The sequence below is a fragment of the Rhipicephalus microplus genome, chromosome 6, assembly GCF_043290135.1.
Source record: "Rhipicephalus microplus isolate Deutch F79 chromosome 6, USDA_Rmic, whole genome shotgun sequence".
Classification (NCBI taxonomy): Eukaryota; Metazoa; Arthropoda; class Arachnida; order Ixodida; family Ixodidae; genus Rhipicephalus; species Rhipicephalus microplus.
The window spans coordinates 131,172,815-131,244,903 of NC_134705.1; the positions used below are offsets into that span (position 1 = coordinate 131,172,815).

The following is a 72,089-nucleotide window of genomic DNA, read 5'->3' on the forward strand; positions in this document are numbered from 1 at the left end:
CTTACATTTGGTGATGTTTAAAAGAGCACCAGATAGATAGGAATACTCAGCAAAATTGTCAAGAAATGTACTGTAGCTAGACAAGTTACGGAAAAATACGGAAACATCATCGGCGTATGCGACAATTTTGAAAGTTTTCTTGCCTGGCATAGGGAAACCCGCTATGCACTCGCAGATTGCAACCTTTCTAATCAAAGACTTTAGAGACAAAATGAATAATACTGAAGGCAATGGACAGCCTTGCCTCACCCCTTTTTTTGAATTTCAAAGCATAAGGTCACTTCGTTGTTGAAATAAAGACAGCTTTATAGAGCCTGATAAAGTATTTCTACCAGTCGCACATAATGCTCTGGGAGGCCAAAGATGCGCAAAATAGCGAAAAGATACTTGTGTTCAACTCTATCAAACGCTTTGGCCTGATCAAGAGAAATATATACTCCTGAATCTGTTTTTCTTTGGCATGCGAAGAGGTCTCTGATAATTGTAATAGGCACGAAGACGTCCTGGTACTGCACATGACGGCAAGGGGGACACAATCTCTTCAAAGAAAGGCTGCAGACGCCATAATAGTGGCGTGGCTACTAACTTTTAGTCTGTGTTTAGAAGGGTAATGGACCTCGAAGACTTAGGATCTGATGGCTCGATACCCTTTCCCAGCAATAGAATCACCCTACCTTCGCAGAAGGACTGCGGTTTTCGGCCATCACGCAACAAAACATTCACAAGATCGGTGCTTGCATTTCCCAAGATATCAAAGAAACGCAAATAAAATCCCTTGACTATTCCGTCGGGGCCTGGTGACGTGGGAGTATTCATTGATTTTAGGACGTAACATAATTTTCCTTTATCAGTTTCTGCATGTAATACTAAACCGTCTTCTAAGCCTAGCGATGGTAAACCTTCTCAAAAGGCTGAGAGTTTTGCACTAAACTTGTCGTCCTGTGCGTCATGGTCTACAGTAAAAGTTTTTGCAAAGTAGTCTCGGAAAACTTCTTGAACTTCGTCAGGGTCATTAACAATGGTACAATTCTCTTTCAGCGCCTCATCGGTGTAGCAGGGCTGGCATCGACGATCGCAGTTTCTTTGCGCACATGTCAAGTTTCCAATTTCATCTGTCGATAAATGCATTTCTCTTGCGAGCCTTGTAGTCTGAGACCTCTGGTTTAAAAGATTATGATATATAAACTTTTGTGCTTCAAGGTGCTTGAGCATAGCAAATGTAGTTGACCCACCTATTTCTATAATTTAAATTCGTCGGAAAATCTCATTCATCTTGGCCGTGAGGCGAGTGTGGCGCGCTTTTCCTGCCTGTTGAGGAATGAGGCGCCAGCGAGATTTTGATTGATTGATATGTGGGTTTAACGTCCCAAAACCACTATATGATTATGAGAGACGCCGTAGTGGAGGGCTCCGGAAATTTAGACCACCTGGGGTTCTTTAACGTGCACCCAAATCTGAGCACACGGGCCTACAACATTTCCGCCTCCATCGAAAATGCAGCCGCCGCAGCCGGGATACGAACCCGCGCCCTGCGGGTCAGCAGCCGAGTACCTTAGCCACTAGACCACCGCGGCGGGGTGCCAGCGAGATTTTAAGTGGTCCTTTGTAGTCGGAGTTATGTAACCCACTTCTGCCACTGAGCCTGCCAGCTCAGTTTGAAGTACGGAAATGCTTTCGTCATCATGAAAAATAGTTGGGTCCATCCTCCATGGTTTGTGGATACTCGTTGTTGCGCTCACGTTAAAAGTGCAGAGTAACGGAGCGTGATCGCCGAGTGTCCGCTGGCTTGGCGCAAGCTGGACCACCTCACATGCTTGTAGGTTCGCTAAATGTCGTCGGGCACATAAACTATCAATTCGACTTTGGTGAATACCACAAGCGCGGCTTGTGACGAAACTGACTCCATGTAACGTTAACCAGCCATCTGTCAGCTTGAGATCTTCAACTAATTGCTGTAGTTCTCTGGCGCAAAAATTGTAGGCGCCTTGGCCGGGACCCCTGACGTCCCATGTAGTATCGGGCACACAGTTGAAATCTCCGACAAGCACATGTAATATCGGCTCGATCAAAAAATTTCTGACACCTTTATAGAGCCCGTTCATTTCCGACATCGTTTCGGGCGCATATACTTTGACAAATCTGACTCGTTTGCAGTTAAGTACCACATCTACTGTTATGATGCGGCTTTCAGTGTCAACAAGACAGTGAGCAGCACCCCTCCTCAGCGTTGCGTTCATGAAAACAACTCCTGTGCCACCTGCACGCGCATCTGTGAGTGAGAAAAAGACCTCTACATGAAACCTTTCCTGAAACTCTGCAACGTCAAGCTTAGTGCGAAAGTCTGTCTCCTGCGAAAAGAGCATATCTATGTGGTGCACCCGCACGAGGTAAAGTACTGCCTGCTGCTTCACCGGATTTCGGAAACCGCGAACATTGAACGACATAAAAGAAAGTGATGGCGAGGAAGTTGCTCAAAAAAGAAAGGTAATAGTGAGGAGGCCCAATGCTAAAAGTACATATGGTCGTCGCTCACAGTTGGTGACGTTTGCCGTGGTGGTGATCCCATGCGGGGTTTCTTAAATGTTCCCTGTTTAGCGGAGTCGCTGTCGCTGCTCCCACTGCCTGGCTTGGAACGGCGTTGTGGACTCGAAGGACTCGACGCGTCTGCAGATCATGCGGGTTTGGTAGAAACCTCGATGTCCACCGGTTTTCTCCGCGTTGGTGGTCGGCTTCTTAGCTGCTTCATCGATGTCGAAGGTGTAGCGTTCATATTCTTCAAGGTCGTCGACATTCCAAGGTTAGCGTTTGGTGTGCTGCCACTGGTGTCTGTCATTGTCGTGGCTTAGGAAATCATAGCAGTGCTTTCTGCGATGCCTCTTGTGATGGGTACCTGGTCGTCCGGTGTTTGGCGCTCCTCAGATGCAATTGATGCGCTGCACTTATGTCAAGTTTTGACGCTGCCAACTAGTGAGGAAAAATCACTGGACGTTTCCATGGAACTCCCATTTGAGTGTTCATGTTGCGTCTGAGTGGGCTGTTCATCTGTAGTTGCCCCGTCTGGCACACTAGCCGGCTTGACGCGATAGCGTCTTCCAACGGTGCGCCTACGAATCGGTCAGGCTCTCTTCATCCCAGTGGTCCGGTGTATTGACTCGTGTTGTTTTCTTTTGACGACGCAGTAGTTGATAGGTTCTAGATTGCTTGGCCACACTTGAGGAGCTTGAAGTGGATTCTTCAATTGTTGGGAAATGTTGGACGCTTGGTGACGGCGTCTTCTGAGCTTCGTCTGCGTATGATCTGCGCTTGAAACACTCTTTGGTCGGGTGATCACCTCCTCACCTTCTGCAGGCTTCAATGCACTCTTCCACAGCAGATTCGTACGCGCTGCAGTTATGACAAAATGTGTTGTACAGGCCACGGCCATATGGTCTTAATTGTGGCAATGCGCAAAGCCGCAACGCATGCCACGGTACTCTAGCATAACGCGGTGTCCATAGATTGATATAAAGTTCAGTGCAGGCTTTGCCATTTCCATCTTCACCTCTCGTGTTTCGGTAAATGTAGACTGATGTCGTTGCAGAGTAACATATGTTATACTACGTACATTGCCGAAAGGCTGCAAAGCAAAGACAAATGCGTCATCGGGTAGTACGGCGGAAACCTGTACACACTCACAAACACACTTGGTGGGCCGACGACTTCCACTTGAACTTTTTTTCTTTTGAAGGACAAAACCTTCATTCACCATGAGCTTGCTGGCTTCTTCCGCGGTCCTTGTTGCAACCAAGAACTTCAAAGCACCGAGGTGTTGCAGGAACAACACCCCTTCGCTACCAGTCGTCTCTTCGAGACACTCGATGATCTCATCGACGGAGATCGTGCCTTCAGGTACAGTAAACGTGAAACAATGTTCTTTTGGCGGGGTGCATACTGGCCTCAACGCCATCCTCCCAGGGGCCCCAGTGGTCGGCGGCTTATCAGCCGAGGCCCCGGGGATCTTGACTGTAGGTGAGACGCCGAAGGGAGGCCACCAAAACGCTGGATGCACGTGTCGGCGAGAGCCGCACTCACACAATTAAACACGAACACTGACGGGGAAAGAGCGCTTCCCTTTTCCTTAAAGAGCCTCTAATTACAGACAAAGTTCTTTAGAGATTCAGTCATCCATACTCGTTGCTGTGAGTTGTTTAGTCGGGAACAACTATGCTTTAATAATACTATTGTATCATCTACAAAACATATCAAAGGCACTTGATCTTCATGTGGGCACTATCAGAAAAGAGCATGTTTCCGTCATCTTTGCATTGGCAAAAGGTGGCTTCACTTCTGCTGGCAAGGCGTTGCGGGAGCTTCAACTCCAGCAATTTTTCTTTAATCCGCCTTGGGTAGCATTGACCACCAACTGCGGCGAGGGAAACGCTACGCAATCCGTTCACCACAACGCGTTCCCTTCGCGAGGGGAGCAAGACGCCGCATCTGCGCGATGACGTCACGCTCCCCTCGTAGTCTGCGCTGATATCACACTCTCCCCCGCCGGCTGCTTGCACTCGGCAGCGCCCAAAGCGGCCCCCTCGTCCGTTCGCCAGCAACACTTGCCGCTACCACTGCTCGCTCCGCTACGGCGACCATCACGCGCTACACCGCAAACTGATTGGTTCACGCGCAATAAACCTGACGCGCACCTAACGTACGCGTTGAAACATGTCTGCACGTGTCGCAAGACCTAAACCAGCCCTCGCTTCAAACGATTCTTCGAGTGCTCACCGCAGCACTCGTGTTAGCACTGTTCAACTCGTGACGCCACCTGCGCGCTACGCTGCTGCTTCGTATCCCATCCGAATTCCCTTTGGAAAGATGATGTGAATTTTTTCCTAAGCCTGCCTGATATGACAATATTGCTTTTGCTGCAGCTTCATAGTAAGTTTTACACATTGTTGCATTGTTTCAAAATTTTGGTTATGGGAGCTTGTGTGCGCAATTATTCTTCTACTCACACTAATGGTGAACAAACTTTTCAAGCTGAAATGAAATCTTCAATATATTTAAGTTCCATTACCTTCTTTGGAACACACATTAGCATCGGCGTGCTTATAGGCGAACTCCACCAAGATGTGCTAAAGCACACAAGACACAAAGTTTGAAACCTAAGGAGAAAGTTTTGTGACAAAAAGTTCTGGCCCTATTTAGCACCGATACTTTTCGCCAGGGTAGCAATATAGTTTCCATCAATCACCATGAAATTCCAAGATAACAATGGTACAGAAGTCGCTAATTAGTCATTGGTCCCTACTACTAAAACCATCGGTGAGCACACGCACACGGAGTCACTCACGTTGGAACATGTGAGGGGGTATGACAAAGTGCCTAGAAAAAAAGACAGTCATCTTTCGGCGGATTATGTCTGCAGCTGTTATAAGTGAGTATCGTGGACGTATAGTACACCAGACGCGCTTCATTCGATGCATAACGTCTTTCATTGAAGGATAAATGCCAGTAGTACCTTCAGCTGATACAGTACTGATCATGCTGATGCTCACTACTTTGCTCTCTCTACACGGTGCTCTTGCAACCGGAGATGTGGAAGAAAGGAGGGACGAGCTGGGTGAGTAGAGTAAATAGGTGAACGCGTGAGTGACTGAGTGAGTGAGTGAAAAAACTCCATTCCTTCCACAATAAAAGTGAGTAAACTCAACGTCACCTGCAGACTAGCTCCACTCGGGGACGGTCCAGTAAAATCCAACTGTCCTCGCATGGGCCCTCTGGGTGGCCCGGATGTGAGAAATGATGTCTTGGGCTTTAAGGAGCTTCTTTTTCTCTTTGGAGAATGGGGGGCCTGTAGATGCACTGCCCCAGAGGACATGTTCGAAGTCCGCATATCCACCACCCAGGAGGCAGTCGGAGCCTGTAACAGTTCGTAGTATATTGCGCGTAGTGTCGCAGAGTTCTATTTGTAGCTGTGCGAGAGGGACACCTTGGGTCCTGAGCAGTGAGAAATGTGGCAAAGACAGTACTATTCTTAAGAGATAATTATCCTTGCATTGCTCGTTGTACGTGCAGGAATGCTGGACTAAGTTATTTTAACCTTCTTTTTGAGCATGAATGCACGGCATGAACTAAACGTATCAATAAATAAGCTTGGTGCCAACCAAACTTCTTTCGAACAACGCTTGCGCGATACCCGTTAAAAGACGTACACTGCAGCGCGTAAGAATAAAAAATATTTGTATTTACCTAAATTGTGAAGCTTTCGGTCATCTGTTTAGGTCGTTGTCTCACGTCTCACGTTGTACGCGCACAGTTTTATGTTCCGTTCGGTACGTACAGGGTCTATGTTTTAGGCACATTAGGTCAGCTGGCTGTGGCTGTGAAACATTAGCGCTTGCTTTCGCGTGAACGCTATCATCGCCGCAAGGCTAAGTCGTCTGTTCGAGCCAGCGAAACACGGTACAATGATTGTTCTTTCGAATAGACAACCACCATACCACGGAGAGGCGTCTGTAAAAGACATACCAAAGGGAACCCACTCTCGCTGCACTCTTGCAGACCACCGTAAGAAGCACGACCATATGATCAACACTGATGGCGCTCCTGCACGAGAAACAGAAAGGAATTTGAGAAAACGGGCCATGCCCGAATCTTGGCCTATTAACGCGATAGCCTTAGAAAGCTCATGTCGCCGAAATTCCACCGTTGACGTCAGCCTCGCGAATTCTGAGCGAAAAATCGTCAGTGTGTGAGAAATCGAGAAAGAATTAAGCAAATAAAATAAATTATCAAATTTTGGGTCCCATTGAGGATAGAACCCAGGCCGTTCACGTGGAAAGAAGGTGTTACACCTTAAAGCTACGATATACTTTGCAGCTGATTCGGGACAAAATACTACAAAAATGCCATGAAGTGGAAGGAGTCTACTTAACACATTTTGTTCGGAGGTATCACGACGAAAACGAGCCCATTCGGTTATTTGCAGGCGTGCTTGGGAGGCCATCCAACTACGTCAAAAAAGGCCGGGATAATGCAGCCATCGCCCATAAAAACACACAGGAACTTTCAAACAGCTATAAAAATGGACAACTATGTCCATCTATCTAGTGGAAACCATACCATGCCTTTCCAGAGAGGTTGATCAAGCAAACAGCAAACGCTGGATAATGTGCTGCCATCTGTGAGACATTGTGAGGCTCTTTATGGCCTTCAATACGGCGAGCGCACGGCGTATATCTTGGAGACCATGCAACACTTGCCTCAAATAAGAAAAATTGTGTGTACGTGCACGCGCGCCCACGTGCGCGCGTGTGTGTGTCGGCGAGCCATGTGCGAGGCATTGTGAAAAATATGTCTTGGTTGCAGCAGAGCGCTGTTCCAGCAGTCACTGCAATACTATATATACGTCACGATTGCGCGTGCGGGCGTTTGTGTGCGTGTGTGCGTGCGTGCGCGCGCGCGTGAGTGAGTGAGTGTGAGTGTGTGTGTGTGTGACAAAACATAATTATAAGTATGCACTTTGCGGTTGAAGGGTGCACTAGGGACCGGATTTCGCCATCCCGTTCAACTCTTAAAGGTGAAGCTTCACCCCCGTATTCAGAGACGTTTCCGGACTAGAATTTGACTTGAAACCGCCTTCAATGCAGCATGTTTGAAACGTGTCTGTACGTTTGTGCAGCCGTCATGTTTAAGCACGCACCTGCAAGCAATAACTGCTCACTAAGGTCAATGGCTCCGTATACGTTTATGGCATCCATAACGCTAGGAAAGGGGAAAGCCGGAGTCCTGGAGAGATGCTAAGAGTCAGCGATGCTTCCATGATCAACACCATACCCACCCCCTTTTGACAAAGAGACGTGCTAAGTCATTTTTCCGACACCTAAACGCAAAAAAATTGCTCAGTCAGTTTCTCTGTTTTTTGTTGGCATCTGTCCAATGATTCAGGCACCCGTCGAAAGTTTAACCCTTTGCTCAACGCCCACCATCTTGATTTGGTGACTGCATTCATACTTGAGATCTGTGTCAATCAAAAATCAAATATGACGCATACTTAAGGCGCACCATTCAATACGCAGGTGTAGAGCAGTGTGTATTTTTATTGAGAAAATGCATAGACGCGTAATTCTGAACACCGAAGTGCCTATCCCACTGCACTGACAATGCGATGTTATGAAAGAAAAAGCAGGTGTTTTCTGCGCGTCGCTAGAAAGTCATGGGTTTTAACTGGATAGATGGATGGATGTATCCAGCTGTGCCCTCTAGAACGGGTGGTGGCTCCCGCCAACTAGCCATAAAGTGAAGTGCTATCACTGTTTGTTTAAGGATTGAATTTCACGCGCACCTTGATTGTAGTCACCAGTCAGTTAGCCTCCTCTGAGTTATTTTCACCCGCTTAAAATCTGGTTTGCCTTCATTGTCTCTAAACCCCAATGTTTTGAAAAATTCAGCGCCATTATCTTGGACTTAATGGTGAAGCCCTTTACAGAGCATTATCCAATGTTCAGCCTCATCCCCCTCTCCACATGCACTACCGCACACCATGTCTGTGGCTTCGTATTTGGCTTAGTACGTCTTGGTCCGCAATGCTCCTGTACCACAAAAATGGCGCCACTATGCTTCGGTACAGATCGTAGACCTTTTCTTTTGAGATTTCCTACTTGAAAGTTCGGTAGGTCTTTGGTGACGATTCCGTAAGCATTGCAATCTTCCACATGTCCCTCTGTTTTCTTCACCTTCTTCTTAACGAATGTTTCCTTTTGGCTTGGTATTCTGCTGTTGTATAAACACTTTCTTGACAATTTCAGAGTTTGCTTCGTTCATTTATTATCAATATTTCATTTGTACAAGTAGCTGAAAAATTTCCTAGTCCAACGCTCATCTCCCATTTTTCTCAATAGCTCCTCAAATTATATCTTGGTGCTAGCTTCCCTGCACTCAAACGATGTCCATCTTATGTTACCCTGCACCCCCTGGTTTGGGGTATTCCTGTGTGCACCCAAAGCAAGTCCACCTATGCCATGTTGTTTAATTTCCAATCTTGCTTGAACTTCTGATTTCTTGCACAAAAACACATTGCCGAACGTCCAACCTGGGACCATGACACCTTTTCAAATCCTTCTCACAACGTCCTTCCTATTGTAGTTCCACAGTGCCTATTTTTCTTACAGTTGCATTGCTGTTACCCTTAGTCATTACGTATCTTTCGTGCTCCCTCAGGTACTCAGCCCCATTATTTATCCATACGCCCAAATATTTGTGTAGTATAAGGCATCGCAGGCCAGGGGAGTGAGTCGTCTTTGTCGCAAAAAGGCGCGCTTCCCAAAAAGCCGATTCTCGGGAGACGATAATCTTGGCGTAAGCGCGCCCATTCTGACAAGAAGACCGCAGTTGGTCGCCGCTTTTAACAATAAACTAAGAAGTCCACGGCCAGCGTATTGCGGGCGGGCGACGTGAGGACAGTGTATAGACACCGATCCATCAGGATTAGAGTCCACTTGACGGCTGTCACGCTGGACAGCATAGTGATCTCGCGGTAATGGCAGGAGGCCCGCAGCCGAATGGCGCCACCATTGTGTGCGTTCGCAAAGTTCGTGGAACGTAGTGTGCAGGCCGGTCCTTTCGTCTTTCTCTTTTCGAGAGAGCTGTCGAGTGCTTGAATAAGAAGGCGAGAGGAGAGGACGGCAACAAGTGTTTAGCCTGTCCCATAAACGGACTGAATTGCTTAGTCGGCCGTGAGGAGAATTGGGGGGGGGGGGCAACCAAGGGGTTAAAACCTGGCTCCCATTTCCTCACGGTGGTTCTGGTCGCAGCAAAGAGTGCTCTTCACTATCGGCTCTGTCGAAGCAACATGCAACGGTTCCAATGGTGAAACTGTGTAGTAAATATATACATAGTTCCTGTACATAAAGTCGAGTTGTTGAACGTATCGAAAGGCGCTGATTTCCATCGTTTACAAGCAGCAGCAGCCACGACAAGACAGAATGGACACCAAAACACCAACCTTCCCCTCCCTTCTAGAGCAACAGCCGTTACGCAGCTGAGAGCTCTGCTCGAGGGAACAGAGGGAGTGGGTAGAAGGTTGAGTTTTACTTTTTGTATTTATCCACTATTTCTAGCGTGACTCCCATTATCTTTTGCTCACTGTTTTTGTTATCATGAAAAAATCGTGATTGTCTATTTTTTGCGTGCTGAAGTTCAAATTTACCCTATCTCCCTCATTACCACAGATGTCTATAAATCCCTACAGATCTTCCTTGTTGTTACTATGTCATCTGCATACATCAATGCTGGTAATGACTGTTTCGTGTGTTTTCCTTGCTTGGCAAAAGAGCGGCTGAAGCCAAGTCGACTTCCCTCTAACTAGGCTTCTAGTCCCTGCAGATACAGCATAAATAACAAAGGTGACAAGTAACATCTCTCTCGAAGCCCGCTTTGCATTTTATAGGTTCAGATACCTGTTCTTCCCATTTGATAACTACCACGGTACTTTTATAGATATCCTTTAGAAGATGAGTTATTCCATCTTCTACATCTAGTGTGTGGAGTATTCCCCACAAGTCTATTTGAATCACACTATCGTAAGCTTCCTTGATATCTAAAAATGCCAGCCGCATGAGCCTGTGTTCTTTTTTCGCTATTTCGATACACTGCATCAGTGAAAATAGATTGTTCTCCAACCTCCTTCGTTTACAGAACCCATATTGCAGTTTTCCAAGCACCTTCTTATTCTCCATCCATGTCTGTAGTCTTTAGTATCTGCATCACCAGCCTGTAAACTACATATGCCACTGTTAGAGGGCGGTAGTTGTTTATATCGGATTTGTCCCTCTCTCCTTTGTAGATCATGCTCATCCTGCTTAGTTTCCACCCATTGGGGGCTTCATCATTCTTTGTTGCTTTTGTCGCTGCTTCTTTTATTGTTTGCTTAGATTTTGGTCCTAGTTTCTTTATTAGCATAATTGGGATGCCATCAGGGCCTGTTAATATGCTATTAGGTACCCTTTTTTCTGCCCTTTCCTACTGTCGTTGTCCCAGTGGAGCCACTGCGCTAATGGCCACGGTTCATAATCTTCTGGTACGGTGCAGTTGATCAATAGGCGTAAATTACAGACATCAATAGGCGCAAAGTAGACTTGTGCATAGGCAGAAATCGGATGTATGTATTGAGAAACAACGAGGGCAATGTCATAAGCAATGTGGATTGAATAGTCGAGATGGCAGAGGAATTCTACAGAGAGCTGTACAGAAGTCGAACCAGGATGGTATTGTGAGAAACTATATTAGTCCAGGAGAATTCAACATCCTACCAGTAACGACGGGGGAAGTACGGAAAGTCCTAAAAGAAAGCAAAGGGGATAAAAAAACCTTTGGTGAGGATACAGTAACAGCGGACCTCCTGCAAAATAGTGTAGAAATTGTGTTAGAAAACCACCTTATATATGAAGTGGTTCTTGACGCGAAGGGTACCAGAATTTCGAAAGAATGCCAACATCATCTTAATCTATAAGAAAGGAGACGTCAAAGACATGAAAAATTCCTGGCCGATCAGTTTACTCTTCGTTCTCTACAAACTATTTACAAAACAATAGCTAATAGAATTAAGACAATAATAGAGTTTGAAAAGCCAAAGGATGAAGCAGAATTTCGTACCGGCTACTCCACCGTAGACCATATTCATACTATCAATCAGGTAATAGAGAAATGCGCTTAATGCAACCAACCCCTATACGTAGGTTTTATAGATTACGAGAAGGCATTTGACTCAGTCGAGACATCAGCAGTGATTCAGGCACTACGAAGTCAGGGCATCGAAGAATCCTACATGAACACACTGGAAGAAATCTACAGAGCATCCACTGAAACCCCAGTACTCCATAATGAAAGCCACAGAATCCCAATAAAGAAGGGTGTAAGGCAGGGAGACACAATCTCTCCAATGCTATTCACCGCGCGTTTACACGGCGTATTCAGGACCCTAGACTGGGAAGAGTTAGGGATAAAAATTAATGGAGAGTACCTTAGTAACCTGCGATTCGGTGATGACATCGCCTTGATGAAGAACTTGGGGGACAAATTATAGTTCATGATTACTGAATTGGACACTGAAATCAGAAAAGTAGGTATGAAAAATAATATGCACAAAACTAAAGTAATATGCAACAATCACGGCAGAAAATAACACTTTATGATACGTGGAGAGACGCTGGAAGTTGTGAAGAAATATGTCTGCTTAGGACAGGTAATAACCGCGAAGCTGAACCACTAGATTGAAGTAACTAGAAGAGTAAGCATGGGGTGGAGCACATTACGCAAGCACTCTCAAATCATGACTGGTAGAGTGCCACTATCCCTCAAGAGAAAGGTATATAGCAGCTGCATCTTTCCAGTACTTACCTATGGAGCAGAAACCGTAGTTAAGTACTGGCGATGGTGGTGGTTTTGGGACGTTGAACCCCTTGAACCCCACAAACCATAATCATATGGTGGTTTTGGGACGTTAAGCCCCACAATTCAAATCAATCAACCTTAGGTGCAGGTGCAGAGAACGTGGAACAAATAGAGTGAAGGCGTATAATGTCTCATCTCAATGTAAGTGCTTGTTACCTTGAACAATATTTGAACTAAATATAAAGGTGGTCAAGCATAGTTTCAAGTAGTCTTGCGAAAGGAGAACGACAACAGCTTTCACTCATCACTAAAAGGGCTGGTGGAATCGCTATCGATTTTCCGCGTTGCTGTGGGAAAGGTCAACCATATTGAAAAAAAAAACGAATGGTGGGCATGGTGTAAACCACCACCCACCAACATAGTGGATCAATGTAGCGGGCGAATGCTGGAAAACGGCCACCATGGCGCATGGTGGGATATGGTGGGTGCTGCAGTGCCGGCAACGCTTGAGCGCGAAATGGCGTCAGAGTCACCGTGAGGAGCTGCCACAAAAAATAAAAAAGAATTGTATTGTATAGAAAACGATGTAAAAAAACACCCGTTCCATAAAAGAAAAAGTTACCACGGAGGATCGAACGTACAACCTGTGGATTCCCATGCGGAGAACACTAACCACTGCGCCACACCAACAAGACGTATGTGTGGTGTTAAATAGCTAGTTGACGTAAGAAACTCACAGTTAAACTTCAGTTCTGTTTGTCGTGTACTCGACATAGGCGAGATGTGCACCTACTACTAAAATTTGCACATTTAATAAACACAAGCAACTGCTGTCTGTAACGATTGCCACTGCAATAATGGCACGAGCGCTAGAATTTCTTCACAATTTACAACCGCAAGAAAAAAAAAGCAAGTGGAATGAAGTACAGCTACAGTTTACCGGCGGGGCCTGCCAAGTTTAATATCCGTTTCGCGCTCGTTCCGAAGGGTGACATCTGCTCACACTTTATGACACCGCTAGGCTCGTTCCTTAGATACGCCCACCTAATTCGATTGATTGAGTATTGGGTTGCTTTTCGTGCAACGTAGAGGGCAGTCGTGCCAGCGCACTGCTGTAGCTCTTTCGCTATAGCAACAACTACGTAATGGCTTGGCCAGAACGAATGCAGTGTGCAGGAAACATTACGCTATCATATTGGTTCCCCAAGCAGACGAGTTGCCAAGTCTGTGTTCTCGCATAAAAGCTAGAGAATTGCCGGCGAGTGCGACCGGTGGTTGTTGGTGAGGGGAGACGTACTTTCTCTAGGAGTGCTGGAATCACGTTGCATTGATGTTTGTTGCTTCTTGCGTGGACACCGTACACAATGAAAAATGCTTCATTTAGGTAAACTGATGCCATGGCTGTGCTGTATTGTCATTCTTAATTGTCGAAATTGTGTATTCTGAAACCCGGAAGCACGGATAACACAATTGTACGGGCTCGGTCAGTAGGCTTGACCTTTGGTGGTATTCATGGTAGTTGAACATGTAGTGTACAGACCCCAGCTGGTGACTATATAAGTTGCCCGCCATTAGAAGCCCACCCATCATCTGCTTACTGCTTCCCAGCATTATCGCAAAGGTGGGTAGAGCTTCTGAGCTTGATACACCATGTGGCCCGCCATAACAAGCAGCGCCTATTATCTGTTTAGTGCTTACCAGCATTATTGAAATGGTGGGAAGAGCTTCTCAGCTTGGTACACCACGTGGCCCACCATAATAAGCACCACCCACCATCTGCTCAGTGCTTCCCAGCAGTATGGCAATGGTGGGTAGAGCGTCCTATGATTGCCCACTATCTAGCCTCTACTTTCCACCATCATTTCCACTTTACGCACCTTCTTTCTGTACACCATACCACCCAGTATGTCCGGGCATATCCACCGTAATTTCCACTACGTCCTACCATATCCATCATAATTTCCACCATACCCACTATATTTCCACTATGCCCACCATGTTTTCTAGTATCCACCATGGCATTTTTCCGTTAGTGAATTTGCATTTAGGGCATTTCAGATTGCAATATACTGCTTGTAAAATAACTTCGAGAGAGAGAGAAAGATAAAGACGCAAGGAAAGGCAGGGAGGTTAACCAGACACACCTCCAGTTTGCTACCTTGCACTCGAAAAGAGATGAAGGGGAGAAAAGAGGTTGCAGAGAGATGAGAAAGGCACACAACATCACGAGCACACTCGGGGGAGCACACACAGTTTACAGGCGGTCGCTCAGGTTTGTTGCCTTCAAGTAAAGTAGAAGTGCTTTCGTAGCTTTCTGCGCAGTTGAGGCAGGCGCCCAAGGTACCAGAATCTTCTGCACAGAGAATGGTCTAGAGTCCAACTAGTTCAAAACCATTCGGAGCTGGCATCGCCGTGTGTCGTAGCAAGCGCAGCTGCACAGGACGTGTTCGATTGTCTCTTCAGTTCCGTAGGAGTCACACGTAGAGGTGTCTGCTATACGGATGCGAAAGGAGTACACCTTTGTGAACGCAACACCCAACCAAAGGGGGCATAACAGTGTCGCATCGGAGCGGGAAAGTTGTGATAGTAGCTGTATCTTGAGTGAATCATTTATTTCGTATAAGGGACATATTTCGAAGCTGGTTGACGACCAGGACGTGCGTGTAAGATCTCGAGCCAGCAAGTAAAGTTCTATTGCTGCATCAGTCCTAGATAGAAGGATCAGGACCACACGTGTTCCTTCATGGGCTGAGGTGATGCATCATCGGCTAATTGATTCCCATTAATACCGATATGTCCAGGCAGCCATTGATATATCACATCAAGCCCTCGTGCTTGAGCTTGATGGTGGCCATGTCTTATTTCATGTACTAATTGTTTATGATTCCTCTTACGCATGGCAAACTGCAAACTCTGAAGTGCTGCCTTTAAATCACAGAATAAGACCTTTTAATGAGGCCTTTGAATCACAGAATAAGGCTGCAGGCAGGGCCTTCTTGGGAAGCGCCTTCAACACGCGATGTAAAGTCAGTGCCAATCAGAACACCGGAAAAGAAAGTTTTTCTGAGTCCATTGATCTTCACGTAGGTGGGTATGTGATCACTCCCATGAGTCCCAATGTCGCAAAACCATTTAACTTTGTGAGAGAAACACCCTGACACCAATTACAGGTCAAGGCAAGTGCCATACGTGAGACCCCGCAAATATGTTGGAGTAGCATCGTTCATGATTGAAGGGTCGTAGTCGGAAGCAAATTTAACAATATTCCTGCCCCTGGCATTCATTCTAATACTCCCCCAAAGCATGTGATGGGCGTTGAAGTCACTGGTGATGCTCCCAGGCCCATTGATCCTTATTAGGATGTCTTTTATTCCGTCGCCGTTGAATCGCGCTGACAGAGATATATATCCACCAATAAGTGTGAACGAAACAGCATTCTTCTTTATACGAAGACACACGTACTGATTCTCGTCATTTGTACTTACTGAGTGTGAAACATGTCAAGTCCGTGCAGATGTAAACTATTACTTTGCTTCGTTTTTCGCAAGTGGCTGAATGAAAAGCTTCATAACCGGACAGTCTATAAGGCGTTGATACGTTTGACTCACATAGGACAAGTATAGGGAACTGATTCATTTGCCCGAACGAATTGACGAAAGTCCGAGATACGGGACTTCATGCCTCTGGCATTTCATTGAAAAATCGACGCACTTTTAACCTCAGTGCGGAATAGATTTTGCTGAGCCATTGTGCTTATACGATGTTAGCAAGCACTGGAGTCAGTGCACCCAGTATTTGCAGTGCACTCTTAGTAGACGGCGATTGTATGCTGCTCAGTAGCATACGAATCGTGGTAATAATTGGTTGCACGATTGCAGTCACTTGGCTGTCTTGGTTGGAAAGATCTCGAACCAGGATCCCGGGCTGGCCGTCATGAAACTCCTTCGGTTCGCTTGCAGGCCACTCTTTCGAAGTTAGGGTATGTTCACTGGCCTTGTCCTTTGCAGTCTTTTCTACAGCATGTAATCTGGGAGGTAAAGGAAGTGGTAATGATGAGGGAGCTGGCAAACACATCAAGGAGGTAGCGGGCGTCCTTGAAGACCGACGTCGACGTGAACGACGCCTTCTGACTTTAGCTACGTCTTCTAGATGAGATGAGTGATCGCGCACTATCTCCTTCAAGATGGCAATTTCCTTCTGAATACGCGGGCAGTCCTTCGATGTGGCTTCATGAAATCCGCTGCAATTCGAGCATTTCTTGACAGTATCGACGCACTTATCCACTACATGGGGCTCAGCGCAGTGGTGGCATACCGCTGAATTCTCGCAGACACTGCTTACATGTCCAACTTTCATGCAGTTACGGCATTGGAGAGGCTTTGGAATGAAAGGCCGCACAGCATGCCTGAAGTACCCCACCTTAACATGAGAGAGGGATGTGCTCTTAAACGCAATCTTCACACACCGAGACTTGCTCAGCTGGTTGACATCAACAATGGGAGTATCAGTTGTTGAATTGACAAGAACTTGTAAGTCGTTATTTGAAATTGACATATTTATGTCGTAGATCACGCCGGTTACAACATCAGAACCCAAGGGAACAAGAGAGCGCACCTGATTGCCGTCTAAGTCAGTTACACTGCGCACAACGCCCAAATCACTTGCGTGCAGGACGTCAACAGCCAGTATATTTTTTCTGGCGTTCACTCTTATGTCCGTGATCTCATTTGGCACGAGCGCTTCCAGTGATCTGGGCGCAGACTGTCTGTTAAGGCGTTTCATGCCGACGGTAGGAAGTGCAGGCAGAAACAGGATGGTATAAGTGTTCGACCTTGGCGTTTCACTTACAATGATTGATTGATTGATTGATATGTGGGGTTTAACGTCCCAAAACCACTATATCATTATGAGAGACGCCGTAGTGGAGGGCTCCGGAAATTTAGACCACCTGGGGTTATTTAACGGTCACCCAAATCTGAGCACACGGGCCTACAACATTTCCGCCTCCATTGGAAATGCAGCCGCCGCAGCCGGGAATCGAACCCGCGCCCTGCGGGTCAGCAGCCGAGTACCTTAACCACTAGACCACCGTGGCGGGGCGCGTTTCACTTAGAGTTTGAATACTTGAGGATGAGTATGTCCTCATGTTCCTGCTCTTCGCTTTGCGACTCCGCACAGGTTGGAAACCGTCATCTGAAAAGTCATCACTGCTGAGCGAGTAGGTATGAGTATCTTCACTGTCGCTGTCGCCCGCCTGTCCAATCCGCTTCCTGGAGGCAGCTGCCACTGACGCCACTGGTGCCAAAAGGCACCCGGGTTGGTCTACACCCATACCCTCCAAGAGAGCAGTGAAAACCGATCAACAGACTTAAATTGTCACAGAAATGAGCCGGAGTTAGCAGAGGTAGCACTTATTCAAAACACGCTTCTTCGTCTTCAAACTACACGTTTTCCGAATAACTATTGCAGCTACAAACACTACGAAGGGTGAGCTTTTAGGGGCGAAGCTCCTGAAGGTGTGGTTTTGTCCATCCCTTGTATGTATGCATGCATGCATGCATGCATGCATGCATGTATGTATGTATGTATGTATGTATGTATGTATGTATGTATGTATGTATGTATGTATGTATGTATGTATGTATGTATGTATGTATGTATGTGACCACCTAGAGTTCCTCCTTTATGTATGTATGTATGTATGTATGTATGTATGTATGTATGTATGTTTGTATGTATGTATGTATGTATGTATGTATGTATGTATGTATGTATGTATGTATGTATGTATGTATGTATGTATGTATGTATGTGACCACCTATAGTTCCTCCTTTGCCAACTGTCCACTCTACTTTGTCCTTGCAAACATCCCACTAACCGATCCACCACTTGACCTACCATAAAGCAAATACTGTTAAGAGGTAGCCAATATGATATGAAAGATGGTCGTGTACTTGTATATACGTGCGCGTTAAAGAACAAAAAAATTGTCAGACAGTTCACTCCTTATTTGTACGTGACCACCTATAGTGCCACGTTTGCAAAGTTCCCTCTTTCTACTTTGTCCTTGCAAACATCCCACAACGCCCCATCACCGATCAACCACTTCACTGGCCATAAAGCCGTTATAATGAAGAGGGAACGGAAGCGACATATAGGTACCACTTACGTATAATAATATTTATTGTATAAATATATACAGTGTTTGTCACGTCTTTGATGATGTAGAGGGTGATCTTCGCGGATGGTTCATGACTTAGCATTGAAACCTTCCAGCACTTCACCCCACTCATCACCATTCATTCCGTGGATATGCTGTGATTTTTTTTTCCAGAGTGCGACAGAAGACTAGGCGCATGTCTTTATCCTATAGGTAGGCACTTATTTCACATTCAATGTAATCATGACTCGTTGGGCATTGAGCAAATCTCACGTCTAGCCTGCACGTGCGGTGTGGTGTTGTATTTTAAATAAATAGGATATGGCTCAATTAATGACACGCAAAAGTCGTTATAGTTAATGAAAAAGATTCGCAGCAGTATACTAACTTCTATCATGTGCACGCTATATAGGTAAAATACGACAGAACTCAAAGAATGCAAAGTGGGGGGGGGGATTACACAGAAAGGAAAAACGTTCACATGTGAGAGGAACCACATAATTTCCTAAAATTAACAAGAGGGCACTCTGGCACTGCGATCGTTTGGCGATTATGGGAATGATGGTTAGAATATGAAATCGCCAAGCCTTCGTACTTTCGGGCTTCGAATGGAGTTGTGGCTCCGTTTATTGCTGTGTTTCAATTTTGTTTCCAATAAAAGAACAAACCATTTTAAGCTATGTGACCTGATTCGAATTGGTGAGGCTAAAAGATTATTGTGGTGAAGCGTAGCTTATAAAAGCTATTGCCGATTGTTGTTTCGTAAAAAAAAACAACTTGAAGCCTCACGAATCTAAATGGAACGTAAAGTACGAGGATTAAGCAAATCCATGAATTTACTTTATTTCTACACTGTACATGATTCACACGCTCGCTGAAGCTCCATGCGTTGCAGCTCCTACAGACACTAGCGCCAGAGTTCCTTCTCCTGTATGTATAGGAAAGTATATGGGACGAACAACGGGCTTGTGGTCACTCTCGAATCACAACCAAATTGCGACTCTACGTGATCAATTTTCGCACTAACGTGCGGCTTATCCTCGTGAACAAATAAAACTTTTGCATGTTCACATTGCTGTTGCTCCGCAAACTACGCCGACAACTGTTCCGTCGCATCAAATTAGTTCAGAGGCTTGTGACTGTGGTCGCGTAAATGAAACGTCGAGCAGCAAGCGACCAAGCGGTAGTTGCGACAAATGTGGCCATTAACGAGAATTTGCGACCAGTCGATCGCTTGGCGACTGACTTTGTTGCGCGATCAGCCCTACAATCAACGTCTAGTTTTCTTGGCTGCACAGTAACAGCAACAGAACCGCATGCATGCGTGCTACCGCGCAAAATATAGTGTTTGAGGGGTCACTAAATTGGCCCCGACTTTTTACGATGGGAGCTGTACATGGCTACCATATACGAAAAACCATCTAAATATGCTCGGCGATGTTCTCAGCGTTGCCTGTCACGTCACATTTCACGGCCACAAGCGCGCTCTTGGGTGTGGCGGGATCGTCACGTCATCTTCGAAGACACGCAGAGGCTTTCGTTGGTGATCGTTGTAAGGTACATTCAAAGCCTGACCTGGTGTGATCCAAAACGGAACTCATCTGCCAGTAATGTTTATAATGGTTCCGTATTCACGCAGAAATCCATCCCCAACATCAGGTCCTTGCAGCACTGCGGTAAAATTACAAATGTAGCAACGAAATCCCACTACCGATATTGACTCGAGTGGTGCGTTTCTCTGTCAGCATTACCAATTGCCCCCCCCCCCCCTCGTGGTTTTTCTGTTGGGCTCGATCTATAAGGTTTTTACTTCCTTGAGGCAGTCGGCGAGTTGAGTTTCCGGGTGATAGTGGAATGGGCCACACCAGTATCTACGAGTGCTGTTATTGGATACTTGTCCATGCGAACGTGTAAGTTTGCACTTACGATTTCCTTTGAAGCCAGTGACGTCGAATCGTCCATCATATCATCTATCGAAGGACATGTGCACTGGTGGGCCTCATATGCGACCAAGTTGCGAATGATGGCGGAGGGTGGAGCTTCGATAGCAGTTCCGTAGGCAGAACAGGCTGTGGAGTCAGCGGCTTTGCATTGTAGGCTGAGGTCAATGGCTCGTGTTAGGTCCCAGTGATAGCATTGTAATATTCACGATGCGATGCATTTTGTGTCACTACTGCGACGAACAGCTGACGCACAGCTTACAGACCGCTGGTCTGATAGTTATCCGGGCAGTCACAATGCCCGGTCCTGGCGGACTTCTTGCGAAACAGCTTCTGCTACGGAATGCACTGCGGCCTCTTGCGAAGAAACAAGGAAATTGCGGATCTCCTCACGAACAACCTCATGAATTAACTCACGGGACAGCACTCAATGCCGGCAGTCAAAGCAGAAACGCTGATGAATGCGTTGTGCGATCGACCGTGGGGGCTTCAACTAGTTAATTGAAATCTCTTTGATGAATTCCACTACAGTTTTTGGTGGGTAGCGAAGAAGGCCAGCAAACAGTTGTTCTTTGACGCCTCTGATTAGGTGCCGCAGTTACCTTCAGGCATCTACAGGTTAACTCGACGGAACAGGTGGGTTATATCCTCCGCTAACTTGGCGAAACGTTCGTTAGGTCTTTGTGTGCGCGACTGGATCAGCTGCTGAGCCAAGTCATAACAATCGCTGTTCGGAAAGCTTTAGATGAGCTGTTTCCGAAACTCATTGCAGGAAGTCAATGCGGCTTCCCTTTTCTCGTACTAAGTACGAGCGCTGTCTGCCAGGGCAAAGTAATCACGCGAGAGCTTCTGGTCTATTGGTTAATGATTCTATTTGGCGACTCGCTCAGACTGCTCGAGCAGTATGAGCGAGTTTGACGCCTCCATAAGCTTCTCCGTGGAACATCTCTTGGAACCGAGGTGGCTCAACGGTCAAGTGCGTAGCGCAGGTGGTTGTCATTTCTCCAGATGAAGTCCTTGGCTGAGGAGATTGCGAGAGGATTACCTCGAGGCTAAGGCCTCACCGTCGGTAACTGTAGATGTGGGCAGGCAGGCATGTGCACTGAAGGAACGGGTTGCGGGATCGGAAGGTAATGCAGCTCCGTGGAGGAGTGTTGAGCGTAAGTCCAACACCTCCACCAATGTCACAACGCGGAAATAACTCGAAACAGGACCACGGTCGGAAATACCAAGGTCGGTATTTAAAGATCGCACACAAGAACAAAAGACTCAACGTCCTCTTCCTCAGATATCAGTAGTGGTTGTTGCTCCTACTCGTGACTTCGTTGTCCTCTGCCACCCTGAGGGCCTTTAGTCGTGTCAATATCACCACCACTCGATGTCATGCACTTCGTCACGATAAATCTGACATTACCGTCTTGACGTAAGTCCCGACGTTGCATCAGATTGTGAGTGATAGGTTTACACGCCAGCATCATTCGCGTGTCTGCTAAAGTCTCGATACCTCCAGAACTGCTCAGTTTAAAGAGCCCCTATAGTGGTTTACAGCCTAACAATAAGTTTAGGCCCCGCCCACAAGCATAACTTTGCCACCCCGCAAAAATTTGCATTGAATCCACATTTACTCATTTGTATGACGCGAAGCTTCAACCATATTTTTGATATGTGATTTCATTACACAGAGACATGTTGGTGCCGCTTGTTTTCGGTGTAAAAACGCTGACTTTCGGTGCCTTTTCCGCAAATATTTGGACATTGCCTACGCCAAACGTAATGTTTCAACTTAAGGACGACAAGATTTTCATTACTATTGCGCATAGCACTTCTGTTACCAGCGAAAATGTACTTATGGTTTCAATGGAAACCTTGTAGAACGACTCTCTTGAGCAGATGAATGACAGGTCATCCGCAGTGTTGGGGGTGGTGCTTCAATTTTGTGTTATGTTGTAACCAAATCACAAACAAGGCTCGTCTGAAAATAAAGAAAAACCTCTGAAAATACAAAAGAAAGAACGGCGTTCCATTTTATTCCGGCGGTGCGTATTCTTGCGGCACACTTCGTGATGTAGGCAGTTTAACGACAGGGCCTGAGCATGAAGTAAGCTCTCGATTGGTAGATATATGAGGTACCTTTTGTGAAATGTTTCATACCCTGCTTTGCAATGAAGTGGCGCGCCCATTCCGCGTTGTATTACATGACTATCATGTTCGATAAACTGATTTTCTATTGCGTTCTGCATTTGTGACTGCGCGACCAGTAGAAAGAGCAGCACTTTGTCGAAAAGTGCGAAATACTGATTGTCGCAAAAATCAGTGTGGATATTCCACATGCTTTATGAAGGAATGAGTGATGAGGAGGAGATAGCACTTTCAGAAAGAGTAGTAAAGGCGAGAAAGAAACTACTTTTTCGCCATTTAACTCGAAGTGGTTTAGGGGCCTTTAAACGAAGTTGTTCAGCCAGCTCTTAACGCTTGACTCCAGGCAAAAAATCTGGCATAGGCTGCTGCTGGCTGACTGCTTCGCATAAAATGTATTGCTGCCGTGTGGGTGATTAGCATGATTTTTATCGAAAATTTTAATATAGTAATGATGTTTCAGCTTACCGTTACCTTGTCTACATGGTTTCTTTTGTTTTTATTGAAGCCTGCAGCTGCAACCCCAGGCTTCGCTATGGACGACGCTCTCAGGTTCTGTACCATTATAATGGCAGGCTGAACCAGTGTCTGCCCGGCGGGAACAGCGGAAATTGCAACAGTTTCACATCTATGTTGGGGTGCCTGGTGAGGTGCTTACGTGTGGAGCGTTAAGAGAGTAGGTTCACACGTACGGAATCACGCACAGTAATAAAGTTGTTTTTTTTTTGCGAATCTAAGTATTGTCTGCGCCAGTCTCGTTCTTTCGGCGGTGGAAAACAGCTAAAGAAAATTACCCTATGAAAGGTGCTGTGAACTCGATGCAATGTGGGTATAAGGTTGTTTTAAGGGAAACTACTCTCTTGCCATACAAATATGCGATAATATGCACGATTATGCCATCGTAGGAGCTACGTGGCATATACTGCGTTGATGCTGTCTTTGCATTCCAGAAATTACAGTTCCGATCTATCACTTTGAAATAGAAGTTCATGAGAATACCAAAAGCTCTCGTCCATCACAAGTGTCAACGGTCAGGAACCCTACACAAGCATAACTACCCAAGATTAAGTTACCATATATGGTGTCCGCAGTGAGGTGACTGATCGCATACTAGAAAGTAACAAGCCTGTCTATTGTTATATGCGGAAATTTGAGGCGTAGCATCTGCAGCGGTGCAGTTAAGCCTGCGCCCGCTCTACGAGCGAGGCAGCAATGAAAGCAACTGCTTCAGCTGATGCACTCCTGTTTGTGTTGCTGCCCGCTATTTTACTACCTGTTCAGGGAGTCAGAGCTTTCAAATATGTGGAAGAAAGAAGAGATTTACTAGGTAAATGACTTATGTCGACTTTTTCACGATAAGAAAAGCATAAGAATTATATTAATTGATGTATAAGATGAGCGGCAGAAAGCAGTTCATTTTTTTTCTTCTTCAAGATTGCCAGCCCGGTCATCGCTAAACAACAAAAGCGTGCCATTTACGAATAGACTTTGTTTTGGTATGTAGCACTACAGTTTTTGCCCGCAAGCATGAATGTGAAACATATCGCGATGCAATCTCGAATACGTCACGTATGCGCTCATTCATTACGCTGAATATAATTAAAGTATGAGGTGCCCTGCTCAATATATTTTTTATTTTATTCTAAGAGCGGCAAGATATATATTGGGAGGTGAGGGGGGTCACTCAAACATTTACGTCATCAATAACGATGGTTCATGCTAATGTTACTAGCTGCCTATATTTTTAGCACCGGCCTCGTGTTTCTAGATTATGCTTGGATTAGGTAATTTGCCATTTCCATTTAATCGGCTATTTTCAGTTGAAAGATCTGAAAATAAAAGAAATGCAGGGGTGCTCAGCAGTCCAGAAGTATTGCAGAATAACGGAGAGGTGGACTAGTTGGTTAGGCTTTATAGTGAATTGAGTAAGGCAGTGTTAGGAGGAATACACAAAAGAACTGGTGTCTTTTCTCATTCGTGTATTTGTCTTTACGCTGCCCCATTCAACTATATAGAAGTACTTGTATGCTAGCTGCTCCAGGCTAAGGAATCAGGGAGTTTTGTAGAGAAATGAATATAACAAATTGGCATCTGCCGTTATCATTCTGTGATCTATGAGAGCTAAAGTGACCACTAGTGAATTTCGCCGTCGATCGCATAGAGGACTGTCGCAGAACGTGTGCTGTAACGTCTCCTGGCAAACACCACTTCCGAAAAAAAAAAGTTTGCCAGGCGTTTTGATTCCAAGAGTGACTTCGTGAAAGCCGCACACAGCCATAAACGGCGAAGCAGAATCGTATGTTTGCGCCGAAATCCTGTAAGGAAGGAAGGAAAATAGAGGGAAAAGAAAGGCAAGGAGATTAACCAGCCTATAGGCAACCGGTTTGCTACCCTGCGCATGGGAGAGGGATGGGGTAGATGAAAGAGAGCGGAGAGGGAAGATAGAAACAGCACATTCGGCAGCACACGCGCGCACACTCAGTCATAGTCCAGTCTTGTCTTTCGCGGTGTGTGACATTGCTGTTACAGTCGCTTGTTCAAGTCGGTGTCGCGTAGGAATTTCAACAGAGCCTTCGTCGCCTTCTGTTGCAAGGGCTTCTCTCGGGCACTTGACAGAATAGTGTCCACAGACATTTGGCTGTTGTCGATGCGCGCAAAAGCAGACGCCAGTGACAGTCTCTGGATTTCATACAATGGACAGTCACACAGGATGTGGTGTAGCGTCTCTTCGCAATGACAGGCATCGCAGAGAGCGTTGTCGGCCATTCCTATGACAAAGGAGTAAGATTTTGTAAATGCCACTCCTAGCCATAATCGATGAAGAAGGGTGGCTTCTCTTCGGTCGAGTCCAGTGGGCATGCGGAGAGCCATCAAAGAGGACAGGTGGTGTTGACGATTCGTATCGATGCTTGGTGGGCACCATAGCGAAAACGTGATTTCACGCGCAAATCATCGAAGATTACTGGCAGCATCAATCCTCGAAAGTGGTATGGCTTCTTCTCGTGTTCCTTCAAGGGCTGCCCGCGCGGCAGTATCGGCATGTTCGTTCCCTATGATGCCGCAGTGACTTGGCAGCCATTGAAGCGTCACATGATGCCCTTTCTTGAGTAAAGTGTGGAGAAGGCATCGAATTTCGAAAACAAACTGTTCGTACGGGCCGCGACGCAGTGCTGAGAGCACAGATTGTAGGGCAGCCCTTGAGTCGCTGAAAATCGACCATTGTTGCGGTGGTTCTCGATTGACGACACAAAGTGCAGCGCGCAAAGCAGCTAGTTCCGCTGCTGTAGATTGCGTGGAGTGGTCAGTCCTAAAGCTGATGGTAACACCTCTTGCTGGGATAACTACTGCCCCTGACGAACACTGGTGGTTCGTGGAACCATCGATGTATACATGTATGCTGTCTGAATATTTCTCGTGCAAAAGAAGGAGAGACAGTTGTTTCAGCACGTGCGACGAAAACCCAGATTTCCTCCGGATCCTTGGTACACTAAGATGCACTGTGGGTCGAATAAGACACCAAGGTGGTATGGATGGTTTAGATGCATGAGTTAAGCCCAAGGGAAGTTTATCGTTGTATTTCACGATAATTTTGGCGAACGATGCTTGGCGCCTCTCTGAAGGCAACAGTGCAAGGTGATGGCTGGGGGCACGTGCGAAGTGTCGGATGTGCGTTCTCAGGACTTCTACAACAATGTGAGTTTGTATCGAATAGTCACCAGCAATTGCAATTGTTGCTTCTCTTGACGTACATCTGGGCAGACCGAGGCACACTCTCAGCGCTTGGGCTTGTACTGCCTGTAAAACACGAACATTGGTCTTGCAGGTATTGCTAAGCACGGGCAAGCTATATCTGAGGGAACCGAGAAACAGGGCCCTGTAGAGCTCCATCATTGCTTCTACTGACATCCCCCACGTCTTTCCTGCCAGGAACTTGAACAGTTGAGAAATAGCGGTCAGGCGCTTCTTCATATAGGTCACATGCGGACTCCAACAGAGGTCCCTATCAATAATGATGCCCAGAAATCGGTGGGTTTTGGCGTAAGAAATCGGTCGCCCGCAGATTGAGATGACATAAGAGGTCATTGCTTTGCGAGTGAAAGCCACCAGCGCGCATTTTCCTGGTGATATGCTGAGACCTTGTTTGAACAAGTAGTTGGCAATCATAGTTGCTGCTTTTTGAAGCCGGGAACGTATCTGAAGACGTGTGACTGCCGATGTCCAGACACAGATGTCGTCTGCGTATATTGAGATTTTAATGGTGCTTGGCAAGTATTCAGCAAGGCCAATTAGTGCAAGATTGAATAGCGTCGGGCTAAGAACTCCGCCTTGAGGAACACCCCTGGAAGTATAGCGTCACGTAGTTGGGCCATCTTCTGTTAACACAAAGAATGACGTTGCAGCCAGGTAACTCGAAATCCACCGAAAGACTCGACCACCAAGGCCAACCACCGCAAGAGCACCCAAGATGGCTTCATGTAGTACATTATCATAAGCGCCTTTCACATCTAAAAACAAAGCTGCAGATAGTCGCTTACGGGATCTTTCGTGCTGAACGTACGAAACTAGATCAACGACATTGTCAATAAAAGAGCGGTCGCGTCGGAAACCAGCCATTGAATGCGGATAAATCTTGTAGTATTCAATATACCACTCCAGGCGGCCTAGTATCATCCGTTCCATTATCTTCCCTACGCAGCTGGCCAGTGCTATTGGGCGGTATGAGGTGAGTTCGAGTGGGGATTTGCCCTGCTTCAAGATGGGTAACAAGCGGCTTACTTTCCAGTCATCAGGAACATTGCCATCCTGCCACGAGATGTTGTAGAGGCTCAACAGTTCTCTCCTTGCACCTTCCCCAAGGTTGCACAACGCTCGGTACGGAATACCATCTGGGCCCGGAGAAGTTGAACGCCTGCAGAGAGCTAGTGCCGCCTCGAGCTCCTCCATTGTAAAAAGGAGGTCCATGTGGTAGTCACGGGAACGGGGGACGTCACCTCTCACTGGAGAATCTGGACGAGTGGCTTGGTTGGCGATCTGCGCACAGAAATCTTCTGCGACATCGATGTTTTGCCTCCTTTGAAATAGCGCGAGCGCTTTGAATGGAAAGCGCTGTTCCGTAGGGTGGCGCCGATCTTGCACCGTTTTCCAAATGTGTGAGAGTGGCTTGCGAGGGTCTAGTGACTGGCAAAACGTTGTCCATCGTTTCGACGCTAATCTATCCATGCAACGCCGAATCTTCTTTTGCATCCTCCTGGCTGCCCTAAGATCGTGAATTGATTTTGTACGCCGATACCGACGCTCCGCCCGGCGTCGCAGTGCTCGGAGTCGCTCCAACTCTATATCAAAGTCGTTTCGTGTGGAAGATATCGCCACCGTGCGAGTGGCGTTTTGCATTGTGCTCCTAATTGTTTCCTCTAACCCAGATCGTAGGCCATCGCTGCGAGCATCTTCCATGTCAGATTTGAAGTTGGTCCATTCGACTGCTCAAATGGTCGTCCGTAGACCATAACTAGACAAGTCTTTGATGTTAAGGTAGATTGGAATATGATCACTTCCTCGTGTCTCAACATCTGGAAACCACTTGACGTATCTCGCGAGGGAGTTAGAGACAAAGGCAAGGTCGAGACAGCTACCGTATGTCACCCCTCGAAAAAAAGTGGGGCTGCCGTCGTTCAGGAGAGTAAGGCCATAGTTGTAGGCAATGTTTGCTAACCTGCGTCCTCTTGCATTTGTCCGCGTACTTTCCCATGCGTGACTTTGCGCATTGAAATCACCTATGAGGACCCATGATGCAGGACACACTCTCAAAATATCCGCTAATCTCCTGGAATCGAGATTACTTGACGGTGATATATAAATGCCTATGAGAGTAAACATGAGTTGGTTCTTTTTCACAGTGATGCAGACATACTGATTGTCATCGTGAGGTGCAATTGGTTGCACAACATACGTCAGTTCACGACGAACAAAGACGATGATTTTGCTGCACGCACCGTTCGTTGAAGACGTGACAGCTTCGTACCCCGATGGTCCTATTGGTTTCGACAAATTGGGTTCACAAATGACGATAATTGGAAACGCGTTGGTAAACACAAACTGACGAAAATCTGAAAGGCGTGATTTTAGTCCTCTGGCGTTCCATTGGAGGACGGATGCAGCCTTGACTTCTTTACGAAAAGTTGAGGTATGAGTAGCCATCTTCCTAGTTGAGAGATTAAAGCACTGGGCTCAGGGCGTCCAATAGTCCAAGTGCGCTTCGAGCAGATGGTGCCTTGCTGTAGGTGTCCTAAAGATTTAAGGGAACAAATTAAACCCATACCCGCCATGTAAGTCAGGCGTGGTATATGTATCTTTTTCTCCATAACTATATGGGTTACAGTAATTATTGTACTGTCATTTTGATCATAAGTCATTCTTCTTCATACTGAAAGAGATTGAGCCCTGAAAATTGTAACTCTTATGTTTTGTAAATTTCTTCCTTCAGGTACCTAATCATGACTCAGTATTATGTGTAGTGTTGAAGAACAGCGCTTTGTCACACAACAGTAGTTCTGATTCAGCACATTCAATATTACGTTATCTGAATACTGGCGGAAATCTGTTTCTGATACTATGAGTGCAATATAAAGAACAAAAGTAAAAAAACGCATGTTTGGAGGTAATCGCCCTTGAAATTGCAAATGTATTTCTAGAAGCCATGTGAAAATATATGGCGCGGACACCGTTTCACATGTCACTTGCGCACGTTGCATATGACTTGCAACACGAGAGTGCACGGCCGTCAGGCTCCGCGCTCTCGTGTTACAAGTCATATACATCGTGACTGTGCATTATAAGTACAAATCATATCGGTCGCGAAACATGCTACGAAAACGGTGGCCGAAAACTTGTTTCAACACGCGCTGCACGATTGCAGCACAACTAGGCGAGGATGTGACAAATACCAAGAATGAACAATATCAAAGATATTTTTCAGATATTATTATTTTATGTATGCCACACTAAGCTAGGACTGCACTTCACAACTTAACCGAGAGTGGGCTAAATGGGTTTGATAGTGTATTATTTGATCGGTGGCTACACACGGGGGGAGTATGCAACACTCTACTATGTGGACGTGTTTTTAATTCGATACAAGGTCCGGTAAAGGAGGGCATCGTGACATAGCTTTTTCATGTGGTTGCTTCGCGAATTTTATCACCGCGTTACTTAGTTTTTTATGCCCCACTGCGGGGGTCTAGTGGCTAGGGTACTCGGATGCCGATACGCAGGTCGCGGGATCGAATCCCACCTTCGGCAGCCGCATTTCCGGTGGAGGCGGAAATGTTGTAGGCACGTGTGCTCATATTTGGGTGCACGTTAAAGAACCTCAGTCAGTCGGAATTTCCGGAGCCCTCCACTACGGCGTCTGTCATATTCATATAGTGGTTTTGGGGAGTTAAACCTCACATAACAAGCTTAGTTGGTTGTGAGATATTAACTGGCGTCGCACTCCCGAGGAGTTAGAATGCCTCACGAAATGTGTGTGCAGATAAGAGCTACCGTGACTGCAGGCTGCTTTTGCTGGCGCATGGCTGGCGTGGCCTCGCCTTGCGTGATGATGAATGCGGCACGCTATAGGCGAGGAAACGCTGTGCTACTCTGAGGTTGCCAAAATGCTACTCAGAAGGCTGAGCCATCTCGCTGCAGGAATGTTCTTCGATGGAGCACGGTGATTTGTCGAGCTATTGAACTCGTGAGCCGTTGTACCACAACTTCTTCAAGTCGTGAGTGGTTGTATCACAATTTTTTCAACTGTAAAATATTTGGGTACATTTGCCATTGCACTATTTGACCAGTTAAACAGGCTTGATTCCGCAATTTTTCTCGTTGATATTTCTTTTCTTTCACATACACGATTGGAGAGCCCTAAATATGCAATGAAATCACGTTGATATCAAAAGCACGTACAAGGCTACAAAAAAAATCAATTTCTCGCCATGTAGCGCAAGTGCGCGACATAGGTACTACCTCCAGTTAAGACACCAAACTTTATTTGTGTGCTTGCTGTTTGCGCGATATGTAGATGTCGATTATGGCAATACACCACCAACTATTTGACAAATGGGCTCTACACAAATTTGGCTACCTGGGCACATATACCTCGTATAATTTACGGTCGTGGGAAGCTACTGGCTATCATTGAATCGGGACAACCTAATTTCATGGCACCTTGTCATGTTAACAAAGTTGTTTCTCTCTCTTCATCGCTAGCGCACATGGGCGTCTGTCTATACACACAATATTCCGCGTTCCTATATACATATATTTGACCATTTTTCGATGCTGCCAGGGCAACAAATATTTCTGCTGGTGCTTCTAAACATGTATGGGGTACAGCAATACTACAGCTGTGTGGTGGCAGTTGGGCGCCTGTTGCGTATACATGGCGCTTGATGGATGGAACTGAACAAAGGTACCCACACATTGAAAAGGAGTCAATGTGCACAGCGCTAGGGTGCGAGAACTTTCAACACTACGTATACGGGTGCAAGATAGCCGTCGACACAGATCACCACACACATTTATTGATTGCCTTCAAAGGAATATGTGATATGCCACCACGTATGCAGCGTTTCTTTACGTGCTTACTGAACCACGAACATGTGCTTGAATTCGAACTAAGGAAGGAAGTGCTACTGTTGGCCGACATCCTCACCGGATCCTCGCCCATCGACCAACTCCATGACATGAGTGGTTCAACCAAAGAAATGGAGGTTCTCACAGCTGATTAAGTCTCTGACTTGTCAAACAGGAAACAATGAATTGTTTAGTTGCCCTGATATTTAGGGCACTTACTTGAAAACTGACAAAACAAAAACTGATTAACTATATCAGCAGCGGTGGCAATAGTCATGGTTGCATGATACCTTTCGGTGCAGAGCTGTCTCTGATGGAAAGAGGGGTGTTCAACATAGCGAGCTAGTTGTTCCAAAGAGTATGAGGGAATAAATGCTTTAACGTATACACAAATGCACCTGGGCGTAAAAAATGCAACGGACGAGCCTGAAGGTTGGTTTTATGGCACATGTTTAACGCAGAATATGTGCGCATAAGGAACTCAGCGAGCATTTCATGCTGCTAACCACGTGAGGTCACGCTTGATACACAGTTGGTGTTGATATCCTTCAGCATGACGGAAACCCGCACTCCCGTGTTTTAGAAGCATAGTCAAAGTTCCCGGAGGTGGGAAACGTGAGCGATACGGCGTATAGCGGGGTCACTTTAAAATTGACCTGCATTTTTACGCGATACGGGAACCCAGTCGATAACTGCAGTCACAACAGCCCTCAGTTCGTTTCTCATGACCTCGCTACCTTCGCATTCAGGCACTACTTCCGGCACGTGACATTAAGCCAGGTCTTTCTGCAGTCGAATAGATCAGCGAAAGAAGGGGGGTTAAATTAGTAAAAAAGATCATGAAAACGACACACTAGAATCACGACATGCTTTGAATAGACATGCATGCTCAGTTACTGATCTACGCCACTGGAAGACAGCCGCTCCGCGGGCGAGCTACTGCACGATCGGAAGCTACGAACCAGGCTCCCCGAGTACAGCTCGCAATTGAAAAATTCCGTGCCTAAGCGCTGGCAACTCGGTGCTGGTAAGGACTTACCAGCGCTCAAGAAATTGGTGATCATCGGAGATAATCCGCGGACCCAGAAGGCACAGATCGTGGAACCTGTAGTGCCGAGGTCCATACGGGATGTTGCTGAAGATGACGAAATGCATCGCCGAAAACCGAAGACACCTGGTTCCGACGCGCGAACCACTTCGAACCGATGACCTCGATAGCGACGAGCCGGACAACGAGGACGACCAGCGCAAGGTGAAAGTCCTAACTGGGATGCAAGCAAACTCTCCCCCACTCTCTACAAGGTGGTCTCAGAGGGCAACTCGCCAGCCAAGGTGTCTGCAGTACGACCAGAACTTCAATCAAGTCCATGGCGTATTTACGCTTTAAGAAACGGTTATAGAGGTAGGTGTATCGTGCAGACTACGCATACGTCACACGTATCAGCTCGCTTGCTGTGACGGATAGCAAAGATTAGCCAGCACGGGCCTCTGTTGTCGAAGGCTGTGTACACTACGTGTTTATCCCCAAAAAGCGTTTTTGCACTGTTGCCTTCCGAACACTGAATCATACATATAATTACCCAGGAAAAGCGCATGCATAATCGTTTTACTTCTGCAATCCCGTAAAAGCAGGAAGTTTGTTATTCGATGCATGTTGCAACCTAAGGAATTCGGTAGCGTCGGACGTGAACAACCCGGTGCAGTCGAGCCCTGCGAAGTGTGGTCCTCGAAGATGCTGTGGTCAAATGCTTATTTGTGTGCGCTGTTTTCCAATAATTGATGCTCCCTCAATCGTGAGATTGTCAGCAATCAACTCTTTCTCATATTGAAATCTGGTTTCTTATTGATATCACTTGTCATTTCACCTTGCTGAATTTCATCACAGCCTTGATAGGAATTCATGACAGTTGTTTTTGTCCTGCATGAGCTGAACTTTGCTAAGTACGTGGACGACTGTTCAATTTCTTGGTTTTGAGAAAAAAAATAGCTAAAAGAGAGCATCGCTCAAATCAATAAAAAGAAATACGAAAAGAAATTGGCTGAGGCTTAACTCATTTACGTCTGGGTGTGCGTAGCGGGAGGTACGGTTAACCTTACTGTTCAGCTTGGTTCTCTGTGCGTTGATGCTTCTGGAGGCGTGCGGCTAGTTCTCATTCGTTTCCTCAGCTCCTCTTGGTTTCGTTCTGACGCCAAAGTCTCACTTCTTTCAGTCTCTCCGACGAATGCTACCAAGCCGTTCATTCATACGTAGGATGCAACACCGGCTCTTGCTCTAACGTCATGCGGAATGCCGCGGCGAGCAGGGCTTACTGCGGCGGTGGTTGCGAGGCAACGTCTTAGCTTGCGGTGCGGCCTCCGGCCACAGCAAGGCGGCAAAAAACCGGCCAATAATGTTCCAGCTACAAAAAATGAAACCAGGCATGCACACGCAAAGCTTTACTCGCTCAAGCTTTCTCGATAATGCAAGTGCCCTTGAATTTTCGTGCACGAGTGTGACATGGTCTGAACTAGATTTATTTCTTTTTTTCCAGAGTGCAACCGAAGGAATCGTGCCTGCATATTACCGGAAGGTACATATTTGCCAGTTTTTACGCCACTTGGCACTTCTTATTGCTTCTTCAAGCAATAAACACTGGGAAAGGTGAATATACGACGGCGATGAAGGTATACGACAATGCTCGTGGGCTGTTCCACAGGAGTGTGATATCAGGGTGCCCATACTGAGCATACACAAAACTTGAATACCACTGTAAGTAGCTCACCTACTGGTAGCTTGAGCATTCTGGGTAGTAGGTATGTGTTGAAAGGTGCATACGTTTGCCTAAAACTGACTAGTTTTGATAGTATTTATTGTAGCAGTTTGTATTATTCGTCTGTCTGATGCATAATCTTATCAACACAAATCACTGGATTTTTTTTTTCGGCATTGAAGCGTGCAGCTGCTACCCAAGACTTTCGTTTGGGCGAAGGTCTGCGTTCGTTTTCTACTACGATTCCAGAACCAACCAGAGCGTCCCTGGAGGATACACGTTAAACTGCAACGGATTTCCAACCGGACGTATCTGTTGGAGGACGTGTGTATTGAGGCTGGGATAAACACAAACATTACTGACATCTACAAAAACACACCGTATAATAAACAAGTTCCATGAGAAAGTGTGGTGTCTGTTTCTGCCTACAAGTGGCTGAGAAAATTTCAGGAGCGAAGCTGGGTGTGAGCGTGCCCGAACTACGGCTTTCCTTCCTTCCTTCCTTTCTTTCTTTCTTTCTTTCTTTCTTTCTTTCTTTCTTTCTTTCTTTCTTTCTTTCTTTCTTTCTTTCTTTCTTTCTTTCTTTCTTTCTTTCTTTCTTTCTTCCTTTCTTTCTTTCTTTCTTTTTTGCTTTCTTTCTTTCCTTCTTTCCTTCTTTCTTTCTTTCTTTCCTTCTTTCTTTCTTTCTTTTTTTCTTTCTTTCTGTATCTCTTTCTTTTCTTTGTTTTATTTTGCGATAGGAATTATACCAAAAGACTCGGCGGCTTTTCGCCATTGCCGCCACCATTGCCATCGTCCTTACTTTCACCGTCATGGGCCATATAAAGTCTAGTTTTCAAAGATTCGCAAACGCATCGTAAATTTTACCCGCGGGTAATAGCACGTGACCGAGTTCAATGAGTGCGGCTGAAGCAGGTATCCAACAAGTCAGCCCATCTTCATCGCTTGCAGGATGTGATGATGTCCACCCGCCTGTTAGACAGGCCGTCGCATGCTCAAGCAGAGAGCAGAGGAAACGCCCCTCCTGTCGTTGAAGGAAAGACGTGTGGGTGAGTTTCTTCGAGCAGCAAACGTAAATCTTGATTCTGTGGGCGGGGTTGACATCCTTGGCGCAAGCACTGTTTCTAAATCTCGGCAGCAATCAGCCAGCGGGTGTGTACCCTTCCACGTGCTCTGCTCTCAACGGGAACAGACTGTGCGTAAAGTGTCTTTGGAGCAGTCGTATTTTCGGGCATTAGCATTTTGTACAGTTGCATGAGACCACACCCAAAAAAGTTAGCTGCCAGCCTCGCTTCGCATAGCAATATAATTTTTTTTTGTCACATGCACAGCTTCAACTTTGTGGTGAATTCTTCCTTTCTTTTTCAGCGCCCTCTACCTTTGTTTCTTTCTTCGTTCTAAATGCGAATCACTTCTTAGCCAACTTAGGTGACTTTGAGTCTATCTATCTATCTATCTATCTATCTATCTATCTATCTATCTATCTATCTATCTATCTATCTATCTATCTATCTATCTATCTATCTATCTATCTATCTATCTATCTATCTATCTATCTATCTATCTATCTATCTATCTTTCTATCTATCTATCTGTCTATCTATCTATCTATCTATCTATCTATCTATCTATCTATCTATCTATCTATCTATCTATCTATCTATCTATCTATCTATCTAGCTGCCTACGACGTTGAGCTCTCCTGGTAGTTTCGATAATGGCATCGATACCAAAATTGGTATGGAATAGCATGATGATATAGCGAGGAAAAGTGAGTAGTCATAACATGATAATTGTGACATGTATAGCATGATTGTCATAATTTACATTTCGTGGTCTTGCTGGTCATGCGGTGGTTTTGATCACATGACATATGGCGAAACTAATACGGTATGACACGACTGCATGGCGAACATAAGTGACAGATCCTAACATGGAAATCATAATGCGCATTTCATTTAAGTCATGACTACACACCACACTCATTGTGCGTTCACGGTCGTTTCGGTAGCTTCACATATACCAAATTTGGTATTACGGCACATGAATGGATGGTGAAGGTATATGACTGATAAAAACATCATAACAATGATATGCATGTCATGTAAGAACATGTCTACATGCCACTCTCATGATGCGCTCGCGGCCGTTTCTCTAGCTTCATATATACCAAGTTTGTTATTACGAGACGCGAACGAATGAAGACGGCAAATGACACGTCCAAACACAATAATCATAACATGCGTATAATCTAAAATATGACTGCATCCTACACTCATAGTGCGCTCACGGTCGTTTCGCTAACTTCCCATATACGAAATTTGGTGTTAAGTGACGTCAATTATTGACTAAGGCATATGACTGGTGTAAACATTATATTCATGACATGCATGTCATGTGAGAATATGGTAACATCGCGCTCATGATGCGCTCACGGCTGTTTCGCTAGCTTCACAAATACCGAAATTCGTTTTAAGTTACGCGAAGAGACGACGTCCAAACTTGATAATCATGACAGCGGGTCATGTAGAACATGACTACATCCTACGCTCATAGCACGCTCGCATCCGTTTTGCTAGCTTCACATATACCAAGTTTGGTATCACGCGACGTGAATGAACGATGACAGTAAATGACACTAAATGACACGTCCAAACATGATAACTATAACATGCTTGCCATGTAAACATGACTACAACCTACGCTCAAATCATGCTCGCTACCGTTTGGCTAGCGTCACATATACCGATTCTGGAATCACGTGTCGTGAATAGACGATGAAGGTAAATTACACGTCCAAACATGATAATCATGATATGTTTGTCATGTAAAAGATGACCACATGCTACACTCATAGCGCGCTCGTGGCCATTTCGCTGGCGCCACATATACGAAATTCGGTTTTCCGTGATGTGAATGGACGACGAAGGTAAATATGACGTCTAAACATGATAACCATGAGATGCGTGTCATGTCAAACATAACTACATGCTACGCTCTTAGCGCGCTCGCGGGATTTTCGCTAGCTCCACATATCACCCTGCCGTGGTGTTCTAGTGGCTGAGGTACTCGGCTACTAACCCTCAGGTTGTGGAATCAAATCCCGGCTGCGGCGGCTGCATTTTCGATGTAGGCGAAGTACTGTAGGCCTGTGTGCTCAGATATCGGTGCACGTTGAAGAACTCCAGGTGGGCGTAATTTCCGGAGCCCTCCAATACGGCGTCTCTCATAATCATATGGTGATTTCGGGACGTCTTACTCCACATATTTATCTATCTATCTCTACATATTTGGTATCACGTTACGTGAATAGACGACGAAAATGTTTCACACGTCCAAATATGATAACCATGACAAGGAAGACATGTACGGCGTAATTTGCGTGCGCCTCGTAACGTTGTGTCGATTTTAAAGTGACACATCAAGATTCCTCGTTCGTGCTTCGCATATCATCGTTTCCCATTGTAGATGGGATCTGGCAGTTTTTCACCATATGTTTTTTGCTGTGCGTGTTGCGCCTGTAGTTCGAAAATGGTGCTGCGTACATGTGGCGTGCCTGGGTATCGATCGATTCACAAGGGAAATGACAAAAAGTGTATGTTCTGGCTGTCTAGACAGCGAATGAGGGGTCCGCGACAAGAAACTGGCAGTTTCAAATTTCATCTCCCGAAAGTGGGTGCGAGGGAAAACCAATTCGACGAGAGTGAGATCTTTCGCGTGAACCAGCGGCTAATCAGACGAGTGGCCTTGAAGACGCCGCGCGCGATGTTCCGAAACCATTGCTGGACGCTGTGTTGAAAATTTTTCACAGCCTCCTGGCGTATTTGTCTCGTTCGAAACGGTCCAGAGCTTCCAGCTTACCAAGCGTTGCCGAGAACTGTCAGCTGAGCTAGAAACTGTCGTGGCTGCATCCACACTGTCGGTGCTTGAGCCGCTTTGACGCATCTGCCGTAGATAATGACACCGTTCATGAAGGTGAGCATCCTAACCGCGTCTTCCCCTGTCATACTAGCAATAAAGAACCTTGATGAGTGAAATGCTTACCGTTTCAATATTTTACACAGGCAATGGGATGAACGGAATTGTCGAGGTGACATGCCAAATAGAAGGAGAGGCATACAGCTCGCCAAAGAAAAAAAATGTCAAAGCACATATGAACAGATTGAAACAGACACTGCAGCGCTACCAATTGCAGCTTTCTAAGGTGACCGCGCAAGAGAGGACGCATAAAAAATGTGCAAAGCTAGCGCAAGGTGCAAAAAGCATGAAAGGTAATTTTCTATATTTATGCATCATGAGCACGACAAGAAATCTTTTGCGGTCACATGCTGACGCCACCGGTGCGGCAGCCAGTAGATCAATAATCATGTTTGAGGAGGCATGTAAGAGCTTCGCCTTATCAGTAAAACAATAAAGAAAGACAGGAAAAACACAGAATATTTGATACGTGAGGTTTAGCGTCCCAAAACCATCATATGATTATGAGAGACGCCGTATTGGAGGGCTCCGGAAGTTTCCACCACTTAGGGTTCTTTACTGTGCACCCAAACCTTAGCACATGGTCCTACAGCATTTTCGTCTCCATTGGAAATGCAACCGCCACAGCCAGGATTCGATCCCGTGACTTGCGGTTCAGCAGCCAAGTATCTTAGCTACTAGACTACCACGGTGGGGTGAAAGTAAAGCGTGAGTAAGCTACATGTACAGTAGAGTACTACGCTGGAAGCTACACTGCATGACCAACCAAACTTTAAACGTGACACGGCACCATAATAATATATCAACGCAAAAAAAGAAAGATAACCAGGCAAAAGCCTGATGAAGTATTGCTTGATTCTCAGCAGTCGCTAAATTCAAAGCACTGATTCATTCATGCTGGGGGTTGGTTCGATAAATACGAGCCCACTCTAGTTACATTCCTATTGAGAGAGATAGAGAGAGAGAGAGAACATAAGGAGAAAGGCAGGGAGGTGAACCACGGCTGAGCCCCGGTATAGGCTGCCGGGGAAACACTGAGTGTATATATAGCCTGAAAGATTGAATACGCGCTGTCAAGAGTTGCACCACTGCATTTCTGCGACGCTTTAGGATTCGCCAGAGTATTTCAAAAACTCTTGATTATCGAGAAATTTTCACTTTCAGGAAAGCAGAATGCTTTCACAGCGGTAGCATATCTCACAGTAGGACCAGCACGCGTTTGTTGCCTTCGAATTTCTAGCTTCAATACCCCATTCGTGGCAAAAGTTTGCTGTGTAAGAACTTACCCGAGTTCCCTTGAAGGTAACATCTCTCTGAAGATGTAAGCGATCTTCACTGAAACCTTTATTCAAGTTTCGCAGCTGTGATGCATGTCGTATCATTGCAACGCCGGGGCCGCTCCGATGCACCAGCGCGGACGAGGGCACTCCTAGCGGTTGGTCCAGTCCCTATATCCAACTTTCGCCGAAGATTCATGACCAGTAAATGTATTGAAGGGCTCAGGCAGAACTGGCTGGGGTGTAAAGAGAATATTGGGACAAGCAGTTCACTTCCTAATGCAAGGGACCGCCTTCGTACACAACTAAGTAGTCCAAATTTAAGGAGACAGGGCCTAGTGACCTATAGGCTACCGGACGGGTCTTCCAAGGCAGAATGCCAGCACAAACTATGGTGACCAGTGGTGGCGGTGAATGGAGCATAGGTCTGCATCGTCAGTCGACTCACTCGGACCAACTCAGATCAAGCCGTGAGTCTCAGCGCGGGTAATTGATGTTTCGTTGAAATTGAATCTGAGTGAGTCCAGGTGCAGAAAATTTTCGTGAGTTTGAATCCGAGTTTGTTCTGCTCAGGAGAGTTTTTTTGAGTCTGAGTAAGTGCAAAGCGCAAGACATATTTCTGGAGTGAGTCTGGGTAAGTTTCACTTTCTTTTGCTGACCTTTAGTCACATCAACTGATAGGCAACAGTACTATCAACCTTACCCGTATTCACGTCTATACTTACGTCTACTCATACGTATTCTAAAAATATATCATTCATACACCACTTCGATATTTATTGATCGGAGGCATGACTTACGTACGGGAGTGCCCTTACATCTCCCACTTTCACCAAACTTTTCCAGGAAATTATTCATAAACATATCTTATGTTGTCACCTTTTTCAAGAGAGAGAAAAAAATAAATAAAAGGAAGAGACAGAGAGGTCAACTTAGTAGAACTGGTTTGCTGCCCTGTACAGGGGTTAGAAAACAAGGGTCGATGGCGAAGTTCTGGAGGATTTTGAAGACTGAGAGTTGGCTCTCAGGTAACTAATCATGCGCGCGTGAAGTGTGGCTCGTTCCAGTGCGACGAAGTGCGCTTGCGGGCAAGCATGCAGAGTTTCCGTACAGCGTCAGTACTAGAGAGCGGAATTAGTATTTGATTGCTTTCAGTATGGGCAGAACGGGCAGCTCGATTGGCCCGTTCGTTGATAATTATTCTTCAATGACTTGGAAGCCACTGAAAGGCTATTTCTTGTCGATTCTGAATTAAATGGTGAGTTTTTTTTATCAATCTGGAACACAAGTTGTTCATACTAGACGCGGTACAAAGCTGATAGAAGGGATCGCAGTGCCGCCTTACAATCACTGAAAATTGTCCAATTTCGTGGCCATTGATCACTAATGAATTGCAATGCGCCACGAAGAGCTGTGAGCTCCACTCTTATTGACGTTGTAGCGTGGAATGTCATGAATTTGCTTGTTGTGGCATTTACTGGTATAACAAAAGATGCCGTTAAACTGTTCTGTAAAACGGAGCCGTCGGTTGATACGTGTATACCGCGTCGGTGCGTCTCGTATAACAAGAGCAGGGCAAACTGCTTCAGAGCATGCGACGACTTACTCCTCCATGGGGGGCGCCACGGTGGCTGTAATGCGGAGAGGTTTGACCGTCTTCAGCGCTCACAAAGAAGGATCGCATCGACGGATAACTACGTATCCAGCGATACGCCTGACTACGTACTCCTACATCTTCGAGAGTGATGAAGACTGCTTCATGCGTAACGTTAGCATACGCCCTTATGACGTCTAGGAACAAAGATGCACAGAGACTCTTACGGCTATTCTCGTGTTGGACGTAAGTGACCAGGTAGACTACGTTTTCAAGAAAAATTACCTTACTGGTTTACGAGCCCTCATACTTGTGTTCTAATGTACTACATCAAAAGACGCCAAGAGCACTGATAACCTGAGTAATCGGTGTTAAAGAGCAGTGACATCATGGTTGACTAGGATAATTCTAAGCTAATAGACTTATGAGTCAACGCACTCGGACTCACTCAGACTTGAGCCGTCAGTCTGAGTATGAGTGAGTCCGGCGAAGTTACGTCTTGTTGAGTTGGGGTCCGAGTGAGTTAGGTTGAAAAAAAATTGTGAGTGTGAGACCGAGTCAGTTTGCCTTAAGAAATATTCTGCTGAGTCCGGGTCGTAGTGATCCTCGAGTGCAAGATACATTTGTTGAGTGGATTTGCATGACCTCCACAAGTTTTAACGACCTCAGATACAGTGTGAATAGTGGAGACTGTGAATGCAGTGCGAAATTTAAAAAAGTACAGCATAAATAGTACAAGGTCTGAGTCATAACTTGACTCAGCGAGCGCATCTGGAAACGAAATTTCGAAAAACTGCTAACACACGAGTTTTCACTGTGCAAATAATTAACGACTGCTTTCTGCACTTGAATATGGGTTGTGGAGTAAAGTTATATTAGCATGCAGACATTGTCAGTGCGCATAAAGAAGTGGTTATTGTCATCCACACCCCCTTTTCAACATTTTGCCTATCACTGCAAAGTGAACGTTGAACGCCTTTCAAAAACTAAAATATACTTTTGGTCATAATTAGATAGCTAAACTGATGTCGTTTTATAGTATAAAAAGATGTGTATTATATTTACTCTCTAAAACAGCATCAAGTGCCCATTCGAAGCGATAGCGTCAGCCTTATGGAACAAAATTTTCGTTTTCCGGTTTAAAACCTCAAAACAGGGCTTTTGTTTGCGCTCGCTCACGCATTTGAAAATGCTTTAGTATTGTGCTATTGTTAGCAAGAGTCGTGCGTCACAGCACAAGAGATTCGCCTATAGCTCTCATTGCTTTGGGCTTTGGAACAGTCGTATTATATTTTCAAGGCTGTCACAATGAATTCATTTGTGCGGAACCCCACTGTAAACACGCAAACCCTAGGAGGAATCAAACTGGTGGTCCCAAAACAGAGAGCACAGTGGAATCCCAGTGTAAGCAGACATTTCTTGATTTTGAACTTTTCTACGTGAAATACAGTATTTTTCTTACTTTTAGCGGGATTAGAAAAATGATTGCTTCGATAAATTGATGAATATACCTATAACAAGTTTGTCTATAATAATGCTCGCTTTGGAAGAGCATTAGTGTCTTCGATTTAGTTATTAGATTTAAGATTCGTTCTGCGATTACATACGAATTATTACGAAAAGAAACAGTGTGTGCTGAATGCATTTTGCCTTATAGCGTTCGATGAACAAATTAGAGGTGCATTATCAGCGCTGTGCTTCAACTTGCGCCCACACACAGGAGCGGAAGATTGATGGAAGCAATAGCTTGGGCTCTTCCAATACTGATTATGCTGCTACCCGCTATCTTACTCCACCTTGAAGAAGCCTGTGCACTGAAGTCTGCAAAAGGAACAAACAATCAGTCAGGTATGAAATATCTTGACCAATTTTATGATGCAAAAAAGCCTTTGGAAACATATTGACTCAGCCATAGCACCGTTACTTTGTGTCAAATATTGCCTGCGCGTGATATCAGGTTATTGGTTGGACACCTTGCATTTCCTAATCCACTATCAGTTTTGAGTGGCTCACTTCGTTCGCAGTGTTTTAGATGTGTCGGCCTGCCGCGGTGGTGTAGTGGTAATGGTGTTCGGGTGCTGACCCAAAGGTCGTGGGTGCGATCGCATTTGGTTGGAGACGAAACGCTGGAGGCCCGTGTACTGTGCGACATCAGCGCATGTTGAAGTACTCTATACCATCGAAACTTCCGGAGCCCTGCACAATGGCATCCCTCATATTCATATCGTGCGTTTGGGACGCGAGACAGATGATGATGTTGATACTGCTGCTTCTACTACAATCAAGGTTACTACTACCAACATAATAATAATAATAATAATAATAATAATAATAATAATAATAATAATAATAATAATAATAATAATAATAATAATAATAGTAATTTGAATTTGTCAGGATGAAATACTATATATGTGATGTTCGCTTGTTCAGTAATGGCATACTGAACGGAAAGGTTTCTATGTTGCGTTTAACGTGCACTTCTCGGTTGATCCGAGCTGGGGCAAGGTTTTCGTGCGCGGGAGTGATCGAACAGCGCCTTAATTACAAGCGATGCCTCACACTTGTTGCTGTTCACTTTCCAAGAGCCATTCTAATGATTATAGAGCACTGATAGCACTACTAGTCTTTCTCATTTAATTTGAAGTATTGTTATAGAAAGTTCAGCATGTAGCAGCTATCGAGTAAAAAGAATTTGTCGATAAAAAAAGTCACAGCCTATCCATGGAGTGAATGATGATGAGTGGGGCGAAGTATCCATGAGTCCGTCCGTGTTTCCGTCTGTCTGCTAGTTCTTGTTTCCGTCCGTACGTGCATGCAGCCATCTATTCGTCCGTGCGTGAGTACGTCAATCCGTCCATGCGTTCATCCGTCCGTGCGTCTATGCATCTGCCTGCCTGCCTGCCTGCCAGCCTGCCTGCCTGCCTGCCAGCCTGCCTGCCTGCCTGCCTGCCTGCCTGCCTGCCTGTCTGTCTGTCTGTCTGTCTGTCTGTCTGTCTGTCTGTCTGTCTGTCCATTTTTCCATCTAGTGAGCACTACAAGTACCGCTATCTCGCATCTGTTCATCATATATTCATCATTTAGAACTACCACTATCCAGCTGACATTGCAAGGACTAAACGAGAGGTATCTACCTATTACTACTACTACTACTACTACATACATCACGGCCACACAACCCATGGCTTAAGAAGCTTCACCTTAAAAAAACTATGTTATGGCTGTACACCTTTTCTGCACAGCACGGACGGGAATCCTTCGAAATATTCACTGATCATCAAACAGCATGTTCTGAACGCAAGCATACGGGAGCATTGAAATACCTTTGTGTTCGTGAGATTGAGTTTGTTGAGACGCTAAGTTGAAGCGTTGATCTGTTGAATCAGTGTAGAGTTATTTAACTGTTATAATATTGATTGTTCACAACATAGCTGTTCTAATAATCATTATTCTCAACGCATGTTTTGCTCACTACAAGGACTGTATTCTCGCCTTTGTACAAACAGCCAGTCAGAAAACAGTAAAAAGGATATTTTCAAATGTTACCTTCTGAAAGTACCTCAGACTGTTCTTCTCATGACCTTATTTTAGGGACAAAGTTCCTTTGGGGCTGGCATTGTCCGGCGATGTCCCGATGGGCACACATGTATCACACCACTGGAACACTCGTATCACCACCACCACAGGCGGTTCTTTCACAACAGCTGTGAAAAAACCACCTGCGACGTCCATTCATTCGTCCATCAGCCTGTTCGTCCGTCCCCCTGTCCATCAATCTGTCCGTGTGTACGTCCGTGAGTCGTTCTATCTGTCCTGCTGGCTGTTCATCTGGCCATCATCGCTACTAATCGGCGACTTCAACATAGTCATTATGGGCCTTCACCCACTCTCCATGCTTCGCCGAGATGCGTGATTTTCCGTCACACCTACCAACCATCTTCAGCTGTTTCTCCTATGACGAAAAAACAGACCTGTCGTGCAAACTAACTCTAACACATACGGTGCCAGGTCCAGTATTAATCATGCCAAAGTTGAATGATGAATATAGCCAGGACGCAAAACGAAAAACGAGATATAGCCGGTTTTCTGGCTATATCTTGAACTTTCAGCGGCACTAGATTAAGTTTGTATAATTCACGCAATGCTAAGTAGATTATTCGCAATGCCTTAAGACTGTCGTGCTGCCAAGCGGAATTCAGGGGCGTCCTCTCGAGGATGGCCAGTAGGCAGAAGCTCCTTTGTTGGGCTGTTCTAGCCTCAGTGTTAAGGCATGAGGAAGAAACGAGCAAAAACCACTTTGCATGTTTCATGCATCAGTAAATTAACCTGATCGTCCTTGGTACAATAAATCTGACTCGTTCTTGCTAGAAGCGAAGTTTTCGTTAAAATACGTGGCAACTCGACCATTCCAGTATACTCGCAGGGTACACACATCAGCTTTGCGAGATTTTCTGAAGCCACGTAGGTTACTTAAATGTTACAGTCTCACCTTCGCAGTGGCAACTCACCTTGTTTTACGTATTCGTCAGTTCTGTTTTAGTACACAAATCGTACATTTATTCTATGCCACGGAATGTCGCGTGGGTTTGCGATTTGCTATTCCAAATCTTGGCCAACACAGCGCCGCTCGTGCTGTACGTTTTCGATAGATAGAAGGCAGCACACTGCAAGCGATTCGCTCGTTGGCAGGTTTTGAGTAAAATCCCCGCTCCAAGGATAAACGTGGCGAGTGACGCGGTGTTGGTGTTGTCGACGTTCTTCGCGGAGAAAATTTTTCAAATTACTTTCAGCAGTGATGTTGAAACAAACCAACTATATTACGAGGATTTCTCTCTAGACGTTGAAGGTTGTGAATGCACCGGGAATGACAGCGACTATGAATGATGAGCTGCTAACAAACAAGGAATGAGTTGCACTTCACGTCCCCCCGTGCGTTATTGTTTTTCATGCTAGTAGGTCACATTTATTGCATTCAGTGTGTTATATCTTCAGTGATGGCAAAATAAAAGCATGTGTTATTTGTGCATTGCGTGTTGCGCAATCCCTGTGGATAATATGAAACGCCGCATGCCGGAAACACGTTCAAGCGCGACCAGCGAAGCGAAATGGTTAGAGCGATGAAATGTGCAGTTTAGAGTGCCTATCTGCTATCTTCTCCTCCACTTAACTTGTACCTTTCAAATGGTGTTGTTGTTGGTTGAATTTTTCTACTACGTTGCCAAAAGCATACGTCCGTATTCTCGACATTCTTGTTTCAATCGCGCTGATGAATCTTGCAACATTATAGTGCGCTGAATTTCGCCCGGCTAGAGCCGTAGCGTGGCAAAGACGCAAACGCTACTTAATGGAATGGTAAATGCTTGCGTTGCATCGCAGAAACAACTCCATGTTCCTGACAACGCAAGTAATGACGACGGCTTAATCTGTTTGTAAACCATCGGCATGGTAAACATTTGGTGCCGTGCAATCACAATGGCGCTACTCGCTAGCGACTTAATACTGCGGCAAATCCTCCAGGCATGCTCGGTGCATACTACCTCGAGAAGCCTTAAGTTCATTCGTCAATTCTAGTTCATGTGGTTTTCTGTTACACGCACACTATACGCAAGGCATCGTTGATGCACGATCAATCAGCTTACACCACCACCCTTCGCACTGCGGGTAAAATGAGGTAGCGAGCATTTAGCAGTTACTATCGTTTGGGAAGTAGTAGAAATATCAGCCGTCATGCAGACACTGCTGAATCAGTGCGTCGAAGAAGTATATATAAACATCCTAAAAGAAATCTACAGGGGATCAACTGCTACCATAGTGCTTCATAATGAAAGAAACAGAACACCAATCAAGAAAGGTGTAAGGCAAGGGGACACAATCTCCCCAATGCTATTTACCGCGTGCTTACAGGAGGTTTTCCGAAGCCTAGAATGGAAACAGTTAGGGATAAGCGTTAATGGAGAGTACCTTAGTAACCTGCGCTTCGCCGATGGCATTGCATTGCTGAGTAACTCAGGGTATGCATTGCAACTCATGATCACGAAGTTAGACAAGGAGAGCAGAAAGGTGCGTCTTAAAATTATTCTGCAGAAAACGAAATTAATGTACAACAACCACGGAAAAGAGCAGCGTTTCGAGATAGATAATAGTGCACTTCAGGTTGTAAAAGACCGTGTCTACTTAGGGCAGGTAATAACCACGGAGCCAAACCACGAGATTGAAGTAATTAGAAGAATAAGAATGGGGTGGAGCACATTTGGCAAGCACTCTCAAATCATGACAGGTAGATTGCCACTATCCCTCAAGAGGAAGGTATATAACAGCTGTATCTTGCCGGCACTTAGCTACGGAGCAGAAACCTGGAGACTTACAAAGAGGGTTCAGCATAAATTGAGGACGACACAGCGAACAATGGAAAGAAAAATGGTAGGTGTAACTTTAAGAGACAAGAAGAGAGCAGAGTGGATTAGGGAACAAAAGGGGGTGAAGGATATCATAGGTGAAATCAAGAAGAGAAAATGGACATGGGCCGGGCATGTAGCGCGTAGACAGAATAACCGCTGGTCATTAAGGGTAACTCACTGGATTCCCAGAGAAGGCAAGCGGGTTAGGGGGAGACAGAAGGTTAGGTGGGCAGATGAGGTTAAGAAGTTTGCGGGTATAAATTGGCAGCAGCAAGCACAGGACCGGGTTAACTGGCGGAACATGGGAGAGGTCTTTGTCCTGCAGTAGACGTAGTCAGGCTGCTGCTTATGATGATGATCGTTTGGTAAAGTACTTTGGTCTGATACACATTCATTTGTCAATGAACAGTTCATCCGGTGAAAGTGGCACGGAGCGTACTTCCATGCGTCTTATCTTTTCGTGTGCGAGTTCCCGGGTGGACCCTCCTCCCTCAGCCATTTTGGATTGTATGGCACGCCACCTATAGCACGAGGGCCTTGCGAATTTACTGCCCCTCTCTGTTCTGTTGCTGCTGCGTTTTAATATCTTCGTATAATGCCTTGTCATATTGTGCTCGAACGCACGCTGCACAGCTTATCTGGATAAAGTTGGTTGGCACAACGACCAGTTCCCGTCACTGTCGGTCGTTTTGCGTTCGGCTTCAAGCGCATCATGGGCGCTAGTTCGGAACAAGGCTGATGGCGCCTTGTGCAGTAGAGCATATCCAGGACGTCCTTATAGGCTCTTGAGTCGTGAAAAAACTAGAAATACGCTGAAGTATTACCACCACATTTTCTCAGGTAGTCCTCATATTCGCATGTCCGTCCCGGCAAGGTTTCGCATGTTGCCTGTTTGGAAAGTTACCTCTCCATGACGGACAATATAGCGAACGCCATCGTAGTCTTGCTTCTGGTGGTCTCACACGTAAGCGTGTTGCCTAGCAACTGTCATAGCGTTGGTGTGGTAGCTTTGCAATAAACATAGCACTTACATACCGTCCTTCAGGAAAACTGGAGTAAATTTTGTTTCGCGTAGCATTGCCATCAGTATAAGCAATGTAAGGAAGATTGTTGACTGAATATGTTTTCTCTATATACATGCAAATAAAAAAACCTACCGTCGAGTGCTTTCTTCAGGCTTCCGGCAGTTCATAGACTTTTGTCCTACGTTGAGTTCTGCCATTGTCAATACGCTTTCTCTGTCTGTTATCATGATGGTTGGAGCAGCGGGTCTCAGTGGAGCATTTTCTAAAAAAAAATCATGCCGCTTTTGTGACTGACCTTCCCTGAACAATTTGTCTTCCAGCGCATCTAGTAAGGTAGTCAACTGCTATAATAACTAAGTGCTTACCAGCCTCACAGGTAGTTAACTGATCCAAACATGATACCACCAGATGGATTTTCGGGAACGCAGACTGGTCTAAGTGACCTGGCTGCATTGTTGGAACATAACCTGCACCGCTGCAAATAAAGAAAATGTTCAAACCACTGTTCGGGAAAGTAAGAAGTATAGTACCTCTGCAGCACAATAATCAGAGTTCGCACGCAGCGAATGTCCAGAATTGCTGTAGTTCTGATAAGCTTACAGTGAAGCGATTTGAAGCAATTTACAGTGAAGCAATTTGAAGTGACGTAGCATTGACGAGCAAGTATAAAGGATGTGCACATCCAGATAAAAACAAACACGAGATCCCAATAGCTCTTCCCGATTTTCGTGAAGATTACTTTAGGCGAACACTGCAAAGGCAGTTAGTTTCTCGAGCAAAAATTCATTGCCTACAAATATTCATATTTTGGCCTTTAAGTGGACTTTGCAGACAATGTCGCGCTTTCTGATTTTCGGATACACCTAAAGAAGAGAGAGTGCTCTCCTTTGTCACCATATTTATTCCTTTCACAGAATTGAAATGCAGACTTACGAATACTTTAATTTCGCTTTCCATAAAAGGTCCATTTAGGAAAAGAAGTGCAAACATGATATATTGCCCAACATGTCTATATTTCAGGAATTCACTGCCCCTCGTATGCTATACCGAGTATGATGAAACATGGTACATCATGAATCTAATACCTGAACTGTTTTGTTCAAAGTTCGTGGTTTTCCCACCCAACGTGAATCTTGGCCACTGCGAACCTTAAAGGTACGGTAGAATAATTATGCGAAACATCAGGGGAACCTTGAGCTTCGCATGAAGCAGTTGAACGCGATAGCGATACCCTATTCCAAGTGCGTACTTTCAACACTTAGTGCAGGAAATGTTCTCGAGCTTGCATTGCACCCACTAGGTGGCCTTAAGGAGCACCGACATCAAATTTCAAGATCGAGATGTTCCCATCATTTGATCGCTTGGTATGCTTAGGTCTTCTTGGCCAAATTTCAACGACATCCGTCGCGTGGAAGTTATTTTATATTAGATGTCAAACAGCGTAGAAAAAATAAGGAGAAAAAAAAAACGAAAAATAGACTGCCCTGCGACACCGGCACTAGTGCTACGTGTTCGGTGTGATACATTCCACTGGACAAGCGCCTATGACTGAAAGCCAGAGATGGGTACTATGTAAAATGTGGTCATGTATATACTGGCATTAGAGTAGTAAGGTGTGCGTTTAAATAGTTTATGACTGTGTGAACTGCGTGAAGAAAACTGCGTATTGGCATGTTATTTGAACTGGTTTCAGTGTGCTATTATGTGTTTTCTTTTTCCTTTTCCGTATTGTTAATTTTTGGGTAACGTTCTGCTTATTATTTTATTTTTCGCTGCAGAACTTTGTGATATGGAGTAGCCGAGGCAATAGGCTTCTCAACCTCTCAACAGCAAAACAGTTAAAACAGAACAGAACAGAACAGAACATTCCACAAATACCATCTTGAGTGACGATGCCCTAGTAGCGATTACGTGTATGATCTGAGTGTTCTTATCATGGCGCTGATTGGCGCCAAAGCGCAGAAGCGCACTCACTCGTCGCTTGTGATCTCCGTTGCACCGGTTTCAATTATTTCGTGAAATTATCAGGATAAAAACCACAGTTAAAAGAAAGGCGAAACAAAGGATCCTGATTAAACGTGTGCTTCTCGCTCAGCATGTCAAGGAACCGTTGTGAGTTGCAGTGTTCTCGTTCGAAGCACAAAAAAAGCACAATAATGGGGTCCTTTCATATCCCGTATGTGTTACACATGAACACGACTACAAGCTATGAAAAGTGCAACAGCGTATAGTCAGATATCATTGCTAACAGTATCTCGAAGGTATCGTTGAATTTCAGTCCATCTGTAGACCTTGAGTCCACGTAAAATTGGTTATACCGTGTTAACCAATAGGCTGGATAGGTGGGGCCATTTGAAGGCACAAAAAAGAACGTATTCTATTTATCCACTGATGCTCATTCGCGATAGCTATACTGCATTGACTACTCATCGTATACCTGAGTGCTTTGCACGCTAAAACACACCAATATAGCTGAGTTACACGAGCGAACGGGGCTGAAACGTGCATTCTCGGGCACCTCTACATGGATGCTTTGAACGGCAACCATTACAAAATCACTGTTCTGCAAAATGTCGATCGAAGCGAAAATAATTCGCGACGTCGCGAATCGCGGGTATTCCAAGCTCCAGACTATCGTATTAAACCTGAGTCGACACTCTGTATGGCGATGACAGCAATGCAGGTGACAAGGCATGATTGAACCTGTCCGCCTAGCAGACGAATTGTTCGCGAAGCAGCTGAGCCTGGCCTAACTCTTTTCTGTGGAGAAGTGGTCAGCTGTGGCGTGATCTAGAGGAAAGTGATAGTTATTCGTCCATCAGCTGCCTTTCAGGTTGCGAATCGCAGCTACAGGGTCTATAGCTACTCGCTGACGCAAAAATCTTGGCATGAGTAAATTTGATATCATTGCTTCTTTAAGAGAACAGGCGCAGTAACGTGTGTGCATAATAATAATAATAATAATAATAATAATAATAATAATAATAATAATAATAATAATAATAATAATAATAAGCTTCGGCCCACTGTCTTCCTTCTGCCGTTGTTTGGCTCGTCCCTATACACGAAGCTTCTCGCATTGTAATCCTCACACGTGGCGCAATCGTAGCGCACCTCATGTATGGTCCACCTCATGTCATCAGGTGATTGCCTGAATTCACGGGAACAGCTAGGTCATAACTTAAGCGCCTAGGCCCGCACCTACATCGTCGTAATCGTTTTCATTCACTCATCACATTAACATGACTCATCACATAACACACATCTACATAATTTTTCTTCACTAATGCGAACATCAACATGAAAGTGATGACATGATGAACAATCAGTCTACGTTACATGAAAAGTGATATTTCTCCGATTTCGGGGTGGGGCCAGTGGGACGTATGGAGTGCACAACTTATTGCATTGACTGGATGATGATAAGGTGTTTATATAAGAGTTTAACGCCCGAAAATTGTCATTTCATTATGATAGTTACTGTGGTGGAAAGCTCCGAAAATTTGGATCACCTGGGGTCCTTTAACGTGCTCCCAAATCTAAGTACACAGGTCTCAAGCATGTTCGCCTCCATAGAAAATGTGGCCGGCACGTTATCTTCACAGGTTACGAGAGTTACATTGTTTACACCGCATCCATGAAATCCGAGCCTCCGCAATCCGTTGAAGAGAAGCGCTAGCAGTAAATAAAATGATTTCTAAGTGTTCACGTCATGCCAAAAAATACATTTCTTCAACGTTGTTTGAGCCTATCGGCCCCATTTACCAAAGACATTTCAGCCGACTCAAGAAATATAACGGCCGTATTGTTAATTATCTAGTGAATTGTGTACAACAAGGTAGGTACCTATATATCTTTGTTTTCTTGGTTTATTTTCGGAAGCCCATGCAGAAAGATAGTCTTTCGTCTTTGGGCAAAACCACAGGAGACGCCTAAATGTTTGTGAATTAATCAGTCAAGTTGTCGTATAGATATTCGGTTATTCTTCTGGTAATGTATACGCTCTTTCAAAGGGACCAACTAACGCATTTAATAAATTGTCTAATTGTGTACTTTGACATAATTCGATACTTCTTCAGTGGCATCCCAGCTGCTACAGATCTCAGCACAAAGCATTATTTTAACACCATTGGTAGCGCAAAATGTGATTATTTTCGTGCAGCAGCAAGACAATGCTTACGTACGCGCAGGTGCGTAGTCTTGTGCAGGTACTTCGCAGAGCCCTGAAACGCAGCTGCGAGCGTCAGCGGCATGATTTCAATAGGCTATGAATATGTCCTTTAAAACGTGTCTCTATTCACTGCTGAATTTTCTTAACAATGAATTCCCGCTCGTTTTTTTTTTTTAATTGGCAGGGCGCAAGTGCGGTAATATTTTTTCCCGCCCAAAAGGAAGTTTCTTATTCTCACAGACTGACGAATAGCGTTATCTTTCTTGCATATATGTGCACTGCTTGGAAGTAAAGTGAAAACGAAAAATCAGAATCAATGAAGATAAGCCTTTATTCAAACTTAGGAATATAATATGCCGCCAGTTAGAGCATATAAGATGGAGGAAACCTTTGTACTCGTTTGGAAAGGTTTGTTTTGATTTACTTTGGGCAATAATGGTGAACCAGCTCATGAAAATTACGCTTAACATAGTTGATTGATATGTGGGGTTTAACGTCCCAAAACCACTATATGATTATGAGAGACGCCGTAGTGGAGGGCTCCGGAAATTTAGACCACCTGGGGTTCTTTAACGTGCACCCAAATCTGAGCACACGGGCCTACAACATTTCCGCCTCCATCGGAAATGCAGCCGCCGCAGCCGGGATTCGAACCCGCGCCCTGCGGGTCAGCAGCCGAGTACCTTAGCCACTAGACCACCGCGGCGGGGCACGCTTAACATAGTTAAATCAACGTACTTGTCATGAGCGAATTTTCTTTCAGTATTTTCCTAAAGCCACTTATAGGCGGAATAGCAGGCAGGTCTTCGTCACTACGAGTAAGAACAAGGTGTATGCTATAGCTTAGTTTTCAAGCGTGGAGCACGATATCGTTTACAGAACCCTTTTACGTTGCCTGCTCTTCGCTTGCCCTGCTTAGTTTCTGAGACAACGCCTTGAAGGATCCGCGAGGGAAGGAGTGGCTGTTCATCACATTGGTAGTTCTAGGCTAGTTTAAATGACTACTGCAAGCACTGTCGCAAAGTGCCCGTTCCGCCATAAATTGTTATAATTTCCGGAAGTAGCGAACTACTCGTTGTTTCAAATAGAAGAGAACGAAGGGACGCGGGGCGCAATCATAAGCAATGGTTGCTGGCTCGTTCAATTGTTTCGGCACCTTTGAGTCAGCCAGACTTCCGCTTCCGGATCTCATCTGTCTTTACTTTAGCTCGTTTGGGCACCCATACCGACCCGGTCATCTATCCACCGAATTTAATCAATGAAAGAAACTCCGCATCAGGAACCTCTTCATCCGAACAGTCATCATCATGTGTATTTCTACGCTCGAGATCCTCCTGGCAGATACGGACGCCCTGGTAGGTGCGCGGTGACAGCACCCCGACATCGTGTTGCCGAAGCAGGCAGATGTCATCGATTTTGCACTGCGCCACCTAGCGCGCCCGCTCTGATTCCGAATGAGAGGAGGACACGACAACTTCCGCGATGTTTTCGTCGCTCAACGTGATGAATTACGGAAGAGTTCATTGTAACGGGTGGGCAGAACTGAACCAATAATACAATTGTTGTGGTGTGACGCCGAACGCGAGTGAAAGCTTCTGTAACGAAACGTGACATATATGTCAAGACGTTTCGGGGAGGAATCACAATGGCAGATATGCTTTTTGTTAACTACAGAAGAAAAGTGTAAGTTTATGGGTGTCTTTTCTTTGTGGGGCACAATATTAATGAGTCTGTCACTTCTCACTTCTATTTACAACAAGTATCTTTTTCTAGTTACTGCAGATATGTCTTATATTTAGTGCAGAACCATGAAACTACAGTAACTAAAATAATAAGAATAAGGAAGAAAAAATTGGACAGGTATTATCAACTCATAAATGGTAATACATCATTACTAGAGGAACGTATATAACAGCTTCATTGAACGGTACTTACCTACAGAGCAAAAACCTGCATGCTTACAAAGAGAGTTAAACATGAATTATAAACGACGCAGTGAGCAATAGAAAGGAAACTGACAGGTGTAAATCTAGAGAACAAGAAAAGAGCCGAGCGGATCAGAAATCAGACGGGAGTTCAGAAGATGTTAGATGAAATCAAAAAGAAAAACAGACATGCGCATAGAATGTAGCCCGTGGGCTACATTCCCTGCGCCTGTTAGCCTATTACTATTAGTCACCTCCGGTCACTAAAAGTAACAGAATGAATTCCAATAGAAGGGTGCGCGAGGCGGAGGCAGATGGTTTGGTGGGTGAATTCGATTACAAATTGTTCGAGTATAAAGTGTCTGCGGCAAGCACAGGACCGGTTGATTGACAGAATATGGAAGCGACCTTTGCGTTGCAGCAGGCGCAGTGAGGTTGATGATGATGATGATGATAATTATGATGATGATGATGAGTTCCTCACTTTTTCAGCCTATCGAGTGGACCGTTTTGAAAAGTTCTGGTACGAGCTTGCGGAAAATAAGTACCAGGGAAAGTACGTGAACTTGATTCGGGATAGAGCCCCAATTCTTTACGTAGTAAAGTAAACAACTTATGGAATATAATACAAAATTCTAATGAATGCTGAAGAACAAAAGTCATCATTCGAGCCGCAAACGCAGTCAGACTTTCCACGCAGTATTTAAGTGGTTTGTCAGAAAGTCATCCGAGAGCTTGACATTGCTTCCCAAAAAAAGTGGTTCTGTATAAGTAGTCTTCACTCTAAAAGACCTCGAATGATGAAAGTCTTCTGTCGGGAGAGAATAAAATGTTTATATGAATGTTCTGCGTAAGTAGATCGGTAAGTGGGATACTTATTCCGGGCCCGATCGGTGCAGGCCACTGTCCTCGTACGTATCATGAGGGCCTCTTGGGTCTTCGGATCAAATTTAGACAGAGCTCCCTCCCACCTTTCCGTGTTGTGTTGTGTCTCGGCTCACAAAGGGGGATTGTATCGGCATTTCCATACCACGTTGTACAGGGTGGAATTTTTTATTGACACAGAATCAACCCTGTGGCGCGTGTGTGTCGTGATCTAAGACAGCATGTACGGATTAGGGTAGGACAGGGTCCGTAGGTGACGCCACGCTACCTGTGATTCCTTAGTGAGGTTCGGCCCGGGTGGTGGACGCTTTCGTTTTTAACGAGATGGCGTTAAGGATCTTGTGTCGCAGAAAACCCTCCACCGGTGTCGGCCCCGTTGTTTATGAGCGAAAAACCACCTGTGTGACCGGAAAATGAGCGATAGTTATAGCACGAGAACAAAACAACGACACAGAGACAAGAAGGACACGAGTGTCGTCGTTTTGTTCTCGCGCTATAACTAGCGTCATGCTATACCAACTAGCCCAAGCTGCCACACTTCGAAAAATCATGTTACTGAAATAACCGCGGGAGGCCGCTACTTGCCCACGCGAGCACGCGTTTTCATAAAGAAAATGCCACATGTTAAAAAAAAAAGTGCTGAAGGTCACGAGGCGCGGTAGTTTTTTTGCCCTGTCACCCCTCCCTGCTTGGCTTCCAGGATTTTCGTCGGGACGAGAGAAGAGATAATGCGATTGCAGCACGGGACACACCTTTGTAACTCCCCTCGCACTGCAGGGATAGATTCCTAAAGTTTTTGCGGTGTTGAATTTATAAGGCAATAAGCTTTTTGTAGTGAGTACATTCCATGATTACTTGAAAAGTGTTTCAGGGTCCCTTTAACGCATTTTGTTCGACAGGTGTTAGGACGAAGACGAACCCATTCACTGATAATAGCGCGCGCTGGTCCAATCCACTGTGTGCGTGTTTGTTTTCGTGCATGTGTATGTAACAAAACATATTATTAAGTATGCACTTGTCGGTTGAAGGACGCACTAGGGGGCCGTATTTCGCTATCGCGTTCAACTCTTAAAGGTGAAACTTAAGGGTCGTCCAGCTTTTTCGAAACTTTGGTGCTGCGGAGTTTATGTATACGTTAGAATCGGGTGCATACGCAGAGCCAAGAATAGAGGAGATATGCTGGGGCTTGAAGTCCGGACGAGTAATTCTCGGGACAAACCATATACGAGCTCGTTGGCTCTAATTCCGCAATGGCTGGTTATTCCCATCAGCTGTTTCCATTCTACCTCTGAACGAGGGGCAGACAGCTGTGTAAAAATTTAGTGCGCAAAGGGGTCAATGTAGCCTCCACAAAAATTTTAGTAGGCTGCTAGTGAACCTGTTAAAATGAAAGTAGATTCGTGGTTTCGTAGGGCGAGGACGATTCCTGTTTTTTGCATACTAGTTGAGTCTGTGTCCTGTGCTGATATGCAGTCGATCTGTTTTCATTGATGAATGGTGTTTGTCGTGTGTTTGCCGTTCAGCGGTCCAGGTGCAGCGACAAAGAAGGCGCCTTCAGTGTCCGAACACTTGTCGTGATCTTTGGCCTATGTTCGACATCAATATTCGTGGAACTGCGGATGTACGTTGGGTGGCAGTGGTTTTATCATAAAGTGTTGCTTCAATTCATGTGTGATACATTGGTTTTCCCTCCTGTAATTGGGGCTATCGATGCAAGTTCGAGTATTGTTCTCTTTTCTGTTTTAGTGATAGCCAGGCGTGCGACTTGATTCATGTGGTGTGCATATATAGAATAGTTCGAATGCGGTACTGTGGAACCCCCTTTGAAGCGGACTTTCCACGAGTGTCCATGGAGGAATATTGAGAGCATTCAAAAGAGTTTCACGTATGTATCTGTCAATTTCTTGTTGGTCTGCTTTCATGTTTTGTAGGTAAGGAAAGCTATAGGATATATATGCAACTGATAGAAAATTTCCGAAAGAGTCACATTATGCCATCGTCTTTCATACTTCGTTGTCAGTTAGCCACACAACTAATTATACGAGAAATCTGTTATGTGACTGATGAAAAATTTCCAGAAGAGTCGCATTATGTCGTCATTCTTTATTCTTCGTCCTCAGTTAGCCACACGAGAAATTTGTAGACATGACGTTTTCACTTAATGCATTGCACATGAGTTGTTGCACTGATTATTGAACTGGTCCTGAAGAATTCAAATGGTTTCAACCTCCAGAAGTTTACAACAGTCGATACATTAGTGTGATACTTGTTTCTTTTCTTCAGGACCCGGTGAGGTTTTCGCTTTGAAGCGAAACATGGCACGCCAATTGTAACGTTGTACGTACGAGTCTCTTTAACGCTCGCGCTTCACTTCGAAGGGTGATGGTTTAGAGTCCTCTAAGTCTTTAATTGTTGATTCAATTGAAAAGCTTCACTAACGGAAAACAAAAATGACGTGGTTGAGGCCAACGACACCAGGTTTTGTGACAAAACACCGTAACGCCACCACGCCCAAATGATAAGAAGACGAGCTACTTTTGTGACTGAAGCAGTTATTCACAAAGAGATTGGAAATGTTCAACAAAGACCCATTTGTTTTCAGAGTGCGACAGAAGACGTGGTCCTTGTGATTACCCTCGAGGTGCGTGCTGCCTTTTCTTATCGCTCAATAGTCACACTTTAGCAGTTACTTTTTAAATAATGTATTCGAGGAAGGCAATTCATGCAAAACAATGTCACTGCTTCGAGGAATAAGCTGTGCATAATTAAAACATGTTACCTGAAAAACCTCAGCATTCTTTGGAGTGTGAATTCTAAAAAAGGTGATGTCAGAAAGAGTACAACGGTACGCACAAATTCACTGCGGCTTTGGATAGCAGTGCACTCCGTAGTACTAAGGGTAGCACAAGCACAGTAGGCTTTCGCATTCCTCACAAAGCTTCGAAGCTTTTAAAAAATATTTATAACAGTAACAGGAGTCAATATTGAAACAATATTATCGCCATCTGATATCTAGCTTTGCTATATGACTTTATAGTAATGTGCTTTCTGTTAGCATAAAATGTAACAAATTTATCAGAAGATCATATATGTATTTTTACTTTTGGAATTCAAGCCTGTGCCTGCTTATCAAGACTTCCCCGTGGACGACCATCTCCAGCCATTTATTACTACAATGCGACAGCCAAGGAGTGTTTCCCTGGTGGATATAGGAGAAGCTGCAACGGATTTAGATTTATAATTGTGTGCATGTTCAAATGCTTAAATCAGCAGGGCTAAGGGCCTAGCATATACTCATTAATAATCACAGAAGCACACGTGGTAATAAAGCTGTTCCTAGCACAAGCACGGAGTTGGCGTTTTTTGTGTGTGAACCTGATAAAAAATCAAAAAAGCGAATGCGCACATGGTCAAAGCTCGATCCTTTCTTATGGCTAATCACTGCAGCCGTTCAACACTCGAAGTATTTTCTTCAGCCATCGGTAAGTATTTCGCAAGTTGAGTGTGCCATTTTTGACAGATAACTATAGAAGATCATCAAGAAGTGGCCAAAATATCTTCGAAAGACAAGCTCATTGTCTTGTACCCTTTCATACCCAACAGTGTCGGGTAAACTGAGCCTTGATCTAGAGGGCGTGACACATCGCTCATGCACCGCAACATCGGGTGCCGAATTCACAAAGCTTTAACTTGCCTACGCAATTTCTAAGCTGAGAAGTCTTGAAACTCGAGGGAGTGCGATAGCAATGGCACAAATTTAACTTACTCGTAACTTATGAGAGCAGGAGGCTGCCTGAAAGCCGCTGAAACAAAAGGGAAAGAAAGCGCTCATGATGGTAAGGCAACAAGCAGCACATGTGGCATCGAGAGTATACGATAATACTGCAAACACTGAAAGGCACCCTGAAAACGCGCTGTAGTGGTCATGCCATTTTAGGCCTATAGCCCGTGGCAAACTGAAAATAAAAAATTGGGCGATCCCACGTACAGTGGGAATCGATGATATGTGAAGCACGAATGAGGGAGGGTGCTAGGTCCCTTTAAAATCAGCGCAACGTTACGAGGTGGAGGTAAATGATGCCGAACATGACTTGCGTGTCATGATTATCATGTTTGAATGTGTCGTTTACCTTCGTCATCTGTTCACGTCACGTCATACCAAATTGAATGTATGTGAAGCTAGCGAAACGACCGTGAGCCAGCTATGAGCTAGGTATGTTGTCATGTTTTTACATGACAGGCATGTCTAGATTATCATGTTTGGACCAGTCATTTATTTCGTGATCCATTGACATCACAAAACATCAAGTTTGTTACATGTGAAGCTAGCAAAACAGCCGTGGGCGCATCATGAAGGGCCCAATATACTTCAAAGTAGCGTTGACGCGCGCGCATGCTGGGCACAACGACGCTATAGATACGGTAACAAAACGCGAGCACTCTATAGTCTGTCTGCAGATGCCACTGGCGCGACCAGCGTCCGTCGGTGCGGCCCGATGGCAGTCGGCGCGAAATGTGACATGCTGCATTTCTCACCGATGCGTTTCTCTCTCTCTTACCCAGACAACACTGCGTATTCCTGCTTTCGTGACGGAGGTACGCCGGACGCACCGCAACGCGCATGCGTCAAAGCAACGCAGCGCGGCGCGCGCCTGCGAGTATATGGCAGGACCAGCGCCTGGCATGGCAACGTCGGCGTGACGCAACGAAATGAACGCCGGTGAGCACGTGCACCGCAACACGTCGAAATGTATTCGCGGTTCCAGCAATTCGCCGGGTGTCGCAATTCATGCGACACCCAGCGGCAATATAGAGAAGCCACGTACTGAGGTCCAAACAGTCCAAGGTGCAGTGTCATACGGTAGGATCACGGTAGGATGCTGCTGCCCGTGAAGAAAAAGCGAGCGGCCAAGAAGATTTCTTCTTTACTTCTTTACCAGGTAAGGCACCAGGGTTAACTTGTTAACTCGGCTCTACTAAATGACCATTTTATCCAATGACTACATGTCGTGGCAGCGCCCGAAGTGTGTAACAAATTTCTCAGAGACGTGGTGAACCATGTGCGTTACACACACAACGCCACCACTCCAAGAACGCCACTCACGCTTGCAGAACCACTGGTGCCGACTAAAATAAGATGCTCAGCGTCAATAACCCACCTCCCTTCTACAAAACAGCTCGAACTGCTGTCACACTGCAGAAAACTCAATATTTCTGTTAGCAACAGTGGACGTGGTGACGTCTGCGAATGTACCATGCTGCAACTCCGCAGAGCCCTCTCATGTTCATTTGAGCTGCGAATAGGCGCCTTGACTGTGGCATGTAGTCGTGTTCTCACATGACGCGCATCTCATAATTATCATGTTTGCAGCAGTCACATACCTTCGTCATTAATTGACGTCACGTAGTACCAAATTTGGCATATGGGAAGCTAGCCAAACGGCCGCGAGCGCATCATGAGTGTGGCACATACTCATGTTACATGACACGCATGTCATGATTATCTTGCTTGGATGTGTCATTTACTTATGTCATCCGTTCGCGTCGCATAATGCCGAGTTTAGTACATGTGAAGCCAGCGAAACGGCCGCGAGCGCATCATCCGTGTGCCATGTATTCATGTTGTTACATGACACGCATGTCGTGATTATCATGTTTGGATGTGCATTTAACTATCATATAAGGAACTAGAATAATCCAGTTCACTATAGCTATATTGTCCGTTCGCGTAGCGTAATACCGAGTTTGGTACATGTGAAGCTAGTGAAACGGCCATAAGCACATCATGAGCGTAGCATGTAGTCATGTTGTTACACGACACGCATCTCACTGTTATCATGTTTGCACCAGTATAATACATTCTTCATCCATTCACGTCGCGTAATACCAAATTTGGTATAAGTGAAGCTCGCGAAACGGCCGCCAGCACATCATGAGCGTGGCATGTAGTCATGTTATTACTTGACACGCAACTTATGATCATCATGTTTGCACCAGTCACATACCTTCGTCATCCATTCACGTACCGTAATACAAAATTCGATATATGTGACGCTAGCGAAATAGCTGCGAGCGCATTATGAGCGTGGCATGTGGTCTTGTTATTACATGACACGCATGACATTATTTTCCTGTTAGGGTCTGTCGCTTGGGTTCACATTGCAATAATGTCACACCATACCGTTTTTGCAACACGCCATGTGAATGAAAACATGACTAGAACTGCTGGACCATGAAATGTAAATCATGATATTCATGACACGCATGTCATGATTTTTATGTTATGACTAGTCAAATATGTTCTTCATACAGTCATGTTATGCCACACCAAGTTTGGTACCAGTACCACTGATTTGATTGATATGTGGGGTTTAACGTCCCAAAGCCATCATATGATTACGAGAGACGCCGTAGTGGAGCACTCCAGAAATTTCGACCACGTGGGCTTCTTTAACGTGCACTCAAGTCTGAGCACACGGGCGTACCACATTTCCGCCTCCATCAGAAATGCAACCGCCGCAACCGGGATTCGATCCCACGACCTGCGGGTCAGCAGCCGAGTACCTTGGCCACTAGGCCACCGTGGCGGGGCGGTACCGCTACCATTATCGAAACGACCTGGAGAGATAGAAAGCGTAGGTGGCTAGATAGATAGATAGATAGATAGATAGATAGATAGATAGATAGATAGATAGATAGATAGATAGATAGATAGATAGATAGATGGATAGATGGATAGATAGATAGATAGATGGATAGATAGATAGATAGATGGATAGATAGATAGATAGATAGATAGATAGATAGATAGATAGATAGATAGATAGATAGATAGATAGATAGATAGATAGATAGATAGATAGATAGATAGATAGATAGAGAAAGTCGCCGAAGTTTGCTAAGAAATGCTTCGCATTTAACCCTTAGCCGCTTATGAGCATGTTTCTCTTTGAGCGTCGTAAAAAGACGATAATCTTCGGTGTGAAGTTACTGCGAGCGATACGGACCCTATCTGGCAATAATGTTGGGAAACGAAAGCTTCTGTAGAACGCAGAGCCACTGGTGGGTGGCAGCAGCGTGTCATGTTAGTGAAGCGCAGGACAAACTCATTTTTTTATTGATTGCAAGGCATTGTCAAAGCAGCGTAAGAAACACTACAGTCTTAAGAATTACGTCTCTATGCATTTTGTAATAAGGAAACACACTGCCAACTTTTTACGTATTGATGTTTCGCCTGATATACGCGTCATAGTTCCTTTTGGTCGACAATCTCATAAGTATGCACGCAGTCACCAGATCAAGACGGCTGGGTTTTGAGCAAGAAATTAAACTTTCGCTGGTTTCCAGACTCGCGCGACATACAGACAGGCAAACAGGCAGATAGACCAAAGTCATACTTCAAGCCCTAGTCGAGCCCTCAAGTGCGACACCTCAAAAGTAGCTCTCACTCCAAGCACGTTGTGGGTGGAGCCCATGGGATGGCTTTTTGCTCTCCCATAGTAGAGTACCAGGTACTCTAAATCGTTAACAACTTTTTCCAAACAGACCAAAGTTTGTACATTCTGTACGCTTTGCTTTCCACGTATTCTCCATCGGGATGGCCCACGCGATGGCTTTGAGGTCTCCCATAGTAGAGTACCAAGTACTCTAAATTGGTAACCACTATTTCAAACATAAAGACCAAAATTTCTTTGTTTAGGTGCTTCAAGAAAGACTAAAATATTAAAATCTGAAGTGTAATACTGCCCATTTGTAAATAGCGCGTCCAATTGCAGCTTCTATTTACGACGTAACGAGAATTTCAGAAAGCTAAATGTTTTCTTTTTTGTCTAGCTTGTAGGCTTTTATTTCAAAAAAGGCCTATGACAAAACGGTGAAAATTTCGCATTACTTTCTGAGCGTGCTTATTTTTAAAACTGCCAAAGCCTATAATGATAACAGTTTTCAATAAAATGATTTGATCGCGCTAACTTAAAAAAAAAACATGTTTGATAATTTTTAAGCTTTCCCGACTTACTTTCCCGCACAAAAGCTTTGACAATAAATAAAATTATACTGCATAATATGGTTTCGCTCCGAGTTACGGTCCGTAAAAAATGTCATTGGGCATGAATAGACTATTGCAGATCGGAGTTTCTACTCCCTTAAGTATGGAATGCGGGTCTATACTTTGGTTTCTTAAAGGCAAGACAGCACCGAAATAGTTGTAGACTGCACTGAGAACACGAAGTTTGAAATGATTTGGTCACGAGAGCAGCAATGAGTGCCGGATGAATGAGCAAGCACGCGCACACAGTCAATATTGTGGTGTGAAGAGAGCCCGTCGAATAAGGGTTCAGTACAAGACTAAGTAGAACATGTGCGTCTGTGATCGCGTACGGCTTTTCGAGCTCGCACGTTATTGTAATGAGTAATAATGTTGAAGGGTCGCAAAATTACCAGTGATAAACATGGTGGTATTGAATATACTCTGATAAATACGTAACGCGTGGTGTCTATTGAGGCACTGCGGCATAAAGGGGTGATGTATAAGTCGGTAACTCTGCGATAAATTCCTTTTTTTAAATAAGTTTCTTGCACCTCGAACGGTTGTCCGCACAATAACTCTTTCAGGAGCTATACTTTGCCTCCCGGAAACGAACAGCAGCAGAGCAAAGTGCGAGCACTGTCAGAGCCAAATGAAGTGTGAGCAGCGGGCTGTGCGCACGCCCAGTACATGTCGTCTGCTGCCGCTGTCTGAGATGGGCAGGTGCACCCGTTTGTGTATAGTTCGACGTTTGTTTGCTTTTGATTTTGCTCCTGGAGCACCACCTTTAGGGTTTTCACTGAGATCAATTCGGGCACTGCAGTTTCTCTGGCTAAAGCGGCTGCCCCCCGCGTGTGACAAGCGAGCGCTTGCAGCTTTCTGACAAGTGTTTTCATACTGCTTCCCACCGAAGGAACGAAGTCAAAGTTCAGCTTACACGCCGATGCCTCGAGGTGTTTCTTGTGCCGGTGTCGAATGAAGTCGTTGAACATGATCTACAAATAGTGAATCTGTGACGTTAGTCAATTGCCTCTGTTAAGCCTGTGCGTTAGAATTCTGGCGTGGTCAAGTTAGAGCAGTCAACTAAAAAAAAACTTGTGTTTAATTATACAAATACGTATTTTCGCCGTTTATCGCGTTTACTTTGAACACACAAAAAGCGCAAACAATGTCTGGTACGATGCTAACAGCGCATGGCAGCTATTCGCGCAAAGGAAGGATAATAGCCTTTAATGTCCATGCGTGGAAGTTACCACCGGCTGTGTCAAAATTCATTCGCCTTAGAACACGAAAACGAGCCCTCTTTCCCCCGGAACGCACCGGACTGTGCGCGCTTGCTTGCTCGTTAATCCAGCCCTCATAGCTGCTGCTCCAACTAAATCATTTCAAAACCGGTGTTTTCAGTGTAGTAGACACCTATTTCAGTGCTTCCTTGAATTAAAAAAAACAGGTTAGCATTACATACGGTAAGGAGGACTGATCTACACAACTGCCTATCCTTGAACGATGGCATTTTTTCACGGACCGTCAGTGCAAGTAAAACGATGTTACGCAACACGTTTCTGTTGATTGTGAAAGCTGATGTGTGGTAGATTAAGCGTGAAAAGTTTAAAAAATATATAAAATAACAGTTTTCTTAGTTGTCGTCAGAAGTTTTACTTACAAGCGCTTTTTTTTTGCGTTAGCGTGATTACAACTTTTTGTTCAGAACTGCCATTCATATAAGCTTTCGCGGTTCAATAAATGCGTATGCTGAAAAAGTAATGCAGAATTTTCACCACTCTGCCATCAGTCCTTTTAAAAATAATGGTTTGCAAGCAAGGCAAATTAACCTTTTAGGTCAAGTTTGAGAACTGTGAATAATAGTTCTACCTCACGTAGAAAATCAAAATGTAATTGAACGTAAGTGCATGCATGTCTATAATTACCTAAACAACTTTTCAGGTACGTAGTTTTAAATAAATTTCATGTAATTCATCACCAAAGTAAAAAAAAAGGGCCGAGCAGGTAAGCCTATGTGCTCCACCTCTTCGTATTAATTGACTTACTGCGCTTCGAAAAACATTTTTCAGCTAAACAATTGCATATCTCTTTTTTTACACTCATCATACATTAGTATACAAAATTTGGGAACAAATTTGAAAGGTCGACGAGCCATGCTTTGTTCGTTCTTACGTGCAAACGACCCGAAAGAATCCTTTGAGAAATGAGTAACTTGTTATTTGATACAAACTCTGAGGGTCTTTCGTGCTTAGAATGTTAGCCTAGAACATTACCTACCCTCTCCTGAGTTTCCTTTTTTTGCATTATAACAAAGCGGAGCGAGAAATGCTAGGTTATTTCTTCTAAGTAAAAAAAATAAAGGCAGCTGAGTGAAAAAAACAAAACAAAGGAAGTGTCGCGCAAAAGAAACGGGAGGCGCAGACTGCAAGAACGTGAAAATTTTGACATCCAAGTAATGGAGTTACTTAATTTCTCTGATACCAGCGGTCCTTCGCCCTTCAATATATTCGTGAAAACAATGAAAACAGACCATGTTGGCGCTCAAGATCGTCTTGTTTTTTTGTTAGATATTTTTTCAGCTATTTTTCTTGTCTTTCTTATGTTAATTTATTTACATTTATTTTATAATATAATATTATATTTATTTATTATTTCATGTCTTTTGAACGCAATGCTCTAATGAGCGTTGTTCTGTACTGCTGTTCAAAAGACCACCGAATGTAAGCTGGTATGCACTGGCCCTTTCAATCGCATTTCAGTTAAAATTATTGTCGTTTTGTGCTCTTTCATAATAATGATCAATAGCACGAAAGACGAAACGAAGAAAACTACACAAGACAATCGAATAATTTTTATTTGGCAGCCATATTATCCAGCCCAGTTAACCACTTTTTAGGTGTTGCCTGTTTTTTATGACAATATAAATTTAATACTAACAAAACAGAGGATCCCACTTGCGTAGTCTCCAATGTCTGTAGTGTTCTTTCCAAATAGGGCTAACCCCTTGAAAAAAAGTAAGCGAGACAATTTAAAGAAATTATTATAAGATCCTAGTAAAACGTGCTCAAGAAAACTACAACTTGCCTGCGATATAGTATTCCTACTATGGCCCTTCCTGTCATTATTCCTCGCTAGATGATTAACCTTGAAGCCAAATTTCTGCATGCCCGCTACGTAGTATACTGTGACCACTGCAGAAAGCATTGCAGTCATCGGGCCCCGCATTCCATTCGATTGCGTGGTTGACAATGTAAACGCACTGTGGGAGACATTTAGGATGGTGCGTATTTTTTTTATTGCGACAGACTTGCCTTTAAAGCATAATATTTTTGTTATATGTGTGCTCTCAGTCTGGTGTTGTGTATGAAGTGAAGTAGCGTCTTGTGGAATCGGTTTTCATGTATCCAGCGGTTGTAACTGGCTGTGTAGTTGTGGCAAAGGCCGGCTCGAGCGAGGTGACGGGGGCGTTTTAGCTGCAACCTTTTACATGTCCATAAAAGGTGGTATGTATCTGCTTGCATCACAGGAGTGGGACAATACGGACAAGTATCACCAACTCGTAAATGTGACCACTTCCATAACGATATGATGGTCGGTGTAAGGGCCACCCCTGCCCGAAGCCTCCTAAGCACAACTACATCCGCCCTAGTAAGGTGAGGGGAGGGAGAGTAGGCACACGGTGGAGTGAGAGCACGTGTATCCTGCCGGAGAACATTTTTTACGGGTGTGGAGTAAGTTTAGGGGCTGAGGTGGAAGCGAAACGGCTGGAGGGTCTATGTCTGGAGGGGAGTGCATTTGCTGGTAAGCAGCAATGCTGTGTAGATTCGCAGCATGGCCTTAAAACCAATGTACTTCTACGCAAGTACCGGTATTATGGTTCAGCTTATGAATCGCCATGCAGATCTCCATCGACTTGTGTACTTTCTTGAGCTCCTTGATAGCTCCCAAGGAATCAGTATATACGTCAATCTGCTTAATCGTGGGCAGCTTAGAGGTACAATCCTGGATTGCGTCGTGGATGGCTTAAAGCTCCATCACTAGAGTAGTGGCTTCCGTAATAAATAACGCTGGTGGCCTCTGACAAAAGTATGCGTAGTACTCAGGGAGTATGTCCTTCCGCCGTCTTGTAGGATAGCAGCATCTGTATATAGTTTCCCGGTATTAGCGCATGGGGCCTCGATTATAGAGCGTTCGTCAATTGTAGATAATGTATCGGAGCGCCATAATACTCATCGATATAATTATAAAAGACTTTTTCCAGCTACACAAAAGAAAGAGAGAAAGATAAAACAAGAAGAAGTAAGGCAGGAAGGTCAACAAGACGAGCGTCTGGTTCGGAACCATGCACTGGGGTGAGAGAATGGAAATTAGGAAAAGACTGAGATCACCGCACGCAAGAAGCAGTGCTGTCAGCCACTGAGGCTGGTGCTTTTCTGAGCTCCATGATTTCCGTGCTCAGACATGATACAGAGAAAACGTGACTTTTTAGAGGGCCATGGGCAAGTCGTGGTAGTCACTGAATTACTTATTGGATTAACAACCTTCAGGAGTTGCAGAGCAGTTCAGGCTCTTGGAGTAAGAAAAGTGCGACAAATTTACGTAGACATTTCACCAGGAGTTTTTCCCTACTGGCAGAATGCGAGGGATGAAAGTCAGGGAGCAGGAAACTCCTGGAACCATGGCTCACGCATCGGGACAAATTAGCTTGAAAAAGCGACCACAGCCCCCCGCCTGTCTACAAGGACTTATGTGACTAGCAGTGAACTGCTAGTCTCTGCTAATCACTGCTACTCTAGCACTGCTAGTCTATGCATTATTGTACACTTTCCTTGTGTTCAGTCACAATAAATTTTTTGGAGTCACCCACTCATGCGGATTTTGGAATAATATTGCATAATGGTCAACGCTCTACTGCGGTACGAAGGATAGCATGCTAACCGTTCACAACGAGAATGTTTTGTGATTTCTATGAAAGTGCGAATCAGTTCAAATTTGACTTTGGAAACGTGTCGAATGGTTTGCGCATGCGACCAACGTGATTTGGATGGCATACATTTTACCTGGGTTCGGACAATGTTGCTTTCCAAACACTTCCCAGCACATGAACAAATTAAGGTATAAGAAATTATACAACATGAAATGAAATAGGCGTAAGCCGTCACGAACGCTCGGCTGACTTTCTTCACAAAAACCTTTCAAGCCTTTTGGAATCAGGCCGAGCAGTTAACTCGTCTCAGTATTTTATTCAATCTAACATAACGTTTTTATAGGAGATTGAGGTTTGCGAATGTTAAGGGCACTCCCAGTTGCTTACAAGACACGCAAAGCCCACAAAGACGACAACATCTTTAACAGCCGGACACAAATGCGATGCTAATGACCTGTATTTTATAATACCTTGAGTAGAACCAACAAGCATATTGTCTAGGAGCATAAAGGCTCTGCACAGTAAATGGTCAGTGACCACTAAGCAGACCTAACTTCCTCCTCGTAAACAGTGCAAAAAAAACGTAGACAGGAAGAAATGACAAGAAGATCCGACATTGAACTAAGCTTTTTATTCAGAAGTCAAATTTGTATACATACAGAAGCTGGCTTCATACTCTGTACACAAAAAACATTTCAGGCACTTTGTGAAAAATAATGTGGCTATGGGTTTCGTGAGGGTCGTATAGGAAAAGAATGAACGTACAATGGAGAGCTAGCCCTTATGAAGTAGAAATCCTCTTACAGTTCTACGACCATGGTTCTTGTTATTACCAATCAGTGCTGAAACCCGGAAGTACGATCCCTGCTGGAATATAAACCAAAGGAAAGCGAAGCGGGGTTTCGGAGCTATCCCTTATAAAGTAGACATCGTCTTTCAGACCTCGGACCGCGGTTCTTGTTTTTAACATTTGGGGCCCAAATCCTGGACTGCAATCCCGGCTGAAACAGAGACCATGGAAAGCGAAGCGGAGTTTTGAAGCTAGCCTTTATCGACTAGACATCGTCTTTCAATTCTACAACACGGCTCTGTTCTTAACATTTAGTGCCGAAACCTAAGACTACAACCCTGGCTGCAACTGACATCAGAGGCAAATGCAGCGGGGTTGTTGAGCAAGCGCTTATCGATTACACATCGTGTTACAGTTCTACAACCAAGGTTCTTGATCTTAGCAATCAGAGCCTAAATCCGGAAATACAACCCCGGCAGGAACAGACATCAGATGGAAGGGATGAAACGGAAGCTGGGTTCTTGAGCTAGACCTCATTGATTAGACATCGTGCTACAGTTCTGCTAGCATGGCTCTTGTTCTTAACATTCGGGGCCGAAATCTGGGACAATGACCGCGGCTGGAACATACTTCAGAGGAAAGAGAAGCGCGGTTGTTGAGCTAGCCCTTATCGATTAGACATCGTGTTACAGTTCTACAATCGGTGCCGAAATCCGGGACTACGACCCTGGCTGGAACAGACATCAGAGAAAGGGAAGCGGGGTTCTTGAGCTCGCCCATATCGATTACACATCGTGTTACAGTGCTGCAACCACCGTTCTTGTTCTTACCATTCGGAGCCAAAATACGAGACTACAAAATCGGCTGGAACAGAACCTAGAGAACAGCGTAGCGGGGTTTTGAAGCTAGCCTAAATCGATTAGACATCGTCTTTCAGTTCTACAACCATGACTCTGTTCTTAACATTTAGTGTCAAAACCCGGGACTACGACCATGGTTAGAACAGACATCAGAGAAGGGGGAAGCGGGGTTCTTGAGCTAGCCCTTATCCATTAGACACTGCGTTACAGTTCTACAACCACAGTTCTTGTTAACATTCTGTACCGAAATCCAGGACTATGACCCAAGCTGAAACTGAGACCAGAGGGAAAGGGAGCGGGGTTCTGAAGCTAGCCTTTATCGATTAGACATAATCTTCCAGTTCTACAGCCAAGGTTTCTGCTCTTAACAATTAGTGCAAGACCCAGGGACGCCGATCCATGCTGAAACAGACGTCAGAGGTAAGGTAAGCAGAGTTTTGGAGCTAGCCCTCATCGAAAGGACATCGTGTTCTTGCTGTACAACCATAGTTTTTGTTCTTACCATTCAAAGCCGAAATCCGGGAATACAACCCCGCCTGAAATAGACATCAGAGGAAAGAGAAGCTAGGTTCTTGAGCTAGCCCTTATTGATTAGAGATTGTGTTACAGTTCTGCAACCACGGTTCTTGTTCTCGACATTTGGTGCCGAAATCTGGCACTATGACCCCGGCTGGAAAACAGACGAGAGGAAAGCGAAATAGAGCACACCGCTGCCCTTATCGATTAGACATTGCCTTCTAGTTCTACGGCCATGGTTCCGATGTTTACATTTAGTGACAAAACCCGGCTTCACCACCCCAGCTGCAACATACATCAGAGGACAGGAAAGTCGGATCCTTGAGCTAGCCCTTATCGATTAGACACAGTGTTACAATTCTACAACTACAGCTCTTGTTAACATTCAGTTCCGTAATCCGTGCCTATGACCCCGGCTGAAACAGAGACTAGAGTAACTTCGGTGCGGTGTTTTGAAGCTAGCCTTTATCGATTAGACATCTTCTTCCAGTTCTTCAACCATGGTTCTGTTCTTAACATTTAGTGTCAAAACCTGGGACTACAATCCCGGCTGGAACAGACATCAGAGGAAAACGAAGAAGGGTTTTGAAGCTAGCCGTTATCGACTAGACCTGACCTTCTAGTTCTACGGCCATGGTTTTTGCTCTTATCAATTAGTGTCTAAACCAGCGACTACAACCTCTGCTCGAACAGACATCAGAGGAAAGGGAAGCGCGGTTCTTGAGCTTGCCCTTATCGAGTAGACATCAAGTTTCAGCTCCACAACCATGGTACTTGTTCTTAATATTTGACGCCGAAATCCGGGGCTACAACCCGGCCTAGAACAGAGGCCAGAGGGAATTGAAGCGTGTTTGGGAGCGAGCCCTTATGGAGTAGACATCAACTTCTAAGCCTTAGACCATGTTTTTGGTTCTAACCAGTTGGTACCTGAGCCCGGGACTGCGACCTTGGCTGGAAAAGAGACCAGAGGAAAGCAAAGTAAGGTTTTGAAGGTAGCCCTTAAGGATCAGACATATTGTGACGAAGGAACGCGTTTATTTACAGGAAATGGTTGAGATCGGTACAGCTCAGAGCCAGAAAACCGGCGACCGAGCTGCTCGTGAGCCAGACCGCTTCCACCTCTTCCTCTTCATGCGCCCATCGAGGTGTGTCATTTCCCCCGTTCGCAGACGATGCCCACTGGGCGAGTCAATAGGAAGGTTGGTGGTGATATGGCTTGAGGCGCGCGACGTGTGTCAGCTGTGTCTTGCTAGAGCGCCGACCATTGCTTGTGACGCCGGAGATGACGTATGTGACGTCACTGAGACGGTCAATGACTACAAATGGTCCGGAGTAGTGGGCCAGAAACTTTTGGCATAAACCACGTTTGCGGACAGGTGTCCACAACCACACCAGGTCACCCTTTGTGTAGGCAACGGAGTGATGGTGGGCGTCGTACCGGGTCTTGGAGCGCTGTTGAGATGCAATGGTTCGAAGGCGTGCGACGCGACGGGCTTCTTCAGCGCGGCATAGTGACTCGGCAACCGATGTTTCCACATCTAACGTAAAAGGCAGAATGGTGTCGAGGCAACTGCGGGGGGAGCGGGCGTAGAGCAGGAAAAAGGGCGCGTACCCTGTTGTCTCGTGTTTCGCGGTGTTGTAGGCGTATGTGATATAGGGCAGTACTTCGTCCCAGTTTTTGTGCTTGGCATCAACATAAATTGACAACATGTTCGTTAGCGTCCTGTTGGTCCGCTCTA

At 45.0% G+C, this 72,089-nt stretch overlaps 3 long non-coding RNA genes across 3 annotated transcripts; all 3 read left to right on the top strand.

Annotated features, from left to right (window-relative positions):
- Positions 1–5,385: 5,385 nt before the first annotated feature.
- On the top strand, positions 5,386–23,318 carry LOC142764942 (uncharacterized). The gene is made up of 3 exons (XR_012883976.1): positions 5,386–5,602; positions 18,708–18,746; positions 23,118–23,318. It is a non-coding gene; the product is annotated as an uncharacterized LOC142764942 (long non-coding RNA).
- A 483-nt stretch (positions 23,319–23,801) lies between these two features.
- Positions 23,802–34,370, top strand: LOC142764943 (uncharacterized). Its single transcript, XR_012883977.1, has 3 exons — positions 23,802–23,936; positions 33,757–33,974; positions 34,158–34,370. It is a non-coding gene; the product is annotated as an uncharacterized LOC142764943 (long non-coding RNA).
- A 7,710-nt stretch (positions 34,371–42,080) lies between these two features.
- On the top strand, positions 42,081–58,573 carry LOC142764944 (uncharacterized). The gene is made up of 4 exons (XR_012883978.1): positions 42,081–42,228; positions 42,545–42,672; positions 57,831–57,869; positions 58,344–58,573. It is a non-coding gene; the product is annotated as an uncharacterized LOC142764944 (long non-coding RNA).
- Positions 58,574–72,089: the final 13,516 nt, after the last annotated feature.